Source organism: Oncorhynchus mykiss, chromosome 27, assembly GCF_013265735.2.
Source record: "Oncorhynchus mykiss isolate Arlee chromosome 27, USDA_OmykA_1.1, whole genome shotgun sequence".
Taxonomy (NCBI): Eukaryota; Metazoa; Chordata; class Actinopteri; order Salmoniformes; family Salmonidae; genus Oncorhynchus; species Oncorhynchus mykiss.
The window spans coordinates 30,047,677-30,119,765 of NC_048591.1; the positions used below are offsets into that span (position 1 = coordinate 30,047,677).

General features: G+C 43.9%; 1 protein-coding gene across 8 annotated transcripts; it reads left to right on the top strand.

Moving 5' to 3' along the window:
* The first annotated feature begins 5,038 nt into the window (after positions 1 to 5,038).
* LOC110507930 (paired box protein Pax-3) lies at positions 5,039 to 41,035 on the top strand. 8 transcript variants are annotated; one of them, XR_005040031.1, is made up of 10 exons: positions 5,041 to 5,538; positions 6,262 to 6,497; positions 6,748 to 6,877; positions 7,360 to 7,503; positions 25,983 to 26,182; positions 28,444 to 28,609; positions 28,825 to 29,042; positions 35,841 to 36,123; positions 37,636 to 38,349; positions 38,566 to 41,035. XR_005040031.1 is itself a non-coding variant. In XM_036965297.1 (9 exons), the coding sequence occupies exons 1-9, from the start codon at positions 5,454 to 5,456 to the stop codon at positions 37,668 to 37,670; spliced, it is 1,422 nt and encodes a 473-aa protein (XP_036821192.1). In that variant the 5' UTR covers positions 5,039 to 5,453; the 3' UTR covers positions 37,671 to 41,035. The 8 variants fall into 8 exon arrangements, 6 of the variants coding, with proteins under 6 accessions (XP_036821192.1, XP_036821191.1, XP_036821189.1 ...); XR_005040032.1 differs by having other exon boundaries at positions 38,569 to 41,035; XM_036965297.1 differs by having other exon boundaries at positions 5,039 to 5,538; positions 6,751 to 6,805; positions 37,636 to 41,035.
* Positions 41,036 to 72,089: the final 31,054 nt, after the last annotated feature.

The following is a 72,089-nucleotide window of genomic DNA, read 5'->3' on the forward strand; positions in this document are numbered from 1 at the left end:
TTTGGTCGAACATAATTACAACATCCCCAAATTCCAACATTTAGCAGCATGACAAACCAATTATGTGATAACTCATAATATGGTGTTACTTTATATTTAATTTAAACATTTATATCATGATAAACACTAAAACATTTAGAGACATAGTTAGGCATATTTTTATAGAACTTTGTTTTATAGCCATCTCGGAGGTTAGTCTTCTAGTTAGCCTACATGCATTACTTAATTCGATTATTGATCTATAGCATTCATTAAAAAAAAATATTGGACAAATAAGTGTTTATAGATTTGACTCTAACTCTGTAACTAATCTACACCTAATATACTTCTCATCAAGCGACATTTCTGACTGAATGACTGAATTTCATCCCCGGTAATGGATTAGACACGGCGATTCTGTGTTGCTTTCAAGAAGGCGGAGGTATGCATCATCGCTCTCTGTTTTCCTTCGTTCCATTCGTTTTTTTAGGGTACAATATCCAGTTTCAATAAGTACAATGACCCCTGAAATCGTCACGTTAGTAAATTTAAGATGAATGTTTTTCCAGAATGTCCAAGAGGGATGACACTATTAGGTGTAAAGTAAAAAATATTGTCCTTTCACTAAAAGGTGAGTGTCTGGGGGTATGGTAATATGACGTTTGATGTTCTTAAACTAAAATATTTAGATTTAGGAAAATTGTCATAATAAAATAACTTGCCAGAAATAATCTTTATGCAGCCCGTCAAAGCAGTCCATAAACGACATCATCATCAATGTTATAATTATATTCTTTACAAGTATGTTCTCACCAGAAACGTCATATTGTCATGTGGCAATATACATTTTCATCCCATCGAATTAATCTGTAAAAATGGTAGATTAAATAAATAGGCTTTTTAGGGAAATATAAAAGCAGTACATGAATGACTATAAATATTTTTTCCAACACTATTTCACAATTTCCCGTGTTCAAATAGGCTATTTAAATGTCAAGGGAATTGACAAAAATAACATTACTTTTATTGAATTGGCTTCCTCCTAATGGTTCAATGAATGACAATAATCTGATCCTTAACACGTGAAAGGACCCTCGTTTTCCCTACGCATTTTCTTTACCGCGCGCAACTATTGTCCACGCGCGTTCTAACAGAAAGACAACATTTAAGTTGTATTTTCAAAGGTACAAAATAGGCTAATGTTAATTGACTAAATCTAAAGCCAGTGGGATACATATTTTCTGCGTAAATAAGAGAAGTCTGATACGTTCGATCTCTCTGCTTTTCTCGGTGGTGACCTCACCGGGTTGGAGAGCTGGAGGTAAAGACAAAATACTTGGAACATCAGGTGCGTCTGATACTTCCAACTAGTTGCTGTTGTCTTAAGGTGCGTAATGTGGAGTGTGAATTCGTTCAAATACCATTACAATGGCATACATTTCAGAGTAACATTTTGTCATTAGAAAAAACTAAACAATCCTCAAAGGAGGGAGTAGCATGGAGAGGGAGTAGCATGTCTTCAACATCAATTTGGTCAAACCTATTCTGTAGTTGCGATTAGCAAGGCTACTGGCGCTAGCAGCAAGCATAGGCATGTCTGTGCTATTGGTATTATGTAATGTAGGCTATCACGGAGGCCCTAATAAAAGTCCATTTTTTTTAAATTTTTTTTAGCCTGTACATGTGCATATGCCCTCAGGTCCCGTGTCAAAAGTTCAGCTGTTGCCACGATGGGCGAGATAATACAGTTATAGTGCACCTCGGCACCTGGATGGGTAACGACCTCTGTGCTTCTGTGCATGACATATGCGCCCCACGCGCAAGCACCACTTTGTGGAGAGAATAACATGTCAAATGGGGTGAAAATGCGTGGTATTTGGGACGACACACAAAGAAAATCCAATGCTTACAAAACAATCAATTATAGGCCTACATTATTAACCAAATCGACGAAGAGAGTATTTACAGTATATACACTGAACAAAAATATAAACACAACATGTAGAGTGTTGGTCCCATGTTTCATGAGCTGAAATAAAAAAAGCCCAGAAATTTTCCATATGCACAAAAAGCTTATTTCTCTCAAATTGAGTGCACAAATTTGTTAATATCCCTGTTAGTGAGCATTCCTCCATTGCCAAGATAATCCATCCACCTGACAGGTGTGGCATATCAAGAAGCTTGGTCATTACACGTGTGCACCTTGTGCTGGGACAATAAAGGCCACTTTAAAATGTGCAGTTTGTCACAACACAAGGCCACAGAAGTTTTGAGGGAGTGTGCAGTTGCCATGCTGACTGCAGGAATGTCCACCAGAGCTGTTGCCAGAGAATTTAATGTTAATTTCTCTACCATAAGCTTCCTCCAACGTTGTTTTAGAGAATTTGGCAGTACTGTAATAAAGCCCTTTTGTGGGGAAAAACTCCTTCTGAGTGGCTGGGCCTGGCTCCCCAGGCCCACTCGTGGCTGCGCCCCTGCCAAGTCATGTAAAATCCATAGATTAGGGCCAAATGAATTTATTTAAATTGGCTGATTTCCTGTTATGAACTGTAACTCAGTAAAATCTTTTAAATTGTTCCATGTTGCATTTCTATTTTTGTTCGGTATATATACAAAAGTATGTGGACACCCCTTCAAATAAGTGGATTCAGCTATTTCAGCCACACCCATAGCTGACAGGGGTATAAAATGTAGCACACGGCCATGCAATCTCCACAGTAAGACATTGGCAGTAGAATGGTCTTGCTGAAGAGCTCAGTGACTTTCAACGTGGCACCGTCATAGGATGCCACCTTTCCGACAAGTCAGTTCATCAAATTTCTACCCTGCGAGAACCTCCCCAGGCAACTGTAAGTGCTGTAATCGTGAAGTGGAAACGTCTAGGAGCAACAACGGCTCAGCCCAAAAGTGGTAGACCACAAAAGCTCACAGAATGGAACCGGCGAGTGCTGAAGCGCTTAACGTGTAAAAATTGCCTGTCCTTAGCTGCAACACTCACTATCAAGTTCAAAACTGCCTCTGGAAGCAACATCAGCACAAAAACGTTTTGTTGTAAGCTTAATGAAATAGGTTTCCATGGCCGAGCAGCCGCACACAAGCCTAAATTCACTATGCGCAATGCCAAGCGTCGGCTGGAGTGGTGTTAAGCTCGCCGCCATAGGACTCTGGAGCAGTAGAAATGCGTTCAATTGCTCCAGAGCGATGATTCACGCTTCACCATCTGTCATCCGAGGAATCTGGGTTTGGTGGATGCCAGGACAATGCTACCTGCCTGAATGCATAGTGTCAACTGTATAGTTTGGTGGAGGAGGAATAATGGTCTGGGGCTGTTTTTCATGGTTCAGGCTAGGCCCCTTAGTTCCAGTGAAGGGAAATCTTAATGCTACAGCATACAATGACAATCTAGACAATTCTGTGTTTTCAACTTTGTGGCATCAGTTTGAGGAAGGCCCTTTCCTGTTTCAACATGAGATTGTTGTGGAATAACTTGACTGGCCTGCACAGGTGTCCACATACTTATGGTCATGTAGTGTATGCAGGGTTTAAAATGGTATGTGTATGTTACATATTGAATTTGAAAATATCAGCCAAAAATAAAGCAAGGCCATGGGATTAATATATGACAAAAAAATTACAGTTTACTACAAAATCATCCAAATACCTTTACCATTCAAAAGTGATTGGATCATTACTCTATATACTGTTGGGACTAAATCAATCAAATCTAAAGCAAACATGCAGCTAACCAAGTAAAAATGAGCTCCTTTAAATGGACAGTGGAGGGAAGTGGGGTTTTGTCTGAATTTAAAGGTGGGGAATGAACCTCTGCTTCTTTGATTGATAAGGAAGCTCTAAAGAGCATGGCTGCTTTCATTCTTCTACGATGCCCTGCACTGCAGCCAAACATTCAAAAGAAAACAGGCTATGTGCACACTGCCCACAAAATGAGGTGAAAACTCAGCTACACTTCCTAACCTCCTGCCAAATGAATGACCTTATTAGAGACACATATTTCCCTCAGATTACACAAACCCACAAATAATTTGAAAACATATCCAATTTTAATAAACTCCCAAATCTATTGGGTGAAATACCACAGTGGGCCATCACAGCAGCAAGAGTTGTGACCTGTTACCACAAGAAAAGGGCAACCAGTGAAGAACTCTCTGTATACACCATTGTAAATACACCCCATATTTATGTTTATTTATTTTCCCTTTTGTACTATTTGTACATCATTATAATGCTAGACATAAACATAATGACATTTTATTAAATATATATTCCTTTGAAGCTCTTGTGATTGTAATGTTTACTGTAAATGTTTTACTGTTTATTTCACTTTTGTTTGTTATATTTCACTTGCTTTGGCAATGTAAACATATGTTTTCTATGCCAATAAAGACATTTGAATTGAATTGAGGAAGAAAGAGAGAGAGAGAAAGAGAGGGACTGCAATGCCCCTTCCTTGTGAGATTGCCTATAGGGATACTACGTGTCTTTAAAACTCGCAAGGCAACTAAAAATAAATGCCCAACAACACAATAGTTACGTCTGTCAGCAGAGCAGACGTTCTTTACCGCTCTCCTGGCGTCGTACCCTGCTGGGGCGCGAGTCCCGGTCTGACGGCTCTCCTATTGGTAGTGCACAATCTAAAAGCGACAATAAATTCCTCGAGGTGCACTAACTTTTGCAGCATTTGTGTTATCTTCAGGCCATAGAGTGAGAACAAATGGATACATGGGCCCTACAATAAAATACCTTCAATTAAACACTGTTGTATGTTGAGTGACTAATCAAAACGGCAACATTAAAAACTACAGGCATCTGTACATGTAATCGAACTTATGACCTGAGTTGATGTCACATCTGTCAAGAAGATGATTAAAGACGCTTCCTCAGTCCTGTCCCAAGCAACGCCTCTGACAACAACTCTGAGGAAGAAAGTTTCCTGCACCGTAAGCCAATCATTACGCACGCCCAAGAGCCGGTCTCCCTCCTCTAAACCAATCACAGAGCCTGGATCACTGATGGGAAAGAAGGGCAGCACAACTAATAACTGTTCCTCTGGGTTTTGACCATCGTCCCTCACTCTGAAGGTCTGTCAACAACAGCGACAACAACATCACTTGCATGATTATTGATGACATCGCAGATTCCCTCACGTATCCAAGTGCCTCTCGACTGGTGAAAGATCAACGCATAGGCGCACTCTTCCGAAGTCTACCTCAAGTTTTCCTGGTTTGGTAACTTGGGCTCTTTTCTTCGGGAGGCGGGAGTGTTTATTTTTTTTATCTCCCTGGATGCTGGTTCCTGTCTAGTCCTGTGGCTACCCTATCAAGGCTAACCTTCCACGAATTGGAATACAGGGCATTTTTACTCAAAATTTCTCCCAGTGGTCAAGCTCCATCGTCGGAAGCTCCCTGTTCTCCTCTCTGGCGGGAGGTTAGTTGAAGGCGTAGGGTTGTGGAGGTATGACTGCGTTGGCAGGGGCAATACCAAGGATGATGCGCCCCATGCTGGCTCAGAACTACCCACACAGTGGCTTCCCACTGGAAGGTAAAATCAAAAGTCGAAACAACTTTTTGAGCACTGCTTGTGGCACGATTTGGGCTTCGATGCATAATAATTAAGGAGTGATTATTAATATAGGATATTCTGTAGCCTTAACCCCCTCCCCCCTAAACATAAATTTGGTCATATTAAATTGTAAAGACATTTTTTATAAAACTTTGGGATTGACACGCAAAATTGAGAAGTAACAAATTACAACGTAATGTTCTTTTCATGTTTCATTTTTCAAAGTTATTTTCATTTCGGTTATTGGATGCAAAGTGGATTGAACGGTTATCGTCATCTTTATCATATGTTTTTTTGTAGTCATTATTGACACCTTTTTATATTTATCTATTTGTTTGCAGTGGACTAGTAATTAAAGTATTAATTTAATAATCTCTTAATCTCTGAAAACAAGTAATTTGTTTATTTACAGAAGATTTACATGGTCATGTAAATAGGCTATACACCTCGCTATTTTAAATAATTAGATACAGTATCATTACTTAAAGCAACTTTTAAGGACTTTCATTGTTACCAAACCTTTCATTTTAAACTACTTTTATTTTTTATTAGGCTATTGTGTAAAAAAAACAAAAACATTATTTGTAGTAGCCTTGTGGTGTTATTAGTAGCCTATGATGGAAAACAATGTTAGTTGTTGTAGGCCTATAGTTTATAATCATGAAGCCTTCTGGTGACCATTTTGTGTTTTCTTTTACTCAGTTTCAACCCCGTTAGGCCAAGGTAGAATGAACCAGCTCGGGGGAGTTTTCATAAATGGCAGACCTTTGCCCAACCATATCCGCCATAAGATCGTCGAAATGGCCCACCATGGCATCAGGCCATGCGTAATCTCCCGTCAGCTTCGCGTCTCTCACGGTTGCGTTTCCAAAATCCTCTGCCGGTACCAGGAAACCGGCTCCATCCGACCCGGGGCCATCGGGGGAAGCAAACCCAAGGTGAGGGAGCACGAGCAGTTCTATCGCTGGTGAAATTGTTGAGTTTTGTATTGTCATGCATTTTATTATTCTCTTAAAAGTGTTTTCTTGAGGTATGACATGTTGGGTTAAAATTGAACAAGCTACAGGTTGGGAAAGCATGTAAGAGGCCTGTATTGTGTTGCTGAGTGTAAGTAGACAGTGTAAGTAGATATGAGCTGTTTATTATGCTTTAATTAATTAACGATGATATGATTTCTCGTTTCCTTAGCAGGGGACGACACCTGATGTTGAGAAGAGAATAGAGGAGTACAAGCGTGACAACCCGGGTATGTTTAGCTGGGAGATTCGGGATAAATTACTGATGGATGGGATATGTGACCGGAACACCGTTCCATCAGGTAAAAGGAAACATCTGCATTCTGTCATAATTGTTGCCCATTTAAATGGGCGCAATCTTCACCTGCAGCCATAGATTGTTCATCATCATCATGGTCATCATCATCACCGTCTTATTTATGATAATGGAACTAATGTATTTTCTTTCTCAATAACCACATTTTACCACAATAATAAACCGTTTACTCTCTGAAAAAAAAAACGTTAACACCTGCTGAAAATTATGGCTGGGGGAAATAATAACTGCTATAATGTAACTGCCAAATTAATTTTAAGTTAAGATAAAATCATAAAAAAATATTGCAAAGTCAATCGATTTTTTAAATGGTACATATGTTGATATCAAGTTAGATTTATTTGATGCTTTATCACGGTAGATTAGAAGAACAAATGAAAGCAAGTGAATGCAGATTGTTTAACTTTTATTTAGACATTTCTAGTTTATTATTTATTAATCAGTGCTCTGTAATTTCTTATACCACAGTGAGCTCTATCAGTCGCATCATGAGGAGTAAATTCGGAGGGAAGGGAGATGACGATGATGATGAAGATGAAATTGAGAAAAAGGAATTAGAAGAACACGAACGGCGGGCCAAACACAGCATCGAGGGCATCTTAGGAGACCGTTGTGAGTGCAATCATAAATACATTTTACATTTTCTCTCTTCTATAGGCAACTTGCGTGAGGCAGTTACTTGTTGCGTAAGGGGGAGGCCCTTCATACACAGAACTAAATGCTTCTGTGCACTTTCATGTCATTTGAAACGGTGAGAAAACTTCTCGTTTATTCAAAACTAAACAAAGATGGACAGAAAAAGGTTTTCATCTTGTTTTGTGTAAACTTCTTGGTTTTCTGACTCGGTGTTATAGGCTAGGCCTACATTTTCACAATGGGAGTCACCACTCCTTACGGGTTGCCATTCATTTTTAGACTGTGAGGTAGATAGGCCTAGTCTGTCTTTAACTCTAAAACTGTCGTTGTTTCCGATGAAGTGAAAGCACAAGGAGAGTGTCTTCCTTTGTCAACAGTCATAAAGTGCACTGGATTGTTTTGAATTCTTACAGACCATATCTCTCCTGCTAATGCTTGTCCCATGAGGCGTTACGATAATTCAAACAGCAGGTGATAACTTTTGTGGTAAAGGGAGGATTGCCCCTTTGTTTGTTTGTTTGTGTGTGTGTGTGTGTGTGTGTGTGTGTGTGTGTGTGTGTGTGTGTGTGTGTGTGTGTGTGTGTGTGTGTGTGTGTGTGTGTGAGTGTGTGTGTGTGTGTGTGAGTGTGAGTGTGTGAGTGAGTGAGTGAGTGAGTGAGTGAGTGAGTGAGTGAGTGAGTGAGTGAGTGAGTGAGTGAGAGGGGAAGATAATTGAAATTTTAATTAAGTGAACGAATGTGTAACCACGGGTACTTGCACGAAGTGGGAAACCCACACGACATTTGTCTGTGGATATTCTACTTCTGCTAAATATTTGTATTTCATTGTTCATGGTAGGACACTTCGCTTATATATAGGCTAGCCTTTACCTTGTAGGTTTATTGTAGGTATATGCTTACTGTTTTATAACGTCTTTATCAGACTAATAACATTGTTATTAGGCCTATACATGCATTTTAATCGAGATGCACATATCCCCGTTGTAATGTTTGAGGAAATACCCCTTATCAAAAGTATATCAAAAAGAACCAACAATTTTTTCAACCCCTAATTGCCAAGATGTATTTTAAACAAAGAAATCTCATAACATCCCATTTTACGTTTCCTACAAGTTATTATGAACGAATTCGCAGGCCTATTCCATCTCAACGCAGCTGCTCTTTCTCTACTGTAAATGCAGGCACAGTAAAATAAATTATAGAAAAAGACAGGGAGTTGGAGGAGACAAAACGTCCCAAATGAGTTGATCAAACATTTGTATAACAGTTCCATCCCTCACAAAGCCAGGCCTCGAGCACACAATCGGACATTTGAGGATGAACTTGGGAGACAAAGGCGCGAGAGTCCATTGAGATTTACGCTTCGGTTACGCGTGGACAAAGCCTGGCTTCGCAGCAGCTTGGTCGCCATAAAAGAAGGCAACCTGTTTATAATTCAGTCAGAAAGGGAGAAGGAGCTTTGCAACAAAAGGCAGAGAAAATACATTATGAGACCGCAATGAAGGATGAATTATTCAGGTCCGCCAATAGCCGCTGCTCGGGCTAGGTCTAGAGACTGTTCACCATGGAGAAATGGCCGTTTTCACCTACAAAATGTTTCTTTTGGAGTCTTTTTAGGTCGTCTAAAGAAGCCGACTGCCATTCAGAACCTCTCAAGCCCTCTTTCACACACACACACACACACGCACACACACACACACACACACACACACACACACACACACACACACACACACACACACACACACACACACACACACTATAGTGTATAGGCCTAACTGGTATTTAAACAAAATACTTTGAAATCAGCTTAATACGCGTATTTAATGGCGAGGTGAATTAAACTTCTTGATAATGTGTTAATTTTAATTTTGGACATACAGAACATTGCGGACATAATGGTTTACGAAAATACTAACTTTTTGTGTATTATGTGCACTCAGATTATACATTTTGTGCACACACATATTTTACACAATGTTTAAAAGTTATAGTTTTTTTGTTGATGCTTCGGGTTCATGCTTTCAACACTTTTATATTAGCCTTTTAGTTAATGTCACTTAATAATTATTTAGGCATGTTACAAATTCCAGTTCCACAAGATAAGAAATTATAGTTTCTGTGTAGCAGGCTCATATCAACGGCTTTGACCAAATATTATATCTCATAAAATGACAAATATTTTCCTAAATATATGCATAGGCTACTTTATGATTATTAATAATTTAATTCATAGGCCTAATATATAAATATACTTTTTTTATTTTCCAAGTACAAATTGTGGCACAATATATTTTCTTACCAATACAGGCCTGATGATATACATGTACAATTGGCTAGTTACATGTCCCTCTGTATGGTCTATTATTAAGCCTTTGATGCCCTATTCTTTCCCTTTTAAACATTAATAATGTCTTCTAAATGAGTTGATATTGTGCTATGTCACATTTAATGATCGAGGGAGTGTATTAAGGACTCCTTTGGTGAATGGGGACCAATGTTCTCCCCCGAGAGGCGCTTGGCCTCGAGCGGCGGTCACAATGGAACTCGCCACTCGTCATGCGCACTGCTGCAATACTCACCCATCATGCTCTCACCCCCCTGCGTTCTCAAAATCTCTTCAAGCGGATTAAATTGAGCCTTTTATTTCATTTTACTTTCATCCAGAGAGCGAACCCGCCCCTCTCCCTTGGTTTCCTTCTCTTTCTCTCCATGCCTGCGGCGCACATTCGTTTAATATCTATGGTTCATCTTCAGGAGTGCAACCGCTAACAAAAGGAAGTCAGTTTGTTGTAGAAAGGTCCCTAAAATTAAATTATCCGTTAAATCATTGACCCATCTGATATTTGTCTTTATATGGTTGCCAATGCATGTCACATTGTTTTATTAATTCCAAAATGAAGGGTATAAATTAATATTAATAAGCCTAAAATAGTATCCGTTTCCTTAGAAAGGTTGTGCTGTGTCCAAATGCTCATTCGGGCTCGCTTTACCTCAGTCGGTTTACTATCCTATTTCCATTCGTATCGGTCAAGTGTACATTTTACCCTAAGGGCTAACTAAAAATGTAAATGACCTTTGCCACGATAATGCTTTGACTTGAAACGGGCACAGTTGATTTTTGCACTAATATCAGATAACTCAAACTAATGCATGGTTTATGCTATTATGCGTAGGTAATGAGAGTTAAAATGAGCGCACGCTTCAAATTGGTTGGTGTTTGGTCCTGAGGACTAAGCTATTGTGGCGCTCTAGAGATTGCCTTGTATGGGTAGAGTGACGCCAGTAACGTCAAATCTCGACTTTTTTTTTAACGATGTGTAGTTTTTTCGAGACCTGTGGCGTCCACTATTTTCGTGCGTTTTTTTCTGTCTGGTATCATTTGGAATGCTGTTTTTACAGCCGCAATTACAATCTGAAAATTACTTTTTTTACAGCTAAACGGGTCAAACATTGATGAAGTTGATGTTTGTTGAGACCATTGTTGTGCGAGGGCCGTTTAGAATTCATTGTCGTTTCTCTTAAGCGTCCACATCAACTGCGGCTTGTTTGGATTTATTTGTCTGTGGAAAAAGACAACTGAAATTATTTCGGAAATTTCAAGCTCGCTCAATTGCAGCCTTGTGCACCACAGTGCCTAAAATGATGCGCAAGTATATCATCACGTGCCAACTGTGTTTGGAATAAGGGCTGGTGCAGTTGGTTAAGTGGACAGTAGGGCAGGCTATCTTTCTCAATTCATGTGTCAGAGAAAATACCTTCAACCTGGAATTACAATAGTTGAACACATTATGCCACTCTTCAGAAAATAGCTTTCCAAATGTCCAGTCAGTGCCCAAGTCTCACTAAATGCCTCCTGTGCATATTTGCTATTTTGGCACAGTTCCTACATAACCATTAGCAGGGGGTTCAATATAGTAGTTTCTCTGCCTTCCAGAATCTAAAAGGCTAACATTGAGTTAATTAACCCTAGAAATGGAGCTAATGATTGATAATGTACAAGACGCCCCCCACTCTCTCCTCCTCTCTCATATTTCCAGTGTATCTTCTTAACCTTACTTGGCTAATTAAAATGACCCTGAATAACACTGATGATACATACAGAGGAGCCTTGTTGGCCTAGCACATTTCCATTTAATCTCGGACACACACAAAAATCCTCATCTGAAAGACAAACAGTCAAAGGGGGATAACTTTATTTTGTGAAAGGGACTCCTGGAAAGGGCTAATTGAATAAGTCTGGGATCTTTGAAAACCTGCCATGGTGAGCGCAGTCATCGTGTCATAATTAGGTTTATTGAGGCACATTCCGCCAATCTGCTGCCATTCTCCCAGCCTCATTATGCCCAGAGCCAGGCCAATAGCTGCAGGACAAAAGGGAATCAAGAGCTGACAATACATGAAAGGGCCAAAAGATTTAGCTGCTTTTGTCACAGAAACTGAGCAGGACTTTTGTTTGTGTAAATAAAGTTGACGAACTGCCCGCTACTCAGGCTGGAGCATCTATACAATTTGATATGTGGGCACACACTGGATTAGTGCCAGGAGGAGAGAGGAGGAGAGGGAGAGAGGAGGAGAGGAGGAGAGGGAGAGAGGAGGAGTGGGAGAGAGGATGAGAGGAGGAGAGGGAGAGAGGAAGAGAGGAGGAGAGGGAGAGAGGAGGAGAGGGAGAGAGGATGAGAGGAGGAGTGGGAGAGAGGAAGAGAGGAGGAGAGGGAGAGAGGAGGAGAGGGAGCAGGGGGGGGGGGGTGCTGGAAAGAGAGTGAATGGGGAAGAGAGAAGGGAGAGGGGGGTAAAATAAAATTGTTTGAGAGAGTATTAGGGGCTAGGTTTGTGTATTTAGTGTGTGAGTGTTTGCAGATTTATGTTCTGCATGGCTTCTGATGTTGGATTTGTGATGTTCATCATTGTCTTACAGTGGCACTGGAAGAGGATTTGCTAAGAGGCATTGAAGTTGGAAACACAATATACACTATACTGTAGCATAGATCCATGGTCAAGTTCCCATATCACATTCTCATATACATCATAATGTTCCAGGTCTTATGTTTTAAGGTGTTAAAGGTGCTGCCTACTGAAAATCATCTTCATGGATTCAGTTACACTCCGAAGGCACATTCCAAATAATGGCTGATGCATGCGTTTGCTCCCGAGTGGTGCAGCGGTCTAAGGGACTGCATCTCAGTGCAAGAGGCATCACTACAGTCCCTGGTTCGAATCCAGGCTTTATCACATCCAGCTGTGGTTGTGAGTCCCATAGGGCGGCGCACAATTGGCCCAGTGTCATCTGGGTTTGGCCGGGGTAGGCCGTCATTGTAAATAAGAATTTATTCTTAACTGACTTGCATTGTTAAATAAAGGTTCAATGTTACTGAATCTTTCACACAAGTCATGCATTGATATTTTTGAGTGAAAGTTTGAGTTGTATGTGCAGTTAGGGAACAGAACAATTAGACTATAGGGAAACTCAGTAAGATGACTTGATGGATTCCACTCATGGCACATTCCATGTATACTCTTAAATAGACTTCACACTTTAGTTCTTCTCTGTGATTTTCACCTTGTAAACAAGGGGAGGGGGGACATAATATACAGTACCAGTCAAATATTTGGACACAACTACTCCTTCTGGGTGTTTTATTTATTTTTTAAAACTATTTTCTACATTGTAGAATAATAGTGAAGACATCAACACTATGAAATAACACATATGGAATCATTTAGTAGGGTTAAACAAAAAGGGTTAAACAAATGCATTTCAATTAACAGGTGTGCCTTGTTAAAAGTTCAATTGTGGAATTTCTTTCCTTCTTAATGCGTTTGAGCCAATCAATTGTGTTGTGACAAGGTAAGGGTGGTATACAGAAGATAACCCTATTTGGTAAAAGACCAAGTCCATATTATGTCAAGAACAGCTCAAATGAGCAAAGAGAAACGACAGTCCATCATTACTTTAATACATGGTCAGAAAAAATCCATCAAGCACTATGATGAAACTGGCTCTCATGAGGACTTCCACAGGAAAGAAAGACCCAGAGTTACCTCTGCTGCAGAGGATAAGTTCATTATAGAGTTAACTGCACCTCAGATTGCAGCCCAAATAAATGCTTCACAGAGTTCAAGTAACAGACACATCTCAACATCCACTGTTCAGAGGAGACTGCGTGAATCAGGCCTTCATGGTCAAATTGCTGCAGCAAAACCACTACTAAGGACACCAATAAGAAGAAGAGACTTGCTTGGGTCAAGAAACATGAGCAATGGACATTAGACCGGTGGAAATCTGTCCTTTTGTCTGATGACTCCAAATTTGAGATTTTTGGTTCCAACTGCAGTGTCTTTGTGAGACTCCAAATAAGTGAACGGATGATTGCCGCATGTATGGTTCACACTGTGAAGTATGGAGGAGGAGGTGTGATGGTGTGGGGATGGTTTGCTGGTGACACTGTCTGTGATTTATTTAGAATTCAAGGTACACTTAACCAGCATGGTTACCACAGTGATATGCCATCCCATCTGGTTTGTGCTTAGTGGGTCTATCATTTGTTTTTCAAGAGGACAATGATAAAACACATTTCCAGCCTGTGTAAGGGCTATTTGACCAAGAAGGAGAGTGACAATCACCGACCTCAACCCAATTGAGATGGTATGAGATGAGTTGGACAACAAGTGCTCAGCATATGTGGGAACTCCTTAAAGACTGCTGGAAAAGCATTCCTTACAAAGCTGGTTGAGAGAATGCCTAGAGTGTGCAAAGCTGTTGTCAAGGCAAAGGGTGGCTACTTTGAGGAATCTAAAATATATTTGATTTGTATAACACTTTTTTTGGTTACTACATGATTCCATATGTGTTATTTCATAGTTTTGATGTCTTCACTATTATTCTACAATGTAGAAAATAGTAAAAAATGAAGAAAAAACCTTGAATGAGTAGGTGTGTCCAAACTTTTGACTGGTACTGTATATATATATTTTTTTTATCCAGTCAGATAAACACTCCAAACAGTCTACCCGACCGCTCGGAGGCGTCCACATGGTCCTAAAGCACACCGCTCGGAGGCGTCCACATGGTCCTAAAGCACACCATTTCCTCATTTAGTATCACATTCCAATGATAAAACTGGGGGCAGAAAAATGCAATTTCAGAATGTGTGTGGGGTGGGGTGGGGTGGGGTGGGGGGGTATGTCCCCCCATTCCCAGTGAAAGTTGCGCCCCTGATTCATACATTCATGAAGGTGGCTCATTAAAGACAGTTATAGACAACCGGTTCTGACATCTTGTGTTCTATACGAGAAGCTGTAAATAATAGTAATTTCTGGCACGTTAACGGTTGTTGCTATGCTCTCTAGCAACGATCAAAGTAGGGTGAAGAAACTATTTGGAAATGTACATATGTGTGTGTGTCTGGAACATTACAATTATTTGAGTGTTGAGTGCTTGTTGATTGTTTGTTGTTATAAAGCTTAGAGCTTCAGAGAAACAGAGTTAGACTGGGTCTATATAGAGCTAGACTGGGTCTATATAGAGCTAGACTGGGTCTATATAGAGCTAGACTGGGTCTATATAGAGCTAGACTGGGTCTATATAGAGCTAGACTGGGTCTATATAGAGCTAGACTGGGTCTATATAGAGCTAGACTGGGTCTATATAGAGCTAGAGTGAGGTAATATAGAGTTCGACTGAGGTTGTATAGAGTTAGACTCAGACTATACAAAGCTAGACTGAGGTTATGTAGAGTCACACTCAGACTATACAAAGTTAGACTGAGGCTATATAGAGCAAAATGGCGACTGCCCTAAATAACATGACCATCTGAAGACTGATATTCCCTGTCAGTCTGAGGAATGTGTCACTCAGTGTGTCCCTGGGCACGAGGGCGCAGGGGGCAAGGGGGAGCACCAAATCACTCTCACTAACCCTCGCCTCGGGCTCTCTCTGTTCTTCTCCTCTCCTCCTCTCCTCTCCTCTCCTCCCCTGCTCCTCCGCCTCGCATATTTTTTTTATAATGCCGTGCATGATGACAATCCAAGCATAAAAACATAGTTATCTGCAGATGAATGGGGGCTCTATGCTTCATTAAAGCCCCTTTCTCCTTTCACACCCCTATTGTGACCCTCTGATATCAATTCAAAGGGCAATTAATGAATGCAGGCCAACTTTGAAGTGGGGGTGATTGGAGAAGGGGTTCGGGGCTCGGGGCTTCCTCCTTCAGCCCCTTCACCCGTGATGGACTTGCCACATTCAGCCGAGTGCTCCAAAAGACGGTTTGAAGTGAGTGAAAGAGTGAAAGGCCTGCGAAGGTCAAGGAGAATGGCTGCCATAGAATATGGCCTTTCTTTATCTAATGGAAGTATCCACCAAACACAACGGCTAGAGAAAAAGAGAGAGAGAAGGAAGGGGGTGAGAGGTTGTTTTTACAAGTGTGTGTGAGTGTGTGTGCATGTGCAGAGGAGCGATTGGGGGTGTCAAAGCTATGGAATGCAGTGCAAAGGCAACTGAATGCAGTGGCTGAATAAGGAAAGGCAGACAGGGAGTTGTTAATCACTTGACTGAGGTAAGGGTATATATAAGGCTCTGGACAGGGCAGGGGTAGGGATATAAGGCTCTGGACAGGGCAGGGGAAGGGATATAAGGCTCTGGACAGGGCAGGGGTAGGGATATAAGGCTCTGGACAGGGCAGGGGAAGGGATATAAGGCTCTGGACAGGGCAGGGGGAGGGATATAAGGCTCTGGACAAGGCAGGGGTAGGGATATAAGGTTCTGGACAGGGCAGGGGAAGGGATATAAGGTTCTGGACAGGGCAGGGGAAGGGATATAAGGCTCTGGACAGGGCAGGGGTAGGGATATAAGGCTCTGAACAGGGCAGGGGTAGGGATATAAGGATCTGGACCGGGCAGGGGAAGGGATATAAGGCTCTAGACAGGGCAGGGTTAGGGGTATATGGCTCTGGACAGGGCAGGGGTAGGGATATAAGGCTCTGGACAGGGCAGGGGTAGGGATATAAGGTTCTGGACAGGGCAGGGGTAGGGATATAAGGCTCTGGACAGGGCAGGGGTAGGGATATAAGGTTCTGGACAGGGCAGGGGAAGGGATATAAGGCTCTGGACAGGGCAGGGTTAGGGGTATACGGCTCTGGACAGGGCAGGGGTAGGGATATAAGGTTCTGGACAGGGCAGGGGAAGGGATATGAGGCTCTGGACAGGGCAGGGTTAGGGGTATACGGCTCTGGACAGGGCAGGGGAAGGGAAATAAGGCTCTGGACAGGACAGGGGAAGGGATATAAGGCTCTGGACAGGGCAGGGGAAGGGTTATATGGCTCTGGACAGGGCAGGGTTAGGGGTATATGGCTCTGGACAGGGCAGGGTTAGGGGTATATGGCTCTGGACAGGGCAGGGTTAGGGGTATATGGCTCTGGACAGGGCAGGGCAAGCTGGGAGGGAGGGAGTTAATCTTGCTCTCAATAGTAGAACCTAGAAATGGCAATATACGTTTTTTTTTTTATTGTAAGGAACTATAACTTGTTGTTACTATACGAGTACCATGTTATTAACATTTAATTACATGCCATAGTGTAAAATGCTACCTACAGTCAAAGATGACAAGAGCTTAGCTGTTTTTGACCTTTTAAAATGTAATGGACTTCGTAAAAGAGAGTCATATTGAGTTAACTCCCCAGTGGTCAGTCAGTGCCGAGCTCTCTTTTCCTGTCAGACCAGGCTAAGTGGGGTCAGATGTCAACGTAAGGTCATTCTCCATCATCCCTACAGGAAACAGGGTTACAATCATGCTTGGGTCAACATGACAGGTAATAGCTTCCTGTTGTCCCGCCACAGCACAGACTCTCATAACTCTCATTGCTGTCTAAAGGTTTTGTCTCTAGAGGTTTTCTGTCTAGAGGTTTTATGTCTAGAGGTTTTCTGTCTAGAGGTTTTCTCTGTAGAGGTTTTCTCTCTAGAGGTTTTCTGTCTAGAGATTTTCTCTGTAGAGGTTTTCTCTCTAGATGTTTTCTGTCTAGAGGTTTTCTCTCTAGAGGTTTTCTCTCTAGAGGTTTTCTGTCTAGAGATTTTCTCTCTAGAGGTTTTCTGTCTAGAGGTTTTCTGTCTAGAGGTTTTCTCTCTAGAGGTTTTCTGTCTAGAGGTTTTCTGTCTAGAGGTTTTCTCTCTAGAGGTTTTCTCTCTAGAGGTTTTCTCTGTAGAGGTTTTCTCTGTAGAGGTTTTCTCTCTAGAGGTTTTCTGTCTAGAGGTTTTCTCTCTAGAGGTTTTCTCTCTAGATGTTTTCTGTCTAGAGGTTTTCTCTCTAGAGGTTTTCTCTCTAGAGGTTTTCTGTCTAGAGGTTTTCTCTCTAGAGGTTTTCTCTCTAGAGGTTTTCTGTCTAGAGGTTTTCTGTCTAGAGGTTTTCTCTCTAGAGGTTTTCTGTCTAGAGGTTTTCTGTCTAGAGGTTTTCTCTCTAGAGGTTTTCTGTCTAGAGGTTTTCTGTCTAGAGGTTTTCTCTCTAGAGGTTTTCTCTCTAGAGGTTTTCTCTGTAGAGGTTTTCTCTGTAGAGGTTTTCTCTCTAGAGGTTTTCTGTCTAGAGGTTTTCTCTCTAGAGGTTTTCTCTCTAGATGTTTTCTGTCTAGAGGTTTTCTCTCTAGAGGTTTTCTCTCTAGAGGTTTTCTGTCTAGAGGTTTTCTCTCTAGAGGTTTTCTCTCTAGAGGTTTTCTGTCTAGAGGTTTTCTGTCTAGAGGTTTTCTCTCTAGATGTTTTCTGTCTAGAGGTTTTCTGTCTAGAGGTTTTCTCTCTAGAGGTTTTCTGTCTAGAGGTTTTCTGTCTAGAGGTTTTCTCTCTAGAGGTTTTCTGTCTAGAGGTTTTCTCTCTAGAGGTTTTCTCTCTAGAGGTTTTCTGTCTAGAGGTTTTCTGTCTAGAGGTTTCCTTTAGAGGTTTTTATCATTTGAGGAGAGCTCGGTCGCTTTGTCTTATTCAGTCTTTCTTTTCCTGAAGCTTGATGAGGTTATGATTTATTAGTTATTCTTTCTCTCACCACATCATCTCTTTCTCAAGCAAGCACACACACACACACACACACACACACACACACACACACACACACACACACACACACACACACACACACACACACACACACACACACACACACACACACACACACACACACACACACACACACACACACACCCTCGTTGACAGTGCAGACAAACACACAGCGCTCTTCACACACTCTCAATTACAATGCAGCTGTAGAGGTCGGGGCTCCTCCTTAGCAAGTCAAGTGAGCACCCCCCATCTCCTTTAACAACATGGTAGAGGCGCAGATGGGCCCATAAGCTGTCAGTTAACTATTATCCTTCAGTCCTTCAGGCATCTGCCCAGTCTTCTATGTACTGTTTAATGCAGTTGGGCAGTCACTTAGTCCCCCGGCCCCTGAAAAGGACCAGCGTCACTCCCCGCCCAAATAAATGCTTCATTTGTCTCCTCTGCCTTTTGTTTTGTTTCAGAGGGGGGCACATGTCACTGGCTCAGTTACCCTCTTCATTTACCAACCACACCAAGAGAACTTCCTTAGCAGTACCCGCCGTCCGTCCAGTAACCCCCATGAGAAGGCTGTAAACAGAAACCCATATGGTCAGCCACACCACACACCCACCATGCCCAAAATGTAGCTCCATACACTCCATCTCTCTGCGGACATTTCAAAGCGTTTTTGTCCCCACTCGCAGTCCCCACAAAACCATGCCGTACGATTTCCAGGAGCACAGTCTATTTCAGTTAAATCCTCTTTTCTTTACCCTCCTCTGGAATGAAGGGAGTCTCTCAGGTTGTTTTGGCTCTGGCTGCTATGTGCTGTGTGCCTCTCAGGTTGTTTTGGCTCTGGCTGCTATGTGCTGTGTGCCTCTCAGGTTGTTTTGGCTCTGGCTGCTATGTGCTGTGTGCCTCTCAGGTTGTTTTGGCTCTGGCTGCTATGTGCTGTGTGCCTCTCAGGTTGTTTTGGCTCTGGCTGCTTTGTGCTGTGTGCCTCTCAGGTTGTTTTGGCTCTGTCTGCAATGTGCTGTGTGCCTGAGGTTGTTTTGGCTCTGGCTGCTATGTGCTGTGTGCCTCTCAGGTTGTTTTGGCTCTGGCTGCTATGTGCTGTGTGCCTCTCAGGTTGTTTTGGCTCTGTCTGCAATGTGCTGTGTGCCTCTCAGGTTGTTTTGGCTCTGTCTGCAATGTGCTGTGTGCCTGAGGTTGTTTTGGCTCTGGCTGCTTTGTGCTGTGTGCCTCTCAGGTTGTTTTGGCTCTGTCTGCAATGTGCTGTGTGCCTGAGGTTGTTTTGGCTCTGGCTGCTTTGTGCTGTGTGCCTCTCAGGTTGTTTTGGCTCTGTCTGCAATGTGCTGTGTGCCTGAGGTTGTTTTGGCTCTGGCTGCTATGTGCTGTGTGCCTCTCAGGTTGTTTTGGCTCTGTCTGCAATGTGCTGTGCGCCTGAGGTTGTTTTGGCTCTGTCTGCAATGTGCTGTGTGCCTCAGGTTGTTTTGGCTCTGGCTGCTTTGTGCTGTGTGCCTCTCAGGTTGTTTTGGCTCAGGCTGCTGTGTGCCTCTCAGGTTGTTTTGGCTCTGTCTGCAATGTGCTGTGTGCCTGAGGTTGTTTTGGCTCTGTCTGCAATGTGCTGTGTGCCTCAGGTTGTTTTGGCTCTGGCTGCTTTGTGCTGTGTGCCTCTCAGGTTGTTTTGGCTCAGGCTGCTTTGTGCCTCTCAGGAACACAGTTTGGTTAAATTAAACAGTTTTCTTTTCTCTGCTACTCCCCTTCTCTCTGTGGCTTAAAGCAGCAATGCTCCGGCTCCCTGGCAGGCCCAGCCGAAGCCAGGCTTCTTCACTGGGTCTCTGACATTCACATAGCTTTACCCTTTTAAGGATTGCACTGTGTCTTTTGGGGTTTTACAAACTGGCAAGCTTACGGGTCCAATCCCACACATACTGTAAACCCACTCCACCCACAGCTGAGGTGAAGTGAAAATACATGGAAAAGTAAGTTTGAATGTTTAGCTAGAGTATGAATAAAACATTTTAAAATACAGTTTATGTATACATAAAGAGAGATATGTGGGATTGGGTGGATAATTGGATTGCAAAGGCTATTCAGCAGTGCCAAATAAAAGCAATGAGATCCATGGATAGGAGGCAACGGGCGGCGCCTGGGACTAACGGGGCACTCAGAGACCACAGGTTTACAGAACAGCTGTAAAGGATCTGATTTTCTCTTCCTTCCCTCACTTCACTGCTATGTGCCGAGTTTACTAGCTCTGAAAAATAAGCACATTCATCCTGTTATACAATTTTGTTTTGTTTTACATGGAACTATTCTTAACTCAGGAGTAATACTGACCAAAGTAGTATCAGGGGGAAATGGTCAACTCATTGCTGTGTGCTCAGGCTGTAAATATCTTGAATGGATCTTTTCATTGTACGCATTTGTTTGTGCGTCTAATGTGTGAAATAGAGAATATCTATGTCAAAATTAGAATGTGCTGAAAACGCAGCAAGTACATGAGTTTATGTGTGTGTGTATGAGTGAGTGTGTGTGTGTGTGTGTGTGTGTGTGTGTGTGTGTGTGTGTGTGTGTGTGTGTGTGTGTGTGTGTGTGTGTGTGTGTGTGTGTGTGTGTGTGTGAGTGAGTGAGTGTATGAGTGAGTGAGATATGAGTGAGTGTGTGAGTGTATGAGTGAGTGTGTGAGTATATGAGTGAGGGAGTGTGTGTGTATCTCCACTCCACCAGATTTGCCATAGGGCTGACAAGGCTCATTAACCTAGAAGCAGAAGGATGGTCTATGTAATGCTTTGTCAATCCCAATTTTCACAGTCTACAGAAGCCTAGGCGCCTGTGTGTGTGTGTGTTTGTGTGTGTGGGTTGCTCTGCGCCAGGGTACCGAGAGTAATGGGAGTTAGCGGGTGGCAGGGAAGGTGTGCTTTCTGCCCTATCACCAGGTAGACTTTTGTCACTTCAACCCCCTACTGTGTGTGCCTCGCCACTTGGTGACACAACTCTCTCTCTCTCTCTCTCTCTCTCTCTCTCTCTCTCTCTCTCGCTCGCTCGCTCTCTTTCTTTCTCTCTCTCTCCCTCTACTCTCTCTGTAAGACCCACACTATCTCTCTCTCACAAACACACTGACACACACAACAACAACAACATCAACAACACAAATGCATAGTCATAGAAAGCTGGTGGTGGTAGCCTACATTTGAATAAGAGAACAACAAAGGCCTCCTCCTTCCTCTACCCCTCAGGTGCTCCCATGGTCCCCCCCAGGCTGGAGTGGAAGGTTTTGGGGAGCCCCCCCCAGCTGTGCCCCCCCCTCGCCACTCTCTGGCCCTCTTTGTGCCCCCCGTTGCCCCGTGGGGCAGGTGACAGGCCCCTCTGTGCGGGCCGAGGCAGCCATGACGGATTCCACAGATGGAGCGTGCAAATCGCCAGCAAAGACCTCAGACTTAGAGCAACAAAGAGAGAGAAAGAGAGAAATATGGGGAAGAGAAAGAGAGAGACAGAGTAGGCAGAGAGAGAGAGAGATGGGGACGAGGAGAGGGAGACAAAGAGTATGTGAGAGAAAGAGATGGGTGAGAAAGGGAGAGAGGGAGCGAGGTCTAGGTGGTGTTTAGTTAAAGAGAGTCTCTCTGAAAGGAGTGTTCTAAGTTGGTCGGTGACCAACTTCATTCATATAGTTCAACTAGATTAATGTCCCTGAATAGTTTTGTCACATGAGAGTATATCAAGACGTGACTGCAGACCTCCAAGAGGCCATAATGACACTCTGGTTGAAAGACAATGTTCCCTAGGATCCCCAAAGCAGACGGATCATAACCGATAGGTAATTCCAAAGTAATTAGGGATTTTTCCAACGACTCGGCATTCCCAGAATCTAAATCCCTGTGAAATTCTTTGGAACGCTGTTGCATTCTGGTAACTGTGGGGAAACTAAGCATTCCCTATGGGCCTCCAGGAGCTGGAGCTACAAAGGCTCCTCTCTGTTTTTCACCAGCAATCCTGTTTTGAATAATGCCCCCCACTCCAACTCCTCCACACCTCAAATTCCTACCCCACCAGCCACTACCACCACCACCTAAAAATTCTCCACCCACCCCTTGGTCTCTCTATATAATACGTCTTTGCATTTGTTGTTTGGTTAGTGATGTGGCTGGAAGATGTTTAGAAGTCAGGAAGTAAAATAATTGTTCTACTGGAAGCTCACAGTGAATGACTCATTAGGCACTTGGAGGTAGTAAAGTTGCAGTTTTCCTTCTTGATTCATTGTAATGGTCTTAACCACGACCGGCAGCCATTTTACATCTTGGTTCTGTTTAGTGTGGATGGCAGCAGCTGAGAGGCCTGTGTGAGTGTGAGTCGCTGTAAACAGAAATAGAACATTCTGATAAAATGAAAAATAGAATAATCTTCCCAAATACCCAAAGGAAACGTCTCTCCCTACCCTTTCTCTTTCTCTCTCTCCCTTCCTCACATTGTTTAATGTTTCTTTACCAATTTGCTCTTAATGCATCCTAAGTTGGCTCCCACTGTCATTGGTGTTGAGAAGGGAAAGGGTTGAAGGGGGAGTGGATCAGTTTCACATGAGGAACCTCAAGCTATTTGGATTTTCTTGTATTTTCTTGTTGCTTCTGATGGGGACTAATACAGTGTTGCACAAAAACTCCCCCTCCGCTCCAGGGAATTCATTAAGCGTAACACAAAGTCGGTGCGCCAGCCTCAATGAACTTCTGTTCTGAAGTAGCTAAAGGCCTACTAGAACTGCCTGGTAGGAAACCAGCCCATATGCTTCAGAACAGAGTACACAGTAGTATTAAAACTGATCTTACTTTAACTTGAATAGTAGACATACAAAAGCTGTCAAGTCTCATATTATCACACTAACTCAATCAAGCTGAAACTTCCACTCAGTGGCCACCTCAATGTCTGACTGTGTGTGTGTGTGTGTGTGTGTGTGTGTGTGTGTGTGTGTGTGTGTGTGTGTGTGTGTGTGTGTGTGTGTGTGTGCATGTGCATGTGCATGTGCGTGACTGTACAAAGTAGAGCTGGGATGATAAACCGAAAATGATCGACACCGACTCATCATGATAAGTAGCCTATACTGGAGAAATGTGACATTTGAAATGAAACAAGTTTGAAAATATGGGTGATTGTTAATGGGACAATTGATGGTACAACCATCAAACTAGTAGTTTAAAGGCAGAGGGCAGTCAAAAACTAGATTTGTCTGTGCTTTAAATACACTACATGACCAAAAGATCAGAACTCTGTGCAGGCCAATCAAGTTATTCCACACCGATCTTGAAAAATAATTTCTGTATGGACCTCGCTTTGTGCACGGGGGCATTGTCATGCTGAAAGAAAGTGTGAAAAACAGCCCCAGACCATTATTCCTCCTCTCCCAAACTTTACAGTTGACACAATGCATTGGGGCAGGTATCCACCAAACCAAGAATCGTCCATCGGACTGCCAGATGGTGAAGCGTGATTCATCACTCCAGAGAACGCCTTTCCACTGCTCCAGAGTCCAATGGTGGTGAGCTTTACAGCACTCCAGCCGATGCTTGGCATTGCGCATGGTGATCTTAGGCTTGTGTGCGGCTGCTCAACGAACAGTTATTGTGCTGACGTTGCTTCCAGAGGCAGTTTGGAACTCGGTAGTGAGTTTTGCAACTGAGGACAGGCAATTTTTACGCACTTCAGCACTCAGCGGTCCCATTCTGTGAGCTTGTGTGGCCTACCACTTCACGGCTGAGCCGTTGTTGCTCTTTTCCACTTCACAATAACTGCACTTCCAGTCGACCGGAGCAGCCCTAGCAGGGCAGAAATCTGATGAACTGACTAGTTGCAAAGCGTCATATGACGGTGCCATGTTGAAAGTCACTGAGCTCTTCAGTAAGGTCATTCTACTGCCAATGTTTGTCTATGGAGATTGCATGGCGGTGTGCTCAATTTTATACACCTGTGTAAAATATAAATGTAAAATCAACCTGTTTTGAAAAGACCACCTGATATTTCAGCCTGTTTTGATGGGATGAAGTTTTGGCCTGCCCGGTGACATCACCAGGAGGTAAAGTAGTTAATAGACCAATAAAAAAGAGAGTTCCTAACCTCTCTGCCAATAACAGATAGTTTCCCCCTCCCCACTCAGACCCTCCCCCCCAGATAGTCCTAAGAAGCCATTTTTGTTTATTTTTGATCATTTTAATTGAAAACAATCACGGTAAGGTACTTAATTGTTACCAAGAAGTTATTTGATTTTGAGGGGAAAACGGCTGCACTGGAAATGTAAAGGATAATTTTAAAAAACTGTGGTGCACATTCATGTTATGAACGTATCATTATATTTATCAATATTGCATAAATTCAGTGAATTCATTGCAATAAGTGTTTTTGTCCATATCACACAGCTCTAGTACAAATGTGTGCTTATGTGTGTGCTCATGTGCACATAGACAGGGACACTGAGGTGCAGAGTAAAGCTGGGCGTTGGACACACAATGGCCTGTGGTCACCCTGGCCTGAGGAGAGTCTCTGATCTCTGGGTCTCCTTGGCCTTGGGTCTGTCTGGCTGGCTGGCTTGGCCCTGCCCTAGGTTACCACTGTGTTACTACTGGGCCGCAGCTTTAGAGAGCCTCTCCAATTCACTGCCTCTTCTGCTGAATTGGCTCTTAAAGGGCCGGCGTTTCTCTCTGAGCAAACAAGACCATCATGCACCTGCAGAGGGGGTATATGGGGGGGGGGGGGGGGGGGGGGGGGGGCTGCTGCCCTGTCCCTCGCTCAATCCCCAACTGCTACTGGGGCTCCAGAAAGACTGCAACTGTAGACAATGCTGGTTCCCCCCTACACTCTCTCTTTCCATCACTGACCTCCCCCTTTCCCCCCTTAAAAAACGAATGATCCCTGGATCCAAATTAGGCCTTTGTGTGGCGCTTAGTCCTCTCAATCCCACTGTCGCTGCGCCTCGGGAACCTTGTCCTGTGGGATTATTTATAAAATCACACAGAATTCTCCTCTGAATGGAAGTCTTTTGGTGCACAAGACAAGAGGGAACATTGGGAGGAATGGGGGGTATTGGGAGGGTGTTGGTGGCCCCTCCTCTGAAGAGATTTATGTAAACAGATAGCAGGGAAAAGGGAAAGTAAACAAGTTCACACTTCAAGTGGATGGATGGATTTATACTTCTGTTCTTCACTCTCACTATGTTACTACTCCTCTTTTTCTTGAGGACTTTCCCTTTTGGTCTCCATGAATTATATTTGATCACTGTAGTCAGGAGAATGAGAAACTTAAGATATGTTTTGTAAGACTTGAAGTATTTTTTCAACTTTTATTTAACCAGTCGAGTCAATTAAGAAGGAAAAACGTCAGTAACTGTTACCTGTGATAATGATATAGTACTAACTAACACCATGAAAGCCCTAACTGAGCACCTCTTGTCTGTTGGAGCAGCAAGCCACTCAGATGAGGGGTCGGACGTGGAGTCAGAACCGGACCTGCCTCTGAAGAGGAAGCAGCGCCGCAGTAGAACCACCTTCACGGCTGAACAGTTGGATGAGCTGGAGAGAGCCTTCGAACGAACACACTACCCTGACATCTACACGAGGGAAGAGCTTGCTCAGAGGGCCAAACTCACGGAGGCCAGAGTACAGGTAGACTACACACACATCACACACATTCTTTGTCTCACATCACACACAGGGATGCGCAAGTATACACACACACACATTCCTGGCCTTCCCCTTCATCCTGTGTTCCCAGGGGTCCAATCTGCAGGGCCAGCTCTGATATACGGCCCAGAAAATTCCCCACAACAGCTCCCATATGGAGGCTGTACCGGGCCCAGCATGGGGCTATTACATATGGAATCAGCATGAGTCCCGCCAGTCACACACACTGATTCTCAGCAGCAGCAGAAGGAGGCCTGTTCAGTTAAATGTTCATTTAGAAATTTGGATGGGTTCATTTATCCGCTATGTCCCTGTGAATGAATCAGCCAGGTCACTCGTGATACAAGTCAGTATTTGACATACATCCATGTCTGAGGAGGTCAGGAGATGACGTGGAAACCGGCCACTAGGAGCAACAGTGAGCGCTGTAAGTTTCGGTTATGCTAGGGCGTTGAGGACGGGGAGACGGATAAGTGTAAGCATCTGCCTCTGATTCCAAAGGTTGGAAGTTTGAATCCAGCGATAGAAAGTTGTTTTTGAGATGTGTGTTTTAAGCCTATCCCAAACCTTAACCCTAACCTTAACCATTCTGAGTTAATGCCTAAACTTAACCCTTACCTTAAAAATGAGGCGTTAATGCTTAAACTTAATCTATTTGTGCTTTTGGGTGACTCTATGGCTTTGGAACAGAAATTAAATAAGACCATCAGAGATAGTTTATAGTTAGCGGAATATATACTGGAGGAAACCATGTAAAATAGTGTTGTGTTGCTATGGCCAAGTCCATGTTTAATGATGTTCTGGTGGTGGGCCATGAGATGTGGAGATAGTGAAGGCCTTGTTGGCTGCAGCCAGGAGTCACATGGGCTGGTCTGGAGAGGAACACATGACCCCCCCCCCCCCCCCCCCCCCCCACACACACACACACACACACAAAGAGATGATGTCACAGTGTGGTCCACACAAATGGGAGATCACTATGTGACTTCTAACTATAGCTAAGGGCAGTACACACACACTAATGCAAATGCACAAGCACACACACACACATGATACATAGAAAGCAGATTATTTTTAAAAACGCAGTCAGACAAAAACAGAGATTGACTCATAGAGAGAGGTATACCCATATGCACAAATAACAGTCATTAACCATTCATATACAGTACCAGTCAAAAGTGTGAACACACCTACTCATTCATCCCAGATGGGATGGCGTATCACTGCAGAATGCTGTGGTAGCCATGCTGGTTAAGTGTGCCTTGAATTCTAAATAAATCACAGACAGTGTCACCAGGTAAGCACCCCCACACCATCACACCTCCTCCTCCATGCTTCACGGTGGGAACCACACATTTGGAGATCATCCGTTCCCCTACTCTGTGTCTCACAAAGACACAGGGGTTGGAACCAAAAATTTCAAATTTGGACTCATCAGACCATAGGACAGATTTCCACCGGTCTAATGTCCAATGCTCATGTTTCTTGGCCCAAGCAAGTCCATTCTTCTTATTGGTGTCCTTTAGTAGTGGTTTCGCTGCAGCAATTCAACCCTGAAGGCCTGATTCACGCAGTCTCCTCTGAACAGTTGATGTTGAGATGTGTCTGTTACTTGAACTCTGTGAAGCATTTATTTGGGCTGCAATCTGAGGTGCAGTTAACTGCCTATTTCTGAGGCTGGTAACTCTAACAAACTTATCCTCTGCAGCAGAGGTAACTCTGGGTCTTCCATTTCTGTGGCGGTCCTCATGAGAGCCAGTTTCATCATAGCGCTTGATGGTTTTTGCAACTGCACTTGAAGAAACTTTCAAAGTTCTTGAAATGTTCCTGGATTGACTGACCTTCATGTCCTAAAGTAATGATGGACTGTCGTTTCTCTTTGCTTATTTGAGCTGTTCTTGCCATAATATGGACTTGGTCCTTTACCTCTTCTATATACCACCCCTACCTTGTCACAACACAACTGATTGTCTCAAACGCATTAAGAAGGAAAGAAATTCCACAAATTAACTTTTAACAAGGCACACCTGTTAATTGAAATGCATTCCAGGTGACTACCTCAAGAAGCTGGTTGAGAGAATGGCAACAGTGTGCAAAGCTGTCATCTAGGAAAATGGTGGCTACTTTGAAGAATCACAAATATAAAATATATTTTGATTTGTTTAACCTTTGACTGGTTCTGTAAGTGGTAATGAATGTTTAAGACAATGTAAGATCTCATGTCTTATATCCTCTTTCCCCAGGTGTGGTTCAGTAACAGAAGAGCCCGGTGGAGGAAGCAGGCTGGAGCTAGTCAGCTCATGGCCTTCAATCACCTGATCCCTGGGGGCTTCCCGCCCTCTGCCATGTCCAGTCTCTCACCTTATCAGCTGTCTGACAGCCCGTATCCCCCTACATCCATATCACAAGGTTTGGACACTATAAACAAGGCCACAGGCTGAACATCCTGTTTGTTTCAGATATACAACTATTGCTCTCAGGGTTCAGACCCTAGAGTTTGATTAACAAAGTCATGTAATATTAAATATTGACTGCTTCAAGTTGGCTACAATGTAATAATCTGTCAATTGAGAGACAATATATCTAAATGGAACTTTCTTCCTTTCTATTTGTCCTTCCCTTAGCGGTGTCGGAGCAGCCCAGCACCCTGCATCGGCCCCAGCCACTGCCCCCCTCCTCAGGCCACCACCAGAGCTCAGGTGGGGGAGGGCAGGATGTGGGGTCGGCCTACTGCCTGGCCACTGGACGCCACGGCTTCTCAGGCTACTCGGACAACTTTGTCACGTCAGGAGGCCCTCCCAACTCCCAGAACCCATCCAACAGCAATGGCCTCTCTTCTCAGGTGAGTCCAGCAGAGTTACCTATCTACACACAGACACACACACAGACACACACAGAAACAGAGTTCACACTCTTATCTATGCCGGGAGGTGGGTGTGAGGTGGAGGAGGGTGTGAGGTCAAATCAAATTTAATTTGTTATATGCGCCGAATACAACAGGTGTAGTAGACCTTACCATGAAATGCTTACTTTCAAGCCCTTAACCAACAATTCAGTTTTAAGAAAAATAAGAGTGAAGAAAAATATTTACTAAATTAACAAAAGTAAAAAATAAAAGAGCAACAATACAATAATGTGGCTATGTACAGGGGGTACCGGTTCCTGAGTCAATGTGCAGGCGTACAAGTTAGTCGAGGTAATTGAGGTAATATGTACATGTACAGTGCCTTGCGAAAGTATTCGGCCCCCTTGAACTTTGCGACCTTTTGCCACATTTCAGGCTTCAAACATAAAGATATAAAACTGTATTTTTTTGTGAAGAATCAACAACAAGTGGGACACAATCATGAAGTGGAACGACATTTATTGGATATTTCAAACTTTTTTAACAAATCAAAAACTGAAAAATTGGGCGTGCAAAATTATTCAGCCCCTTTACTTTCAGTGCAGCAAACTCTCTCCAGAAGTTCAGTGAGGATCTATGAATGATCCAATGTTGACCTAAATGACTAATGATGATAAATACAATCCACCTGTGTGTAATCAAGTCTCCGTATAAATGCACCTGCACTGTGATAGTCTCAGAGGTCCGTTAAAAGCGCAGAGAGCATCATGAAGAACAAGGAACACACCAGGCAGGTCCGAGATACTGTTGTGAAGAAGTTTAAAGCCGGATTTGGATACAAAAAGATTTCCCAAGCTTTAAACATCCCAAGGAGCACTGTGCAAGCGATAATATTGAAATGGAAGGAGTATCAGACCACTGCAAATCTACCAAGACCTGGCCGTCCCTCTAAACTTTCAGCTCATACAAGGAGAAGACTGATCAGAGATGCAGCCAAGAGGCCCATGATCACTCTGGATGAACTGCAGAGATCTACAGCTGAGGTGGGAGACTCTGTCCATAGGACAACAATCAGTCGTATATTGCACAAATCTGGCCTTTATGGAAGAGTGGCAAGAAGAAAGCCATTTCTTAAAGATATCCATAAAAAGTGTTGTTTAAAGTTTGCCACAAGCCACCTGGGAGACACACCAAACATGTGGAAGAAGATGCTCTGGTCAGATGAAACCAAAATTGAACTTTTTGGCAACAATGCAAAACGTTATGTTTGGCGTAAAAGCAACACAGCTGAACACACCATCCCCACTGTCAAACATGGTGGTGGCAGCATCATGGTTTGGGCCTGCTTTTCTTCATCAGGGACAGGGAAGATGGTTAAAATTGATGGGAAGATGGATGGAGCCAAATACAGGACCATTCTGGAAGAAAACCTGATGGAGTCTGAGACTGGGACGGAGATTTGTCTTCCAACAAGACAATGATCCAAAACATAAAGCAAAATCTACAATGGAATGGTTCAAAAATAAACATATCCAGGTGTTAGAATGGCCAAGTCAAAGTCCAGACCTGAATCCAATCGAGAATCTGTGGAAAGAACTGAAAACTGCTGTTCACAAATGCTCTCCATCCAACCTCACTGAGCTCGAGCTGTTTTGCAAGGAGGAATGGGAAAAAATGTCAGTCTCTCGATGTGCAAAACTGATAGAGACATACCCCAAGCGACTTACAGCTGTAATCGCAGCAAAAGGTGGCGCTACAAAGTATTAACTTAAGGGGGCTGAATAATTTTGCACGCCCAATTTTTCAGTTTTTGATTTGTTAAAAAAGTTTGAAATATCCAATAAATGTCGTTCCACTTCATGATTGTGTCCCACTTGTTGTTGATTCTTCACAAAAAAATACAGTTTTATATTTTTATGTTTGAAGCCTGAAATGTGGCAAAAGGTCGCAAAGTTCAAGGGGGCCGAATACTTTCGCAAGGCACTGTAGATAGTGGTAAAGTGACTATGCATAGATAATAAACAATGAGTAGCAGCATAGTAAAAAAAAGGGGGTTGGGGTCAATGCAGGTAGTCTGGGTAGCCATTTGATTAGCTGTTCAGCAGTGTTGTGTCTTTGGGGTAGAAGCTGTTAAGAAGCCTTTTGGACCTAGACTTGGCGCTCTGGTCCCGCTTGCAATGCCGTAGTAGAGAGAACAGGGCTTTTAGGGCCTTCCTCTGACACTGCCTGATATAGAACTCCTTGATGTCAGGAAGCTTGCAGTCAGAGGCCGAGCAGTTGTCATACCAGGAGGTGATGCAACCAGTCAGGATGTTCTCAATGGTGCAGCTGTAGAACTTTTTGAGGATCTGAGGACCCATGCCAAATCTTTTCAGTCTCCTGAGGAGGAATAGGCATTGTTGTACCCTCTTCACGACTGTCTTGGTGTGTTTGAACCATGATAGTTTGTTGGTGACACCAAGGCTCCACTACAGCCCCGTCGATGAGAATGGGGGCGTGCTTGGCTCTACTTTTCCTGTAGTCCACAATAATCTCCTTGTTCTTGATCACATTGAGGGAGAGGTTGTTGTCCTGGCACCACACTGCCAGGTCTCTGACTTCCTCCCTATAGGCTCTCTCATTGTTGTCGGTGATCAGGCCTACCTCCGTTGTGTCGTCGGCAAACTTGATGATGGTGTTTGATCGTGCTTGGCCACGCAGTCATGAGTGAACAGGGAGTGCAGGAGGGGACTAGGCACGCACCCCTGAGGGGCCCCCATGTTGAGGATCAGCGTGGCAGATGTGTTATTGCCTACCCTTACCACCTGGGGGCGGCCCATAAGGAAGTACAGGATCCAGTTGCAGAGGGTCCTTAGCTTAATGATGAGCTTTGAGGGCAATATGGTGTTGAACGCTGAGCTGTAGCCAATGAACAGCATTCTCACGTAGGTGTTCCTTTTGTCCAGGTGGGAAAGGGCAGTGTTGAGTGCAATAGAGATTGTGTCCTTCTGTTGGGGTGGTATGCAATTTGGAATGGGTCTTGGGTTTCTGGGATGATGGTGTTGATGTGAGCCATGACCAGCCTTTCAAAGCACTTCATTGCTACAGACATGAGTGCAACGGGTCGGTAGTCATTTAGGCAGGTTGCCTTGGTGTTCTTGGCCACAGGGACTATGGTGGTCTACTTGAAATAATGTAGGTATTACAGACTCGGCCAGGGACAGGTTGAAAATGTCAGTGAAGACACTTGCCAGTTGGTCAGCGGAGTACACGTCCTGGTAATCCATCTGGCCCTGCGGCCTTGTGAATGTCGACCTGTCTAAAGGTCTTACTCACATCGGCTATGGCGAGCGTGATCACACAGTCGTCCGGAAACAGCTGCTTCAGTGTTGCTTGCCTCGAATCACACATAGAAGTTGTTTAGCTTGTCTGGTAGGCTTGTGTCACTGAGTAGTCTCTGAGTGTGCGGCTCTCCTTTATTTTCAGGCTTGTGTCACTGGGCAGCTGGTCTTCCCTTTATGGTCAGTAATAGTTTGCAAGCCCTGCCACAGCTGGTGTAGTACGATTCAATCTTAGTCCTGTATTGACGCTTTGCCTGTTTGATGGTTCATCTGAGGGCATAGCAGGATTTTTTATAAGCGTCCAGATTATAGTCCCGCTCCTTGAAAGTGGCATCCGGGGTGGCAGGTAGGCTAGTGGTTAGAGCGTTGGGCCAGTAACCGAAAGGTTGTTGGATCGAATCCTGGAGCTGACAAGGTAAAAATCTGTCATTCTGCCCCTGAACAAGGCAGTTAACCCACTGTTCCCCGGTAGGCTGTCATTGTAAATAAGAATTTGTTCTTAACTGACTTGCTTAGTTAAATAAATCAGGTTCATAAAAATAAAAAAATCTCTACCATTTAGCCCAGCTCAGATGTGAGGTGGTGGAGGGTGTGAGGTGGAGTGAAAGGACTTGAAAAGGACAGAGGAAGGACACGGAGGAGGACAAATGAGGAGAAGATGAGACAAATGAAAACTGAAAAGACAATTATGGCCAATTATACAGGGATGAGGCTTATCGTCCCTTTACCTAAACATTAAAGGCTGTCCTAACAGGCAGAAAATGAGATTTCAGCTGCTCAAAGTCAGACCGCTCAGACAATACAGCACAGGGTTTACACACGCGCACACACACACACACACACACTCACACACATAAGCACACACACACACATAGGCACACGCACGCACGCACACACGCACACGCACACTCACACGCACACACACTCACACACACACGCACACAGTGCTTCGGGGTCACTTTAGAGAGTGTGACTGACAATATGGACATGAAGGATGACTGACTGGAGAGGCTGACATGGAAACATTACATTTACACAGGTCACATGTTGGGAAAGAAAACATTTAGAAATGTTTAATATTATTGATGAACGTTTAAAATAGTTATCGGTCATTTGTAAGACCTTTATTTGGTTCAGTTTAATATACTGAACTGTGTTCAATTTATCTAAATGACAATGAATAGGCTAAGTAATAAGGAGGGGAGATATCGTCTATCAAAGAACATGTATGGTAGTCTAATATTTTCAGACAATATTCTGTGTTTTTCTGTAGCAGTAGGGCAAATATACTTTTGCTTCCAGTCTCACCGTCATCACCTCTAACTCGTCCCACAGTTTAGCCCATCAACACATCCATAATATCCTTGCACTTTTGAAGAGTAATCAATCAAGGTTCCAGTGTCCAAATTGATTGCTACCGAATATTTAATGAATTGAATTATGTGTGTAATTTATGTAGATTACTTCCTATGTTTTGTTACATATATCATTGGTGCAGGCTATCTAAATTTTCTTGGTACGAGTGTGGAATGTTGTTTAAATTATGAGTTGACTTAAATTGGATGGGTATTTCATTTATATAGATGGTTATGAAGACTGTATATCGAAGATCAACTAGGCCTACGCTATTTAGAAACTACAAATAAGATGGATTGATCATTATTATTTGCATGCAAGAGAACTTTTGCTGCATGTTGGCGCAACACACAATTCTACAAATCAAACACCTCTTATCCCCCCCCCCCCTCTCTCTCTCTGATAAATGGGGTGCCTGACCCCCAGATGTTTTCCATTTGTAAGGAACACACCCCGACTTCTGCAAGGGTGTTTGTCAAGATTCCACTGACAGGGCTTCTGTATGACAACCATCATGTATGTTTGAGAGTGTGTATTTTAAGGTGCATGGGAAACTACCCCTCCCTGAATCTCTGTTGAGACTTTGTTTATCTACACTTTCGTCTCTTACGCAGTCCATATGCAGCTACCTTGGGCAATCAGGGAAACACACACACACACATATACACACACACACACATACACACACATATACTGCACATAAACCGTTAAGCCTCCAGGGAGGCTTCTCATGATTGCATTCTTACAATGTTTGTCTCCACATTCCTCAGTATGAAAGTCAAGTCCTCATTTATTTGAATATACAGTATATTGTATGAGAGAGCAGGAATGTCCTGTATGTCTCAGACTTCCCCCATTCCGACATTCTTCCCTGGCTCTCCTCTGCTGTCCGGCTCTTCCTGGACACGCTGATTTGGGGCCGCTGGACACAGCAATGTTACAACACAGAAAAACGTTGATGAAGCCCAGCCAGGAGCCACGTCACGCTAAAGAGACAAGGAGAGACGAAAGAGAAAGACGGAGAGAGAGAGAGAGAGGTATAGCGTTTTTAGAAAGCTGTAGTTTCTTGTAGAGGTCGACCGCACCAATCGTCCATATACTTCTTCTGTTTAAACAGAGTGTTCCAAAACGCAGGTCATTTTTGGGGAAAATGTTATTTGGGTCGAGAAACACAACTCCCCTCTCAAAATCAACATGGGCTCCTCTGTCCCCTGCCTGGGAAATGACTTAAGCGGGACCATCTGTGTGTGTGGATGTAGAATAATATGTCACTTATAGGGCCAGAAGAGCCCAAAGTGCAGCGTACCTGCTTTTCATTAGGACATGGACAGAGGCTAGAGGTCTCTGTTTAGAGGGATTTGATGCATTTAGAGGTAGGGAGGTTTAAAGTGGTCACGTTGGGTTGGGATATATCTTTTCAGTGAGATGATCTTGAGTCACAGCAATTATCTGTTTATTAGACACTTTTGTTGAACTTGTTCTCATCCATCCAGTTAAAGTTAGTGAGGGTTTGTTATCGGCTCGTTCTGTCTGAACCTCCTTTACAACAACACCCTACGGCTCTTTTCCGTCCTTCGCTCGCCAAGAAATATTCCCCCAAATTCAATTATCGGGTGGCTAATCAACAACAGGTCAAAGCCTAGCCTGTTTCTCTGTCTGCAGCTTGTCTGCTGTAGTCCAAAGGGTTTTCTCTCTGCTTCTAAAGGTCTACTACCTTATCTGTGTCAGGACATCTTTGGTGATAAGTCTTTATCTCATCCTATGCTTTTTGGAGCGGCGGCAGGCGGGAATTTCCAAATAAGTGGAGTAGAGTTTCTGAGACAAATTGGTTGATTATTCCTCTGTGGTGCTATCGCTGCCTGTCTGGGAAGGCCTGGTGGAAGTGTTTTGATGTCAGTGGAGAGGAACTTCCTGTCTGATTTAGGCTGTGCTACTATATGTTATGGATGGGGGTTGGGCGTAGTGTTTGGAATGTTACATAACACAATGCTGTGCCAAAGCCTCTGATAGGACTACACCACCTGTTCTCGCAAGTTCCAAAATCACTTAACCACCTATCTGAATGGAATGTCAATAACGTCACTGTAACGGCAATAACACTCTTTCTCCCTCTCTCCAGGTGATGGGTCTGTTGAATCCAGGCGGGGTGCCCCACCAGCCCCAGAGTGACTACGCCCTCTCCCCCCTGACAGGAGGCCTGGAGCCCCCCGGGGGCATGGGGGCCAGCTGCTCCCAGCGTCTGGAGCACCTCAAGGGTCTGGAGGGCCTGTCCAGTGTCCCCAACATCCCCAGTCTCCCCTCGCTGCCCAACTCCCAGTCCTACTGCCCGTCCTCCTACAGCGCTCCTGCCTACAGCGTGGACCCTGTGGCCTCCTACCAGTATGGGCAGTACCACGGACAAAGTAAGGTCAATATCTCTCACTTTTATTACCACTTAAACACTTAGGAAGATCTCTCTCCAATCATATCAACTGTAGCCGCCTTGAGTTTTCACTGCTCTTAAGTCTACCACGCCAAAATATTTACAAAGGACAAATGTGTTGATAGGACTCTATCAGTGTTCATATGACGTTTTTCCATCCAACAAAAACAGCAGGGTTGCAGACAGGAATAGTTGTTTGATCTTATCTCTGAAGTAATGCTGACTATATTGATCTTATCTCTGAAGTAATGCTGACTATATTGATCTTATCTCTGAAGTAATGCTGACTATATTGATCTTATCTCTGAAGTAATGCTGACTATATTGATCTTATCTCTGAAGTAATGCTGACTATATTGGATCATATCTGTCCTCTGGTATACTGTAGCTCACGTCACCTCGCCTCGCCTCACCTCGCCTCGCCTGTCAGCAATTGTTACTTCCTGTCAAACAGCACTAATAGTATAAGATAGTGTCTCCTGGAACTTTTTCTTATGGGAGGCTTGTTTAACTGTGAGGAGGCCCTTCAGTTCACATTAACATTACACTAAGGTTAACTCTGACATCAAACAAACGTTCATGTAACTCTCAAAAATCGATGTCATCCACATGCGTTCAAACGTGATTAGAGCACCCTGTAGTTTTCAATTTCCCTCTGTGGGGGGTGACCTGCACGGGTCACCCAATCAGGCCAGTCCCTCGACCTCGCAGCAACCTCGCCCTTCAAAGCAAAGGTACCAGTCCATGTAGCTGACTGCTACGGCTTTATAAAGCACTGCAGGTATCGAGGGAATATTTCACCTAATATCCGAGAGAAAGAAATGCCTAATGAAATATCTTGAAGAGATTTCTAAGTGGACAGAAAAGACACACACACACACACACACACACACACACACACACACACACACACACACACACACACACACACACACACACACACACACACACACACACACACACACACACACACACACACACACACACACACACATCAGAGGGACTACATCTTGATGTCATTAATCACAGAGACTGGATACCCGTGTGCAGTTAGGTCTGTAGAATGGGAAAAGGGATTTTCTGGGGGGTGGAAGGATCCTAATATCCTCTGGCAGGGAGCAATTAGAAACAGGTGTGTGGTGTGGGCCTGCTGAGGTCAGCTGGGGAAACAGTATTGATCCCTGTCCCAGATTCACTGGTACTGGGCCTCTAGTGTCAAGCCTAACCCAGCCCTTAATGGGACTGATATCAAGTCTGCCCACTTCACCTTTCTATACACACACACACACACACACACACACACACACACACACACACACACACACACACACACACACACACACACACACACACACAGCTGCACTGTGAGACTGATCACCGTGATAGTGCTGCTCCCATGGTTCAAACCCTCTTTATCTCTGTCAGTGATCATCAGTCTTTATTTTTAATTGAGGTTAACTTGTAACTTAGTTAATTCTGTTTTTCCTTTTAGGTGCCCTTCATTATCTGAGACCTGAGATCACCTGAGGATCTGCCCATCTAAGGACCCCCCCCACCCCCTCTCCACCTCTGGCCCAGCCCAGTCTCCACCTCCAGCCCAGTCTCTACCTCCGGCCCAGCCCATTCTCCACCTCCACCTCTGTCCCAACCCAGTCTCCACCTCCACCTCCGGCCCAACCCAGTCTCCACCTCCGGCCCAGCCCAGCCCATTCTCCACCACCACCTCCGGCCCAGCCCAGTCTCCTCTTCCGGCCAAGCCCAGTCTCCAACTCCGGCCCAGCCCAGTCTCCACCTCCACCTCCAGCCTGGTCTCGGTTGAGGGACATGTGTACTGTACTGTATATGTTGAGACTGAGGGGGCTCTTCAAGTAATCAGGACCAAAAGCTTCCTCCACTATCCCTGGCTACCTATTTCTTCACCCAGGCACTTCCACTCAACAATGATCTGTTCCTTCAGGCTTGATGAAAGTAATGGAAGAGAGACTAAAGTTAAAGGACATTGATAGAGAGGAATTTAAGGCCCAAATAATGAAACACATGAACTTAGATTAATGTCCGTTGATGACTGACAGAGATGCCACTGGGTACATTCCCTTGGCTGTGATGTGGTCTACCCCACATTGGGCGCCAACTATGACCAGGAAAACCGTGGAAGACTAATCCACACAGACCCACAGCACAGCCCAGGAGTGGAGGCCCGGTTGGGGTAAGACATCCTTAAGTCAGGCCTGTGGAAGAGCACAACCAGACTGTATAGTAACAGACTCACTAGTGGCTTTAGAGCTGTGAACCTGTTTACATGTTTGTCGTAGGGCCAAAGGAATACAGATTCATTCTATTTATCTCTGAATGAAAGCTACTTGAGGGAAAAAATAACAGGCTTTTATTTGACGTTGCATTTATTTGATGTGTTTTGTTCCAGAAGATTCCTTCCCACACAAAGAGTGAAAAGAACACAACATTCCAGCCATAGACGGAGGAACAAACAAACAAACAAACAAGGAAATGTGTAGAAAATAAACATGTCAATCAAAGAAAGAGGAAGCTTTGAGACATCATCATAAACAGACCTGTAATGTATACTACAGCTGTTCCGTTCCCTTCATTATGTTAAATGCTCAGTGTTCTGAAACTTTGCATTGGACTCTCACTGTGTTCTGTTGATAACTCTGATCTCTTGTAGCTTCACAAGTATCAGGGGTTCTGATGGGTGACAGGGCTGATCCATTCTCATAGAGGCCTATTAGGGCACGTGACTCACGACCAAGAGACACATGAGAAACCAGGACCACCTCACCACAGACCAACCCAGCTGACCAGAAGTGCAATATCATGTACCTCAGAGTCAACAATGCCACCAAACAGATGAAACAAAAAGATCTTGTGTCTTAAGAACTTTCTGTAAAACATGTGAATCATGTTTGAGTCATTGGTTATTACATGTGCCTACGTAGGCTTCGAGGTCCAAAACAAAGAAACAACAACATTGTCAGTATGGCTATGACAGCAAAGCCACAAAGAAAGGTGGGATGCACATTGTGAACCATTGAAGTCATTCCAAGCCCATGTGGAGCAGATTGATTCAAGGGGGAAAAAAAGAAGTAAACAAAAGAAACTTATGAAGAATTACAAAGCCAAATTATTTCATACATTTTTTTGCTTGTGTCTTTTTGTTTCTCTTGTTGCAAAAACGGAAAGATCAATAGTGTGTTGTTTTACATCATTTCCTTATTTATTCTCTCTAAAGTATCTAAACAATTCTGCAACATTATTCTTAAACTTTCTGCAACGTTTTCGTCAAATTACTACATCACATACCTTATAGGAACACCGTGTCCGCCTGTTCACTAAATGGTAGCTGGATGTCTCAACAGATCAAAGGTTGCCACAAGCACTCATCGCTCAATTGTACATTTGTCTGTAACAGAAAGAAAAGTGTTTTTTCTTTCCAATGGTTTCTTTCATTTTTATAGATTTTTTGTATTATTTGACAGAATGATATGGTGCAATGTCTTGTGTACAAGCTCAGTATTATTACTATTTATAATAAAAAATGAAAATACAATGACTAAAAATAGTTTTAATTTGATTGAAAGTTACACTGTAATTTCAAGGTAATTTTGGTCTCAATGCAATCTTTGTGTATGAAATGTTTGTCATCAATGTGCAGTAAATAATTGACAGTGATTCATCGCAATATAAAATACAAAAGAATAGAGAGACAAGCATGTAGTTTTCAAATAAACGTATTTAAACCCCTAAGCCCTGTGCAAAAATAGAACCGTAAAGAGAGGTTCCTGACATGGAGTTGGACTTGAACACAACAGCCTTTCTTAGAAACAGTACTCAAGACATTCAAACATCTGCACCATCTATTAATGCCCACGGGCACTCTACTGTAACAAACACACGTCTGTTTCACAAATTCTAAATGAGAACAACCCTCAGAGCGTTTGGACAAACAGAACACCCTCCTCCCCCTCACTCTTCACCCTCGCTGCCCCTTACCCCTCTCAGGCCTTGGTCATACACACAGGGTCTGTGTGTGTGTGTGTGTGTGTGTGTGCGCGCCACCCTGAGGATATTAGCCCTAATTAAAACACTGGTCTGATTAATCGAGTCTCGTCTCAGCCCTTGGAGGGACTACACACTTTATAAATAGAGATGTCAACAGAAATGTTTACCCACTTTGGATCAATCATACAGCTGACATTTTTATTGTTGAATACGAAATAATTGGGCCAATATGAGGACACAAACGTAAACTTCCTCACACACACACACTCCCATAAACACACAATCCAATATACAATCCTGTACAGTATCACCAGAAAGACTGTTTGCTTTCCTAATCAGGCAGTACCATTAAAGATGAAGACAAATCGCTGTCGTTGGAAAAGTCCCAAGCAAAGCTGCGACCACAGAAATTAGTTTTACTAATGTACCCTCCTCGTGAACTGAATACACCCCAGAGTCTACTTAAAACCCAAACTAGTTGAATTAATTGTACAACATGTAATGAAAGGAAAGAGATAAAGACAAAGAGAGGTATATAACATTCTTATTTAGCCATTTGGTTGCACTATGAGTTGTGAGCAGTGCGTATGGCCATGTTAGTGGTTACCAGGGGCCCTCTGTATCCCTCTGTCTGTTCCATAGGGTTACACTTCGAACCTACACTAACCCCCATCAGCATGTGATCTGGTAACTCACTTCACAGACATTCACCCCCCCTGGGTCATGTGAGCTAACATGACCTAGAGATCACACTGGCAGCTGCCTCTGTCACTCCGAATCGATGTGTGTGTGTTCGTGCTTTTGCTTCTGAGTTTGTGTGTATGTACAACTACAGTATTAGTGTGTTTCCGGGAGTGTATTCCTGCATTATACTATATTATACTATAGCTATGTGTATAAATAAGTTGTGTATAACATCTCTGTTGTCATGTTCTTGTCTGAGGTAAAGCAGCGGATGTGTTTGGGTGTTGATTTTAATCCTCAGCAGCAACCCCCCTGTCCAGGCACTTAACCTCTGACCCTTCCACTGGTGCAGACCTGGGCTTTCCTCATTCCTCTCACACGCTAAGGACAACTTAACCCCACAACCCCCAGGATATTAATGCATCGAAAAACAGTGAGAGAGAGAGGGAAGGATACAGAGAAGAGAGGAACAGACAGCTGAAACTGAAGCCTTGTTTATACCTGGGGATAACATGCGCAACAAGCTCTCACAGTCTCACGTTAGAATTAGACGTTCATCCATGTTTCTTAAGCGTCAAAATTCAAAGTTGTTCCAAACATCAAATTTTGAAATCTTAAGGTTAGGCATTATTAACTCTGAATGGTTAAAGTAAAGGTTAAGGTTTGGGTTAGGCTTAAAAATATATCGATAAAAAACTATTTTCTATCGCTGGATGCGAACATGCAACCTTTGGCCACGTCCTCAGACATGGATGGACGATGAATACTGACTCGTACCACGGTGACCTGGCTGGACATGCTTCTTTTGTTCTGATCTTATCCACATTCTGATTCTGCCCATATTGGAGCTGTTGCATCTACACATGGTAGTAAAATGTGTCTCTTATCCATCCACTGTGTGACCAGATATCCTCAGGGTATGCAAATAATTTGACAGATATTGTAAGATACGTAGTGATGCCATAAGTCAATGGCGTAATTTAAATGGTTACACTGTCCAGATCCTTCTACATTCGTAAGATATCCAGACACAATGAGTGTCTGACCATCTCTGGAGGTGGTCCAGGAAGATCTGATTACAGTCAGATCACAATGTGTCTTTTAATCATCTACACCTGTCTAAAAATTAGAATGTGGACAGGATCAGTACAAAGAATCCACGTTCTAATTTTTAGACAGGTGTAGACGATTAAAAGACACATTGTGATCTGACTGTAATCAGATGTTAGAACCAGGTATAAGTGACGCTTGAGAGACCAAGATAGAGGAGAGAGAGAGAAGGGGAGAAAGAAGGAAAGAGAGACAGAGTGAGAAGGGGGGAGGACCAGCCAGTAAAAAAACAAGAGGCGGAGAGACACCCTATCCTCTGTTTTATGATAGACTATTACTACCATGACAGAGTTCTGAAAGAGAAAGAGATTCTGGATGAGGTATCCCAGCAGTACATCAGAGACTGCATGTGAGTTATTTGATCCAGGCTGTTACAGCTGGGCTCGCTGGCTGGCTGTCTGATGGGATGGACGGCAGGCTGCTTTGATGAGGCAGTACGTTGGCTTAGGGTAGGCAGGCAGGCAGAGATGTTTTGACAGTTGTGGAGCCAGGCAAAATATCAATCTGCTGGAGTGAGGTTTGCCTTGGTTCATTCCTTGTTTCATACATTGTACCAGAACCCTCCTCTCACGACCATAACAGTGTGTGTGCATGTATGTGCGTTTGTGTGTTTTTGCTTGACGTATGTTTGGAAAAAAGACAGTGGATTGGAGCAAACCTGGACAGAAAATTGTTATACTTTGTATTTATTTTGAAAAGAAGACTTTTTAAATACTTGAGGTTGTTGAATATAGTTTAAATAGAGTTTCAACTAAAAGGCAACTGTTTTCTTTGATATTCAAATACAGGTCTCAGAAAACCAAATCATATTTGAAGGTATTTGAATATATGTGAGTTATTTGAAAATCCCCAAATATGTATTTGATGGCTGCAAAATATTTGATGAAGAACAAAAAACTACAATAGTTTGTTGAATTAATCTAGATACAGTATATGATCATTAGCACATGGTTTGGAGGGCTCTTAGATATGAATCTTAATTATAGCCTATAGCCTAGAATGAAATACACGAGGGACATGGAATCACCACAACATTAGACTAAACCACTTTTGAAGCTTCAAAATGACTAATAAATATATTTTAATAAATAAGTGACATAAGGTAATGCAGTAACACTTGAAATCAAGTTATTCTACATGTTTAGTAACTTAGTGATTATTAAAATAACAATGTTGTTACATAGGACTTTGGAAACGTCTTTATAATTACCTAATAACAGAATTGTTACATAAGTGGAATAAGGAAGTCACTATTCCTCTTGTGTACAGTAGTTAATTGCTATGCAATTAAAATGCAATTGCCAAAGTAAAATGTAACATGCTAATAAAATGATGCTCCAAAAGTTATTACACTTTTATTACACCGGCTGTCACGTTGGTCATAACGAGGGGACCAAGGCGCAGCGTGAGATGAATACATTCTTCTGTTATTAAAACGAAGAACACTAAACAAAATAACAAAACGAACGTGAAGCTATAAACACGAGTGCTGACATGCAACTACACATAGACAATAACCCACAAAACCAAAATGGAAATCGCAACCTAAATTGGGGATCCTATCAGAGACAACGATAGACCTACATTTACCTAGACAATACCAAAACCCCATAGATGTACAAAAAAACCTAGACAGGACTAAAACACACATACCACCCTCGTCCCACCCTGACCGAACCAAAATAATAAAGAAAACAAAGATAACTAAGGCCAGGGCGTGACACTGGCACAAGAACACTGAGAATGCTAACAGTAACAAAATATGGCTATTAAATGTAGAAAGGAAACTACACTGGGAAAAAAACAAATGCAACACGAGTTACTGAGTTACAGTTCATATAAGGAAATGAGTCAATTTAAATAAATTAATGAGGCTCTATTGGAATAGTATAGGAGATTGTGTGTGCTCTAATCATTCAATTTCTATCTTCAACATGCAGTTCTAGATGCAGCCCTGCCATTAGTTGAAGGCAGCCAATCCAATAGTTTCTCAAAAGTAGTCACTTCCTGGGGTCTGTATTCAACTAATGGCAGGGCATAATGTTTTTTTGGGGGGTCTGTATTTAAATAGTCTTAGTCACCTTAAAATGTACTATTTGTTCCCCTGGAAAATGTGTTACTTTCCTCAAAGCAGAGTTAAAACTATAGTTATCCCAGGCTGGAATGTGGTGACACACATGAAGGGGAGGGAGGGACTTGTGAAGATGAGGTGGGGGTATGGTGTGGGTACGAAGCAAATAGATACCAAAACAAGAGTAACATGACTACAAGAAAACAAAGAATCCCCCTCACGTCATGCACGCTGGCCATGTTTTCTCTGAAAACTCACCCCAGGATGATCACATGTCCCCAATGCTCTCATTCTGTGGGCATCAATATTTTTTTCCGTAGAGTGGGTGGCAACTGGGGTCTAGAAAGCTTCAGCCTTTGTTTAATGCAATGAAATCCGTGTAATGATGAGACCACATGACCAAAACAAAGCTGGAGAACATGTGTTATCTAGGGAGAGCTGACCGAACACAACAAGTAATCATTTACACTTCCACCCACAAATACTGTAAAAAAAAAGTAGAAATAGACATTATTTTTCTTACTCCATGGCCTTAAATCTAATCAAGTTGTATTTGTCACATGTCACCTTACAGTGAAATGATTACTTACAAGCCCTTATTAACCAACAATGCTTTATTAAGTAAAAATGTAATTTAAAAAAATAAAAGTAACTTAATAATTAAACAGCAGCAGGGTGTTAACTGCGAGGCTATATACAGCGGGTACCGGTACAGAGTCAATGTGCGGGGGCACCGGTTAGTCAAGGTAATTGAGGTAATATGTACATGTAGGTAGAGTTAAAGTGACTATGCATAAATTATAAACAGAGAGTAGCAGCAGCGTAAAAGAGGGGTCTGGGTAGCCCTTTGATTAGCTGTTCAGGAGTATTATGGTTTGGGGGTAGAAGCTGTTAAGAAGCACTTTGGACCTTGACTTTAGCAGAGAGAACAGTCTTTGACTAGGGTGGCTGGAGTCTTTGACAATTTTTAGGTCCTTCCTCTGACACCGCCTGATATAGAGGTCTTGGATGGCAAGAAGGTTGACCCCAGTGATGTACTGGGCCGTACGCACTACCCTCTGTAGTGCCTTGCGGTCGGAGACCGAGCAGTTGCTATACCAGGCATTGATGCAACCAGTCAGGATGCTCTCGATGGTGCAGCTGTAGAACCTTTTGAGGATCTGAGGACCCATGCCAAATCTCTTCAGTCTCCGAATGAGGGAATAGGCTTTGTCGTGCCACTCTTCACTACCGTCTTAGTGTGTTTGGACCATGATAGTTTGTTGGTGATGTGGACACCAGGGAACTTGAAGCTCTCAACCTGTTCCACTACAACCCCGGCGATGAGAATGGTGGAGTGCACGGGCCTCCTTTTCCTGTAGTCCACAATCATCTTCTTTGTCTTGATTACATTGAGGGAGAGGTTGTTGTCCTGGCACCACACGACCAGGTCTCTGACCTCCTCCCTACAGGCTGTCTCGTTGTTGTCGGTGATCAGGCCTACCACTGTAGTGTCACTGGCAAACTTGATGAGAGTGTTGGCGTCGTGCCTGGCCATGCAGTCATGAGTGAACAGGGAGTACAGGAGTGGACTGAGCATGCACCCCTGAGGGGCCTCCGTGTTGAGGATCAGTGTGGCGGATGTGTTCTTCCCTACCCTTACCACCTGGGGGCAGCCCATAAGGAAGTCCAGGATCCAGTTGCAGAGTGAGGTGTTAAGTCCCAGGGTCCTTAGCTTAGGGATGAGCTTTGAGGGCACTATGATGTTGACCGCTGAGCTGTAGTCAATGAACAGCATTCTCACATAGGTGTTCCTTTTGTCCAGGTGGGAAAGGGCAGTGTTGAGTGCAATAGAGATTGCATCATCTGTGGATCTGTTGGGGCGGTATGCAAATTGCAGTGGGTCTAGGGTTTCTGGGATAATGGTGTTTATGTGGTACTAGGACCATGGGGGTACTTGGCCTATCCACAGGGGTACTAGGACCCTGGGGGTACATGGCCTATCCACAGGGGGTACTAGAGAAGACTCATGAGACCATAGGCTAACTGGTAGAATGCACATGAGTGGGTACTTCAGGGGTACTCTGGGCAGAGCTAATTTCAGTTGGTGGTACAGCAAGCAAAAAAGGTTGAGAATCACTGGTCTAGATGACTGAGAGGTGAAGTTGTGTGAGTGTTTTATGGTGTAGCCATAACACATTCAAGGCATGGGGCAACATCCGGCAGTATTCCTATAGCCTTGAGGTTATGCTGAAAACCTCAAACTATTTTCCATGATAGAAAAGTGGAGATGAGAGGAGCGAGAGGAAGTGAAGGATGTGAATGATTGAGACTCAAGAGACAAACAGAGATAAAGAGAAACATACTGAACAAGGAAGAGAGGTTGGATATGAAACATTTCTGGAAATAGATCAATGAGAGACAGACAGAGGGACTGGATACACAGTAGGTCTGGGACATGACATAGTGGTAAGAGTGAGAGAGACAGACAGAGGGACTGGATACACAGTAGGTCTGGGACGACATAGTGGTATGAGTGAGAGAGATAGACAGAGGGACTGGATACACAGTAGGTCTGGGACGACATAGTGGTATGAGTGAGAGAGACAGACAGAGGGACTGGATACACAGTAGGTCTAGGACATGACATAGTGGTATGAGTGAGAGAGACAGACAGAGGGACAGGATACACAGTAGGTCTAGGACATGACATAGTGGTATGAGTGAGAGAGACAGACAGAGGGACTGGAAACACAGTAGGTCTGGGACGACATAGTGGTATGAGTGAGAGAGACAGACAGAGGCACTGAATACACAGTAGGTGTGGGACATGACATAGTGGTATGAGTGAGAGAGACAGACAGAGGGACTGGATACACAGTAGGTCTGGGACATGACATAGTGGTATGAGTGAGAGAGACAGACAGAGGGACTGGATACACAGTAGGTCTGGGACATGACATAGTGGTATGAGTGAGAGAGACAGACAGAGGGACTGGATACACAGTAGGTCTGGGATGACATAGTGGTATGAGAGAGAGAGACAGACAGAGGGACTGGATACACAGTAGGTCTGGGACATGACATAGTGGTATGAGTGAGAGAGACAGACAGAGGGACTGGATACACAGTAGGTCTGGGACGACATAGTGGTATGAGAGAGAGAGACAGACAGAGGGACTGGATACACAGTAGGTCTGGGACGACATAGTGGTATGAGTGAGAGAGACAGACAGAGGGACTGGATACACAGTAGGTCTGGGACGACATAGTGATATGAGTGAGAGAGATAGACAGAGGGACTGGATACACAGTAGGTCTGGGACGACATAGTGATATGAGCGAGAGAGACAGACAGAGGGACTGGATACACAGTAGGTCTAGGACATGACATAGTGGTATGAGTGAGAGAGACAGACAGAGGGACTGGATACACAGTAGGTCTAGGACATGACACAGTGGTATGAGTGAGAGAGACAGACAGAGGGACTGGATACACAGTAGGTCTAGGACATGACATAGTGGTATGAGTGAGAGATACAGACAGAGGGACTGGATACACAGTAGGTCTGGGACGACATAGTGGTATGAGTGAGAGAGACAGACAGAGGGACTGGATACACAGTAGGTCTAGGACATGACATAGTGGTATGAGAGAGAGAGACAGACAGAGGGACTGGATACACAGTAGGTCTGGGACGACATAGTGGTATGAGTGAGAGAGACAGACAGAGGGACTGGATACACAGTAGGTCTGGGACATGACATAGTGGTATGAGTGAGAGAGACAGACAGAGGGACTGGATACACAGTAGGTCTGGGACGACATAGTGGTATGAGAGAGAGAGACAGACAGAGGGACTGGATACACAGTAGGTCTGGGACGACATAGTGGTATGAGTGAGAGAGACAGACAGAGGGACTGGATACACAGTAGGTCTGGGACGACATAGTGATATGAGTGAGAGAGATAGACAGAGGGACTGGATACACAGTAGGTCTGGGACGACATAGTGATATGAGCGAGAGAGACAGACAGAGGGACTGGATACACAGTAGGTCTAGGACATGACATAGTGGTATGAGTGAGAGAGACAGACAGAGGGACTGGATACACAGTAGGTCTAGGACATGACACAGTGGTATGAGTGAGAGAGACAGACAGAGGGACTGGATACACAGTAGGTCTAGGACATGACATAGTGGTATGAGTGAGAGATACAGACAGAGGGACTGGATACACAGTAGGTCTGGGACGACATAGTGGTATGAGTGAGAGAGACAGACAGAGGGACTGGATACACAGTAGGTCTAGGACATGACATAGTGGTATGAGAGAGAGAGACAGACATAGGGACTGGATACACAGTAGGTCTGGGACGACATAGTGGTATGAGTGAGAGAGACAGACAGAGGGACTGGATACACAGTAGGTCTGGGACATGACATAGTGGTATGAGTGAGAGAGACAGACAGAGGGACTGGATACACAGTAGGTCTGGGACATGACATAGTGGTATGAGAGAGAGAGACAGACAGAGGCACTGGATACACAGTAGGTCTGGGACGACATAGTGGTATGAGTGAGAGAGACAGACAGAGGGACTGGATACACAGTAGGTCTAGGACATGACATAGTGGTATGAGTGAGAGAGACAGACAGAGGGACTGGATACACAGCAGGTCTGGGACGACATAGTGATATGAGTGAGAGAGACAGACAGAGGGACTGGATACACAGTAGGTCTGGGACGACATAGTGATATGAGTGAGAGAGATAGACAGAGGGTTTTTTTGTAAGGTAGGGGGAGACAGCCAGATGAATAGGGACTTTGAGAGCTGTGGGGAGAGACAGAGGGAGAGTCTGGGAAGGTATGTGGGTGAAAGGAGAGAGGTTTTGGGAGGTATGTAATGCAAAATGGTTGAAGTGGAATACCAGCTGAGGCCGAGCAGGCCCATGAATCAGGCTGAAGCACCATGAAGTAACAGACATCACAGGAGCCAGATGTGCCTGCTGTGAGACCCCAGTAATGGAACACACACACACTTCAAAATGTATACAATTAGTCTACAATATGGATCATAATGATTTAGAATTATTTATTATTTAGGCTTATAGGAAGCAGTAATGCCGTCTGATATTACAATTTAATTTATACTAATGAGTTTTGAAGAGAGGAATAGATCATACGAGTATCTATGTAAAATTGTATAATTTGTCAGTAAATAGACCAATCAAAGACGAAATGTTCTCTAAATAAGCATCAAGCAATATGGTAATTGCCCGCATTTTATCTTCACATCAATTTGGCCTCGTTACTGTTTAATTGGGCCTTAAAGTGAGAGCTGTGTGGCGCAATAAATCGTTTGCCTAAGCACAGCATCCCTGTCGACTAGAGAGAGATACGTCATTTTAGACTGTGACTGATTTCAACCCGTGACTGAACCCATATGATCCTAGTTTACGACCCACAAAAAATTAAGCGAAAAAACGTACTTCACTTTTTGGATAATTATTGAATTGAACTTGATGGCTTGTCGACCAGAAAGTCGTTGACTGAAAACACCACACGTTTTTTTCTTTGCCCTGGACAGCGATCTGCAGTTTCAGTGTCTCAGCAAAAAGTAAGAAAGACTACTGGCAGGAAGCCTGCACATTAGCAACGGTACCTATATACGATCTGTGTTGTTTGCTGGGTAATTTCGTAGTTAAATGAAAATAGAAAAGAAAAGAAATAGAAAAGTCATATATTCCATAGTATTTTGTGGGCCTACCTTAGAAAAAAAGTTATTTGGTGTGGGCAACAAACTGGTATCCCAGTAAATGTCGGAACCCTATAGGTTTAATGTGGTATAAATTATTACATAAAGCTACCTTGAATAAATTATAACCACATTGAGTTTTATTCAATATTTGTTGTTAGTTTTTGATATTTAGTTATCCAGCTTTCACGAGGACATATCATTGGGGAAAATCATTTTGACCAGACTCGTATTGAAAAAATACCAATGGAATAATTTCCGTCAGTCTGTGCAGCTACTCACTTCAGTTATGTTCAGAATCATTTTCAAATAGCTTATTGAATTAATGATACAAAACGAAATTCCACTGCTTCATTTGATTTTTCTCGTCCATAAATAAAAACATGAGAATGTTTGATCACATCATGAGAAACAGGCTTATATGCATACAGCTATTTTAAATACATTTCGAAAATAGCTGCACCTTATTGAAAAAAACTTGACAAAATATGGCCTAATATTTCCATGTATGTCCATTATTTCCCCTACGCCACATTGGGCATCTAACACAGTCCAGAGAGGCTAACCCTCTTCCTTCACTGAAACAAAAACTCTGTGGTCTCTGACCCTAAACTCTTACCAAATGTAGCCAACATAGGTGTGTATGTTGGCTACATCCCTTCACGGTTAATTATATCAGGTTTCCTTTGAACGTCCCTACCCTAACCCCTCACCTTAACTCTTACCTTAACTATAACCCTTATTAACCCTTACCTTAACCGTTTTACTTTTACATTTCAATGGGGTGACGTACGGGTTTGGATGTCCCAAGGATCCGTTTAGACTTAAGCATCTCTTCAATCATTGAGGATATGTAGTTCCATTGTTACAGGGTCATCTCGGCTATCTTTTCAATATAATAGATCATCTTAGTCAAAGGCGATGAGACAATTCACGACTAAACACTGACCTCTACTGACATGCTTGAGTTACTACACAACTACCTTTAATTTCCAATTTACTACTTAAACTTATCGTACTCAATGGCGATTTTAGCATGTAAATCTTTGTGGGGCAAAACAATAAAAAGTGTCATGCATACCAGCAAAGCCACAACACATGAATTGCACTATAACGGTGACAAACAGTGCCCACAAAATGTTAGGGCCTGCCTAAAGCTGTCCCAACAGCAGAGTCCCAACACCTGTCCCAACACCTTACCACTGCTCCCCTGGCTATCACTGGAGCCTTGTCTGGCAGCGAAACAGTTCATTCAGCCTCATTTACTGCCTTTAAAAAAACATAGCTGATATGGCTGACTTGCTTAAACAAATGTGGTTTCTACTGACAATTGAGATGTACAAACTATTGCATAAGGGACAACAAGCAGATAAGAGGCAATCTGTAATTTTGATTAAGACATTCATGAGCGAGCTAGGACACACTTTTGAAATGTACAGCGACAGAATTCAGAACATGGGCCATTCTGACAGTGTTCTCCCTGTACACCAAGTCAGAACTATAGGATAAATAAAGGGGAATGTAATTAATTTTTTAAATTAATTTTATTTCACCTTTATTTATCCAGGTAGGCAAGTTGAGAACAAGTTCTCATTTGCAACTGCGACCTGGCCAAGATAAAGCAAAGCAGTTCGACACATACAACAACACAGAGTTACACATGGAATAAACAAAACATACAGTCAATAATATAGTAGAAAAAGTCTATATACAGTACGTGCAAATGAGGTAGGAGAAGGGAGGTCAGGCAATAAATAGGCCATTGTGGTGAAGTAATTACAATACAGCAGTTAAACACTGGAATGGTAGATGTGCAGAAGATGAATGTGCAAGTAGAGATACTGGGGTGCAAAGGAGCAAGATAAATAAATAAATACAGTATGGGGATGAGGTAGTTGGTGGGCTATTTAGAGGTGCAGTGATCTGTGAGCTGCTCTGACAGCTGGTGCTTAAAGCCAGTGAGGGAGATATGAGTCTCCAGCCTCAGTGTTTTTTGCAGTGGTGACCAATGAGCTGAGATAAGGTGGGGCTTTACCTAGCAGAGACTTGTAGATGACCTTGAGCCAGTGGGTTTGGCGACGAGTATGAAGCGAGGGCCAGCCAACGAGAGCGTACAGGTCGCAGTGGTGGGTAGTATATGGAGCTTTGGTGACAAAATGGATGGCACTGTGATAGACTGCATCCAATTTGTTGAGTAGAGTGTTGGAGGCTATTTTGTAAATGACATTCCCGAAGTCAAGGATCTGTAGGATGGTCAGTTTTATGAGGGTATGTTTGGCAGCTTGAGTGAAGGATGCTTTGTTGCGAAACAGGAAGCCGATTCTAGATGTAATTTTGTATTGGAGATGCTTAATGTGAGTCTGGAAGGAAAGTTTACAGTCTAACCAGACACCTAGGTATTTGTAGTCGTCCACATATTCTAAGTCAGAACCGTCCAGAGGAGTGACGGGCGGGCAGGTGCGGGCAGTGATCGGTTGAAGAGCATGCATTTAGTTTAACTTGCATTTAAGAGCAGTTGGAGGCCACGGAATGAGAGTTGTATGGCATTGAAGCTCGTCTGGAGGTTAGTTAACACAGTGTCCAAAGAAGGGCCAGAAGTATACAGAATGGTGTCGTCTGTGTAGAGGTGGATCAGAGAATCACCAGCAGCAAGAGCTACATCATTGATGTATACTGTCGTGGCAGAATCAGAATTATTTAGGTAACATTTATAAATAAATGTTTTATTTATTTTACTTTATGCTTATGTGAGATATGTCATTAGAATGTCTATTTTTGGATAATACTGTTGGCCGGTTGCAGTTATCTGTTCTCTGTCAGGGTTCAGTTACTTGGGCCGCAGAGAGGGGAGAGGTCAAGCTTGTCTTCATATGTAAACATATCTTTTAAACCATGTTCAGGGATGATTGAGGGGAAACCAATTATCTGTTGGCTCCACAATGTCTGTGTGCCAGTCACTGTGTCTCCGTGAGCTTGTCCAGAAGGAGTGTCTAAAATGACAATTGATATATATCCTAATGTCTTGGTACTATGTTGTACCAAGAACGAGGAGTAGAACCTCGTTTTAGGAGAGCAAACTGAACGATAATTTATAGCTAATGCTGTCTGGCTATGGGATACTCCTCTCTCAAGTAAAGTCTTCCTTTGTAATGTTCCTAAGATCTGTTATTCGTCATGTGAGTTTAGATGGGTGTGTCTTGGATATAAATGATACTAAGAACTGTTTTGTAAGCACTCTCAGAGAATTCATTTATAGACACTGAATTGATCTGAGAGTCACAGGGTTGTGATGGAGCTCATATAATTAAAGATGGACTTTATGATAACTCTGACTTGTGTGTGGTTTGCTCTCATGATTTGGTAAATACAGGAAATTTCCTCTACAATACAGAGAAGAGAGTCGGCCCGAGAATTAAACCTTGTGGCACCCCCATAGAGACTGCCAGAAGTCCGGACAACAGGCCGTCCGATTTGACACACTGAACTCTATCAGAGAAGTAGTTGGTGAACCAGGCGAGGCAATCATTTGAGAAACCAAGGCTGTTGAGTCTGCAGATAAGAATATGGTGATTGACAATAGTCGAAAGCCTTGGCCAAGTCGATGAATACGGCTGCACAGTAATGTCTCTTATCGATGGTGGTTATGATATTGTTTAGGACCTTGAGCAGACTATGAAAACTCTTACAATATTCAATGATTATATTTCTCAAAAACAGGTTATAGGCTACATGTGCACCACCAAATCAGAACAGTAGGTGAGATTAAGAGTTGAAAATAGACCAAATTATTAAGGTGAGGCACATGGGCTACTAACAGCTTACTACACAACACACACTTAGTATTACTTTCTTAACTACAGTATACATATCTCCCTGCCATATTACATACTTCATGCAGCAGCACACAAGTTGGCGTGGCGGTCCTTCGTGGGTACATTTTGTCATCAAACTTTGGCATCAAAGTCTGGCATTCTATGGATTTATGGTGCTTTCGAGACAACTGGGAACTCTGGAAAAAAAGGTTGAATCATTAAATGTAACCTTTATTTAACTAAGCAAGTCTGTTAAGAACAAATTCTTATTTACAAATACGGCCTACACCGGTCAAACTTGGATGACGCTGGGCCAATTGTGCGCCGCCCTATGGGACTCCCAATCACGGGCGGTTGTTATACAGCCTGGAATCGAACCAAGGTGTCTGTAGCGATGCCCCAAACACTGAGATGCAGTGCCTTAGACTGCTGCACCACTCAGGAGCTGAGATCTTCAGGTCGTAGCTCTGGAAAGTGTATTTTCCCAGTCGCAGCTCGTTTTTCCCCAGTTCCCAGTTGTTTTGAACTCACTAAAATCTGATTTTGCAGATCCGAGTTCCCAGTTGTTTTGAACTCACTAAAATCTGATTTTGCAGATCCGAGTTCCCAGTTGTTTTGAACTCACTAAAATCTGATTTTGCAGATCCGAGTTCCCAGTTGTTTTGAACTCACTAAAATCTGATTTTGCAGATCCGAGTTCCCAGTTGTTTTGAACTCACTAAAATCTGATTTTGCAGATCCGAGTTCCCAGTTGTTTTGAACTCACTAAAATCTGATTTTGCAGATTCGAGTTCCCAGTTGTTTTGAACTTACTAAAATCTGATTTTGCAGATCCGAGTTCCCAGTTGTTTTGAACTCACTAAAATCTGATTTTGCAGATCCGAGTTCCCAGTTGTTTTGAACTCACTAAAATCTGATTTTGCAGATCCGAGTTCCCAGTTGTTTTGAACTCACTAAAATCTGATTTTGCAGATCCGAGTTCCCAGTTGTTTTGAACTCACTAAAATCTGATTTTGCAGATCCGAGTTCCCAGTTGTTTTGAACTTACTAAAATCTGATTTTGCAGATCCGAGTTCCCAGTTGTTTTGAACTCACTAAAATCTGATTTTGCAGATCCGAGCTAACAGTTGTTTTGAACTCACTAAAATCTGATTTTGCAGATCCGAGTTCCCAGTTGTTTTGAACTTACTAAAATCTGATTTTGCAGATCCGAGTTCCCAGTTGTTTTGAACTCACTAAAATCTGATTTTGCAGATCCGAGTTCCCAGTTGTTTTGAACTCACTAAAATCTGATTTTGCAGATCCGAGCTAACAGTTGTTTTGAACTCACTAAAATCTGATTTTGCAGATCTGAGCTAACAGTTGCTTTGTGAGCGGCACAAATCATGCTTCATTGACAGCATAGCCAATGTTGAATGTTTATAATTTAGCCTTGGAAAAGAGACCCTTAATCTTAGACTTGGGACCCCACACCCACTCCACTGAATAGCAGGCTAATGATGGCTTTGCAATGCTTGCAGGTAGCCACTGATTCCTTCCAAACCACTCATTGTTGAATTCGCGATTTCCATCTTGTTGTGTAATGTTTATGTCCAATGGCAGATGAGCACCGATACGTTTTATCTATAATTTCTCTTCATATTGTAATGATTAAAAATGATTAGCCAGTCGATTGTCGACTTAACTCTGTGTTGTGTGTGCGTTGTTTGTGATTGATTGAGACTATAGACGTGGACTTCGGAGATCAGGTTGTTTTAATGAATCAGAATTCTCTCTCTGCATCTGCATCCAAAAGAATATACAAAACATTTGTTGAGCACAAATATGTTCTGATAATTGTGGCCGCTTTCTCTCATAGTGCATCAAAATGATTTTAGAATACAGAAATGAGTACAGCCTCTCCTTATAATGTGTCAACAAATAACACAAATCTTACCATGATAAAACCACATACCTGCATCCAAAAGAATATACAAAACATTTGTAGAGCACAAATATGTTCTCCTAATTGTCACCTCTTTCCACAACATAGACACACAATACAAAGGACTGGGATCAGTCGAGGAGCTAGCCATCTCACATACAATACCGTAGCTAGCTAAGCATGTTGAATTCAGAATGTTAATACCATCCTAAAAAGTACAATTACAATTGCATCTGGACAAGACCATCCACTTATGAGTAACCTCTCTAAGTATACCACATTATTCATGAACAAAACACTGTGTGTCATGACTTTGTGCTTAAAGGAATGTCACTTTTCTGAAGCCAACAGAAAAAGCGTGCCTAACTCTCAAAGAGCACGAGCACACAGGGTAAAACACAAGTACACACTCCCCTACTCATAACATGCTATATTAATACATGAACCTGGTGAAATTCACAAAGTATTTTAACAACTGGTACACTAGCTAAGATTTTTAAAGTATGACGTTAACATGATCAGTCCAATCAAAGCTACGGTAGATATAAGGTGATTTGACATAATTTTATCTATGACCAATGACCTTGAGCCTTCTTGGATGGGCACTTCTAATGTAACTCTATGGCAGCACCCAAGGGGCTTGAATTTTCGAGCTGGACCCTTAGACTTGGCAGTGACTTAGTGTCCCAATGAGTGACAGAACACTGAGCCAATCACGGCACAACGTATTTTCTGTTGGCTGCCCCACCACCACAGAAAGCACTGAGCTGGGCTCAAACACCTGCATTTTGGAGCTGCCTTACTCAAGAAAACAAAAAAGAGACCATGTTTGTATGTTGCTTTCTCAATTATATATATATATTTTTTACATTGTTTGCAAACTGATATGTGACACGTATCAATGCCAAAATAACATGCAAAACAGGCAAGCCCAAAATTGTATTTTGATTTTGCAAAATATGTAGGGCTCAAAACGTGTACTACATACTATTTAGAATGTACTGTTTGGTAAAAACGAATGTAGAAAGCAACAAATAACAGCATCTTACTGAGACTGCTTCATCTAACGCGTAATTGCGTTAGATGATTCCTGCCATTCGTTCATTTTGGAACGAGTCCCCTCAGTTGATTATCAGCTGTTGTCAGACATGTTGGTTTCGGAATATGATTATTTTCCTCAGTAGTGTGCAGCGAATTCTACTAGATGAAAAGCTGAAATGAGAATGACATCGTGGCATTTAAACCATATTACACGTAGGAAATTTCACATAAGCCTACTATAAAGCATTCTTTTTTGGCATACTATTAACAACAAGTAGCCGACGCGTATTCAGACACTGCCAATTTCTTTGCACATCTAATGTATAACCACTAGGTGGGAGTAAGAGACAGCATATCATCCAGAGGCCCTCTACTTCACGCTCAACCTCCCAATGTGAGAATAACCTCAGATTCTCCTCAAAGGCAGATAGATGGCAGTTATGAGTTTAGTTTATGCTGTTTTATCTCCCATAAGGTATGAATACTGCAGTGAATGGTATATAGTGTTATGGTCTGTGTTGTATGATATGGAGTTGTCAAATACATTTTAAAAAGCCAGTCCCTCCCAGCTGCCATTCTCTCTTTCGCTCCTCTCCTCCCCCACCTCACCCCCAATCATCTCAGCCTGAACCTGTGTGTTGTTCTCTCTTTCTCCTCTTCTCTTCCATCGTTCCCTGCCTAGACTACTAATACCTGGTTGTTCCTCATTAAAATGTCCCGTTTGACTTGGGCCATCTGTGCCAACCGGTGCTCTTCCTGCCAGCCGTCTGATGTTGATGAGCTCTCAGACAGACGGCTGGCCACTGGTTGGTTGATCTTCACCCACCGCCCGACAGACATAAAAGGGTTTTTTGCTTTGTATTTTTGGGGGGAAAGATGTGTTCTGTTAGTCTGTAAAGCTTACATGGTGTTCCAAGTCCCATCCCTGTCCCATCGTTTCGTGCTGCCGGGTAAGTTGGAGACGTGTCTGTGATTCAGACGTCTTGCTTACCTTGTGAGATGTGATACGTACACACCTGTGTTGAGAAGTAAACAAAGACATGATCACAAACCAGGGGTGTACACTCATTCCATGGAGGGCCGAGTGTCTGCGGGTTTTAGTTTTTTCCTTTCTATTAAGACCTAGACAACCAGGTGAGGGGAGTTCCTTACTAATTAGTACCCTTAATTCATCATTACAAGGGTGGAGCAAAACACTTGGCCCTCCGTGGAATGTGATATAAACCATGGAGGTATGGGTCATGTAAGAGCTAAGCATACTGTAATACAGGGAGTGGGGGGCAGCACTTTAAACACTGTAATGGTTGGAACTCCATCATGAATAGCCTCTTAAGGCCTAAAGCTTTAAGCCACACTGCTGGTGCCCCACAGAAACATAGAACTGAATAAATGATTTACTTTCTCCCTCTTCACTCTCACTCTTCTCCTCCCTCAATCTCTCCTTTTTACTCCCCTGAACTTTCCTACCCATTCTATCTCTCCATTTTTATCCTATAGCCCTCCTCTTTGTTCACCTCTTTTGCCTCCATCTCTCTTCCACTCAATTTGTCTCCCTTACCCCCATTTTATCCCCCTTTACTCTCCTACCCTTTCTTTTCTCCCTCCCTTTATCTCCCGTTAAATCTTCCTCTGTCTGTGTGTTGTGGCCAGTGGTGACCCAGTTTAGTTGAGGTGTACAGGCATCTTTCTGCGTGTTTAAAATTGCGTCTGGGCTAAGGCTGGGGCTCCTCTCCTCTCTCATCTGCTCTCATGTCCCACAGTGCTATGTTTAAGGTAAATATTGTTATCGCCTTGCTGATCACAAGGACTGCTGGGACAGCACCTCCCCCTGCAGGATGAAATATTAATATGCCTTCCTCCTATTTCTGTCTCTCTCTCTCTCCTTTATGCAACCTCCCAATATTTTACTAAAACTATCTATGTATCCTTCACTCCCCTCCTTTCTCTCCATAGTTCTCTGTCTCTTCTTCACCCCTCTGTCCCTCCTTCTCTCCCTCTCACCTGTCTCCTTCATAGTCCTCTCTCTCCTCCCCTTTCTCTCTCCTTTACTCACCCTACTCTCTCTCCTTCATAGTCCTCTGTCTCACCTTTACCCATTTCTCCCTCCTTTTCTCACTCTCCTCTCCTTCATAGTCCTCTGTTTCACTGTCACCCCTCTCTCTACTGCCCCTCTGTTCTCCTGGTCAAATGTATTTATATAGCCCTTCTTACATCAGCTGATATATCAAAGTGCTGTACGGAAACCCAGCCTAAAACCCCAAACAGCAAGCAATGCAGGTGTAGAAGCACGGTGGCTAGGAAAAACTCCGTAGAAAGGCCAAAACCTAGGAAGAAACCTAGAGAGGAACCAGGCTATGTGGGGTGGCCAGTCCTCTTCTGGCTGTGCCGGGTGGATATTATAACAGAACATGGCCAAGATGTTCAAATGTTCATAAATGACAAGCATGGTCAAATAATAATAATCACAGTAGTTGTCGAGGGTGCAACAGGTCAGCACCTCAGTAGTAAATGTCAGTTGGTTTTTCATAGCCGATTATTGAGATTATCTCTACCGCTCCTGCTGTCTCTAGAGAGTTGAAAACAGCAGGTCTGGGACAGGTAGCACGTTTGGTGAACAGGTCAGGGTTCCATAGCCGCAGGCAGAACAGTTGAACCTGGAACAGAAGTACGGCCAGGTGGACTGGGGACAGCAAGGAGTCATCATGCCAGGTAGTCCCGAGGCATGGTCCTAGGGCTCAGGTCCTCCGAGAGAGAGGAAGAGAGAATTAGAGAGAGCATACTTAAATTCAAACAGGACACCGAATAAGACAGGAGAAATACTCCAGATATAACAGACTGACCCTAGCCCCCCGACACATAAACTACTGCAGCATAAATGCTGGAGGCTGAGACAGGAGTGGTCAGGTGACACTGTGGCCCCATCCGATGATACCCCCGGACAGGGCCAAACAGGCAGGATATAACCCCACCCACTTTGCCAAAGCACAGCCCCCACACCACTAGAGGGATATCTTCAACCACCAACTTACCATCCTGAGACAAGGTCGAGTATAGCCCACAAAGATCTCTGCCACAGCACAACCCAAGGTAGGGAGCCAACCCAGACAGGAAAACCACGTCAGCGACTCAACCCACTCAAGTGACGCACCCCTCCTAGGGACGGCATGGACGAGCACCAGTAAGCCAGTGACTCAGCCCCTGTAATAGGGTTAGAGGCAGAGAATCGCAGTGGAGGGAGGGGAACCGGCCAGGCAGAGACAGCAAGGGCGGTTCGTTGATACAGTGCCTTTCCGTTCACCTTCACACTCCTGGGCCAGACTACACTCAATCACATGACCCACTGAAGAGATGAGTCTTCAGTAAAGACTTAAAGGTTAAGACCGAGTTTGCGTCTCTCACATGGGTAGGCAGATCATTCCATAAAAATGGAGCTCTATAGGAGAAAGCCCTGCCTCCAGCTGTTTGCTTAGAAATTCTAGGGACAGTTAGGAGGACTGTGTCTTGTGACCGTAGCGTACGGGTACATGATGGAACGTACCGGCAAGCACTTGTGGAGGCTCAACCAATTCAGGTCCTTGAGCCTGTTGTCCAGGCCCCGCGCCTGCACTCCCTCCCAGACCACTGCCGAGATGCCCACTACAGGCGCCGGACTCCCTGCCTGTCTGACCTCCTTGTACAGGTGCCTGTGATCTAAACCTACTCGGGCAACTTCAACCTCAGGGTGCGCACGCAGCCACTTGGCCGCATGACCAAAGTGCCACGGCAGCTGTTCCGCCCGAGGGCCTGTGTTAGACCACACCATTACGCTTCTCGCCTGATACGAGAAGAACACCCGCAGGAGGTAACCGGACGGGTGTATCACTGGATGAGCAAGCTCCGTTAACAAGAAATAAACAAAAATTGCGTCCAGCTTGAGGGGGAGATGTGGTACCTCCCGATGGGACAGAGCATGCGTGCCCTGGCGACCCACTCGTACCTGCCACCCCACATGAACTGAAACACAAGCCTCACTAGAGGCCTCCTCAGACAAGCCGGCAATGGGTAGATGTACGCCAAATACAAAAGAGACGGCAACACATCCACCTTTAGGACCAGGACCTTGCCCATAAAAGACAAATACCTAGCCTTCCACATTGCTAGCTTCCTCTGTACCACTGCGATACCCATGTTCCAGTTTAGCGTCGCTGAGCTGGAGGTCTCAAAATGGACCCCGAGAATCCTCAGGGCCCCCTCACAGAGAGATAACCCCCCGGGCTCATCCGTTCTACCGCGCCATCTTCCGAAAAACTTAACGGAAGACTTTGCATGGTTCAGAACCGCTCCCGACGCTTGGGTGAAATCCCCAATGATGGCAAGGGACCTTGTCAGGCACGAGTCCTTGCACAGCAGCAAGGAAGTGTTGTCGGCGTACTGCGTCATCTTAACACGCAGCCCACCACTTCCAGGGATCAACAAGCCTTCCACCCCTGTGTCTGCCCTAATGGCAGCCCCCAGAGGCTCCATGTACAGAACGAAGAGGAGAGCCGAGAGTGGACACCCCTGCCTGACCCCAGACGAGAGGTCAAAAACGTCACCCAAGTGACTATTTACACTAACTCGGCACCCCGCTCCGACATATAATGTACGAATCCATCCTATGAACTTCTCCCCAAATCCTAATCGACCTAACACTCTGAATAGAAAATATATATTCACGCGATCAAAGGCTTTCGCCTGATCTAGCGCTGCTACCATTAAAGGTAGGCCTCTATCTTCAACCCAAGCGATGGAGTCCCTGATTAACTGTAGGTTCCATCTAATAGCGCGGCCCTCTACCCCGCACGTCTGATCCTCATGGACGACGTAGGGGAGGGCTGTGCGCAACCGGTCTGCTAAAACCTTTGCAAGTAGCTTGTAATCTACACACGGCATGGTCAACGGCCGCCAGTTGCCAAGGTCTGTTACTTCACTCTTCTTATATAAAAGTGACAGCACACCAACAGCCATTGATCCCCCCGGGACCCCCGTCTCAAGGATGGCCTTCAAGACTTCGAGGACCACTGGTCCAAGTATACCCCAAAACTTGAGATAAAACTCAGCCGGCAGCCCATCCATCCCAGGCACCTTCCCTTTTCCCATCCTCCAAAGGGAGGATGGGAAACCTCTTCTAGTGAGATCTGGGCCTCCATCACTTCTCTAATGTCCTCCGGCAACCACCTGGACAAGTGTTCTAAAAACACATTTCCCTGCTCTACATCTATTTCCCTTTCCTTAAATAAACCTTGGAAATGATCAGTTGTCACCCTGACCATTTCATCTGGTTTTGTAACTATACTACCATTTCCTTCCCTAACTCCATGCATTACCTTCCTATTCTGTCTGGCCCTAACTGACTTAAAGAACATAGCAGAACAAGTCTCATTGTGTTCTAGAAAGCCACTATGCGCACGCTCCAGGAAAGCTCGAGCCTTCCGCTCCTGCAACTCCCTGAGCTGCGCCTTTAGGGTTGCGGATCTCTCCCAGTCAAACGACCCGCCGAGGTTGCCTGCCTCGTACTCGAGTTCAATTAACCTTTGGATACGATCCACCTCCCTCCTCTCCTCCCTTTTTTTCCCTCTTGCAATACCCTATTATAAAAGCCCTAATCCTCACCTTAACTAATTCCCACCACTCTAACACCCCCTCGCACATGGACCTGAGGCCTTCAAGCCTCCAAAAGAAACAAAAAAAAACGTCAACAAAATCCTGCTCCTCCAGCACATCCCAATCTAACTTCCAGTACCCCCTACCAAAGAGGCAGACTGGCGACCCCACCTACAGGAGCACCCCGTCGTGATCCGAAAAGAAAACAGGCAACAGCCGCCCAGACAACTTACCCAAAGACCTGGGTACAAAAATATAGTCGAGCCTCCGCGCAACCCCCCTGGAGTTGCGCCATGTAGGACCGGCCATTTTCGGAGTAGTGTGCAGGCCACCATCAACCAGACCATGGCAAGCCATTAGCCCAGTGATGGCGCCTGCACTGCTATCCCCCCTATTCCTAAATCTGCATTAAAATCCCCCCTATCACTAATTTCCTATTTGTGACACACAGAGGCGCCAGACAGTCCACCATCTCCCTCCTGTCTGCCATCACCTGTGGCCCATACACCACCACTAATCTAAATTTACAATCCCTTATCGTGACATCCACCCCCATAACCCTCCCCTGCATCACCACAAAAGAACCCTCCACTTTTACATCCCTGTGCCCACACAAAATCCCTACCCCCGATGAGTGCTCCCCCCAATACCCCAAACCGACTCCCCCTTGTCCCACTCCTTCTTAAACCTACTAACATCCCCTCCATCCCTCAGGTGAACCTCCTGTAAAAAATAAAAATCAAACCCCACACCCTCCAAATAACTAAATACCACCCTCCTCTTAACAAAATCCCTTAAACCCCTTACATTTAAACTAACAAAAGTAAAATTAGACCCCATGAAAGAATAAAATAAAAACATGTAATACACTCAAATACTAAACCCAGACAGAAAAAAAACAAAAACAGGAGACTCACCCGATGCTCCCCTGCTCCATATCTACCGGTGATAATACCATCCGTACTCCCGATGTCCCCCCCTCTTCCTCCATCTCACCAACCCAGGATGCAGGAATAGTGTTTGGCTCCGGGGTGCCCTGCACCCTGGGTCTACCCCCACACTCCTCCCCCTCCCCAGCGCTGCAGCTGGTTTGGAAAAAAATAGGGGAGGCTGAGTCCCCAAACAAAAAACTCCCCACCTCCTCCTGTACCCAGTCCTGGGCCTTGTTAGGTGTGACCCCACCCAACAGAAGTTGAGGGCCTGGGGAAACCAGCCGCAACCCAGAGGTTTCTCCCACCCCCATCGCTCTCTTGGCCATCCCCTCCCTCTCACTGTCGGCCAAACGCACCCTCCTCTTCATTCTCTTCTTTGGTGATGGCGGCAGTGGAGAGATACCACCCTCCCCCCCACCAGCTCCTCCACCATACCCCTCATCTCTTCCACCAGAGCCTCGGTCTGACGCCATTAAAAGGTCATTTACCACCTTCACAAGTGCAGTCTCGGTATTTTGATGGTGTCTAAAACCAGACTGAAGCATTTAATTTTAAATGTTATTAGGGGTGCAACTGTGTCTAGGGTATTGCACAAGGTTAAATTGAGTTCCTCAATTAGGTGGTTAACGGATTTTTGTCCTCTGACGTCCTTGGGTAGGTCTATGTTGGTCTACTCTGTTCTCCTGCTACAGTTTATGTTGGACTACTCTGTTCTCCTAGTACTGTTAATGTTGGACTACTCTGTTATCCTGCTACAGTTAATGTTGGTCTACTCTGTTCTCCTGCTACTGTTAATGTTGGACTACTCTGTTCTCCTGCTACTGTTAATGTTGGACTCCTCTGTTCTCCTGCTACTGTTAATGCTGGTCTACTCTGTTCTCCTGTTACAGTTAATGTTGGTCTACTCTGTTCTCCTGCTACGGTTAATGTTGGTCTACTCTGTTCTCCTGCTACTGTTAATGTTGGACTACTCTGTTCTCCTGCTACAGTTAATGTTGGGCTCCTCTGTTCTCCTGCTACTGTTAATGCTGGTCTACTCTGTTCTCCTGTTACAGTTAATGTTGGTCTACTCTGTTCTCCTCCTACAGTTAATGTTGGTCTACTCTGTTCTCCTCCTACAGTTAATGGTCTACTCTGTTCTCCTGTTACAGTTAGTGTTGGTCTACTCTGTTCTCCTGCTACTGTTAATGTTGGTCTACTCTGTTCTTGTTACGCACGCCTCTGAAGAGGGAACGCAACACCCTGCTACAACTAAACTCTCTGTGAAGTGAAAAAGGTATGGACTGTAGGTGCGAGTAAGGATGACAACAGGCAGAATGTGGTACCGTTTACAAGGACTTTATTTCTTTACACGGTAATATGGGGAAAAGGGGCTGGACGGAACCAAAGCAAAGAAAGTAAATCTCAAAGCCCCCCCCCTCTCCTATATTACCTGCCTACCCACCACTTACCTAATTTAGCACCACCTGGTGCCCTAACCAAAATACAGGGGGTGGTCCGCCCAGGTCTTACCTAGTGTGCCTAGACAGTGAATATACTACGGGTATATGTATGCCCGCGGGCCTCTTGCCTAAACACTCCCAAGGTGCCTTCCCCTTCCCCCCTGGGAACCAATGAAACAGGATATTAAACAATTTCAAACTAACAAAGGACATCAAATAAGCTCCATCTGAGCAACAAACTCATAGAACATACCACTTCCCAGCAATGAACTCCCAGCACAATCAATCTCCAGCAAAAAAAAATTTCTCTATCACAAACAATCGCTCTGCAATGACCTCAGAGCAAATCTCTAGCAAAATCTCTCAGCAATCCCTACCTCCAAATCTCTCGAGCAAAATCTCTCTCAGCAATCCCTACCTCCAAATCTCTCTATGCAATCCCTACCTCCAAAAATCTCTCTCTCCTGAACAGAACACTGGCTTTTATATAGCTTCTGAATGAATGTGTAACTGGAGACAGCTGTGTCTTGACGAGGGGGTGGGGTCAGCTCTCCAATTAGCCCTGGAGTCGACCAATCAGCTGCTTGAGGATTTCAGGAAGCCATTTCCTGAAATAAAACACATGCAAATACACAAACTACAACACAAACTGGGGAACGTAACAGTTTTCCTGTTACAGATAATGTTGGTCTACTCTGTTCTCCTGTTACAGTTAATGTTGGTCTACTCTGTTCTCCTGTTACAGTTAATGTTGGTCTACTCTGTTCTCCTGTTACAGTTAATGTTGGTCTACTCTGTTCTCCTGTTACAGTTAATGTTGGTCTACTCTGTTCTCCTGTTACAGTTAATGTTGGTCTACTCTGTTCTCCTGTTACAGTTAATGTTGGACTACTCTGTTCTCCTGTTACAGTTAATGTTGGTCTACTCTGTTCTCCTGTTACAGTTAATGTTGGTCTACTCTGTTCTCCTGTTACAGTTAATGTTGGACTACTCTGTTCTCCTGTTACAGTTAATGTTGGTCTACTCTGTTCTCCTGCTACAGTTAATGTTGGTCTACTCTGTTCTCCTGTTACAGTTAATGTTGGTCTACTCTGTTCTCCTGTTACAGTTAATGTTGGTCTACTCTGTTCTCCTGTTACAGTTAATGTTGGACTACTCTGTTCTCCTGTTACAGTTAATGTTGGACTACTCTGTTCTCCTGTTACAGTTAATGTTGGTCTACTCTGTTCTCCTGCTACAGTTAATGTTGGTCTACTCTGTTCTCCTCCTACAGTTAATGTTGGTCTACTCTGTTCTCCTGTTACAGTTAATGTTGGTCTACTCTGTTCTCCTGTTAAAGTTAATGTTGGTCTACTCTGTTCTCCTGATACAGTTAATGTTGGTCTACTCTGTTCTCCTGTTACAGTTAATGTTGGTCTACTCAGTTCTCCTGTTACAGTTAATGTTGGTCTACTCTGTTCTCCTGTTACAGTTAATGTTGGTCTACTCAGTTCTCCTGTTACAGTTAATGTTGGTCTACTCTGTTCTCCTGTTACAGTTAATGTTGGTCTACTCTGTTCTCCTCCTACAGTTAATGTTGGTCTACTCTGTTCTCCTCCTCCAGTTAATGTTGGTCTACTCTGTTCTCCTCCTACAGTTAATGTTGGTCTACTCTGTTCTCCTGTTACAGTTAATGTTGGTCTACTCTGTTCTCCTGTTACAGTTAATGTTGGTCTACTCTGTTCTCCTGTTACAGTTAATGTTGGTCTACTCTGTTCTCCTGTTACAGTTAATGTTGGTCTACTCTGTTCTCCTGTTACAGTTAATGTTGGTCTACTCTGTTCTCCTCCTACAGTTAATGTTGGTCTACTCTGTTCTCCTCCTACAGTTAATGTTGGTCTACTCTGTTCTCCTCCTACAGTTAATGTTGGTCTACTCTGTTCTCCTCCTCCAGTTAATGTTGGTCTACTCTGTTCTCCTCCTACAGTTAATGTTGGTCTACTCTGTTCTCCTGTTACAGTTAATGTTGGTCTACTCTGTTCTCCTGTTACAGTTAATGTTGGTCTACTCTGTTCTCCTGTTACAGTTAATGTTGGTCTACTCTGTTCTCCTGTTACAGTTAATGTTGGTCTACTCTGTTCTCCTCCTACAGTTAATGTTGGTCTACTCTGTTCTCCTCCTACAGTTAATGTTGGTCTACTCTGTTCTCCTGTTACAGTTAATGTTGGTCTACTCTGTTCTCCTGTTACAGTTAATGTTGGTCTACTCTGCTCTGTGTGTATATGTGTATGTACTTCACAATATGACTTTGTTGATGATGTGTGTGTGTGTGTTTTCCTAGTGATCCCTTGCGGTCTTTTTCAGTTATTTCCAGCCATCCTGGAATGAGTTTCCAGTTGTATTAGTCGTATGTACAGGATACACATGGTATACACTGGCCAACAAAATGCTTACTTGAGGGTTCCTTCTCTACAATGCAACAACAATAAGAAATACATTATAAGAATATGAACATAAAGTAAATGGCTCAGTAGAATAAAATAAACATTTTAGCATCAGTATAATACAGGAATTCACTATTTATTGTCCAATATCTACACATGTATCAGAGAAACGGGGGATTGGGCTCAGAATTGTTTAATTGTGCAGTATTTGCAATAGTAAATAAGAGTCTGGTAGCAGTCAGTGTGTGTGTGTGTGTGTGTGCGTGTGTGTGTGTGTTTGTGTGCGCGTGTGCGCATGTGTAATAAAGTGCAGAGAATCAGAGCAGGTGGTCAGTCCAGTTCAAGTGTTCAGCAGGCTAATGGCTTGTAGATACCAACAGCCTCAGAGACAGTTTCTATCAGACCTTATGCCCCTCTACCATCTTCCCGATTGTAAGTGAGTGAACAGCTCGTGGCTGGGGTGTGTGGGGTCCTAGACGATGCTGTGGGGTCTTCCTCAGGCACTGTTTTCAGTAGATGTCCTGGATGGGTGGGAGCACGTTCCCAGTGATGTACTGGGACGTCTTCACCACACGCTGCAGGGCCTTGCAGTCGTGGACGGAGTAATTCCCGTACCAGGCCGTGATGCAACCGGTCAGGACTCTCTCGATTGTGTAGCATTATTATTCGGAGAGGCCCCCGGGTGGCATGCCAAATTTCTTCAGTGGCCTTGACAAGAGTGGTGGTGGTGTTGTTGCTTAATATCAAGTCCTCGGTGATGTGGAACCCAAGGATCTCAAAACTGCTGACTCTCTCTAGTGCAGTCCTGTTGATGTGGACCGGGGCGTGTTCCCTCCTATGCTTCCTGAAGTCAACAATCAACACCAAGAGAGAGAGAGACTGGGAGAGAGAGAGAGACAAGCCAACAATCAAGAGAGAGAGAGACTGTGAGAGAGGAGAAGAGAGAGAGACTGGGAGAGAGAAGAGAGACTGGGAGAGAGAGAAGAGAGACTGGGAGAGAGAGAGACAGAGACTGGGAGAGAGAGAGACAGAGACTGGGAGAGAGGGGAGAGACTGGGAGATAGGACAGAGGGAGAACAGAGAGAGAGACTGGGAAAGAGGAGAGAGAGGGGAGAGAATGGGAGAGGACAGGGAGTAGAGGAGAGAGACTGGGAGAGAGGGGAGAGAGCGAGACTGGGAGAGAGGACAGAGGGAGGAGAGGAGAGAGAGAGACTGGGAGAGGGAGACTGGGAGAGAGAGAGGGAGACTAGGACAGAGAACAGAGGTAGGAGAGGAGAGGGAGACTGGGAAAGAGAGAGGGAGACTGGGTGAGAGGACAGAGGGAGGAGAGGAGAGAGAGACTGGGAGAGAGAGAGGGAGACTAGGAGAGAGGACAGAGGGAGGAGAGGGAGACTGGGAGAGAGAGAGGGAGACTGGGAGAGTGGACAGAGGGAGGAGAGGAGAGGGAGACTGGGAGAGTGGACAGAGGGAGGAGAGGAGAGAGAGACTGGGAGAGAGAGAGGGAGACTGGGAGAGAGGAGAGAGACTTGGATAGAGGAGAGTGACTGGGATAGAGGACAGAGCGAGGAGAGAGACTGGGAGAGAGCAGAGGAGAGAGACTGGGAGAGAGGGAGGAGAGGATAGAGACTGGGCTAGAGGAGAGGGGGAGGAGAGCAGAGAAACTGGAAGAGATGAGAGAGGGAGGAGAGAGACTGGGATAGAGGAGAGGGAGAGGAGAGAGGCTGGGATAGAGGAGAGGGAGAGGAGAGAGACGAAGAGAGTGGGAGGAGAGAGAGACTGGGATAGAGGGAGAGGAGAGAGACTAGGAGAGGGGAGATGAGGAGAGAGGTTCAGTTTATTAATTCGACCATTTAAAAAACAAGCACACATAAAATTTGAAAAAGCTGTACATGCTCATGAATAAAATCATTGAGGATAACACAATAAAGGACTTATTTCCCTTATGGTCCTTGAGACAAGACTGCTAGGCAAGATCGAACATGGTTGAACACAGTATGACAGCGAGGTAATAAAGCATAAAAACAAAGAAGAAGAACAACATCTATCTCATCATTGCAGTTACATCATATGGTACATTCATATAAGTGCAGAAGACAAACAGATTTTTATTTATTTTTTAAAGCTGCCCAGAGAGGATGTCGTTGTTATGGGCAACTCATTCCTCTCTGAGGCTCCAGTATACAAGACAGTACCTTTCCCATCATATACTCCTGTATAAGCACACGTTAGCAACACCTGATCTGGTGCTGTGATTATGTGCATCCCTAACACGGGGAAAGTAATCAGTTAGATATCTGGGTGCAGAACCATAAATACTCCTGTAAACCAAATCCAGTCTAATCTGGGACACCCTAGCCTCAACAGGCAGCCGGTTGAGATTCTGAAAGCAGCTCCTGCCTATGTGAGTACGTGGACTCACCTTCAATACTACCCTGATCAGCTTATTCTGGGCTATCTGGAGCTTCACCTTCATAAACTGTGATAAGCCCCCAAACCAGGAAGTACAAGCATAGTCAAAATGGCATTGAATGAGGGCAGTGGCTTCTTGGACTTTTTAGCCAAAAACGTAGTCCTGGCTTTAACTTTCCCTAGCACTTTAGTGGCCATGCTCACATCTCCCAAGCTTCCATCGTGAATGCATCCCAGGGAGTTAATAGAGATTTTAGTAGTCAGCTAGGCAGCTCTGTGCTAAGTATGCTCTCCAACATAGATTTACTTTAGTGAGACATCAGTAGTGTGGAGTCATCTGCATAAAGGAAAAGTCAACAAGAACAGGCATCTTTCATAGTGTTTATATACAGTAAAAACAGTAGAGGCCCAAGCACGCTCCCTGAGGAACGCCACAACTCATTGGTTTTGCCTGAGACAGTGAACCATTAACCTCTAACACTTGCTCTCTACCTGACAAATACAACTTTACCCAGCCTAGAGGCTGGGAGAGAGGAGAGAGGGAGGAGAAAGAGACACTGGGAGAGAGGACAGAGGGATGAGAGAGAGAACCAGCCGACCCTTCCTTCTCTCCTCTATCAATATTTGATGGGGGATGACTAAAGCCAGGACGGTGAACTCTGAACGAGTGTGACAGCTGCAACTGCTCAGAGAAGAGAGGGTTATGGCGGAGACCAGCAACAGGAAGAGCAGGGGATTTGGGGAATAACAGAACATACAGTACACAGACCTGCAGACTAAACATGGTTTTCATCCTGGCTGAACACATAGAGAGAGAGTAATGATAATCTGTGATAGTATGTTGGGGTTGGCGGAAGACAGGGAAACAGCAGCCTATGGTTCTATGTTACTACAGCCTTAAACAAACAAACATACGCTCACACAGACAAGCTGACACACAAGCTTTCATACACACATGCAGACACACACACACACGCACGCCTCAAATGGGCACATTGAAATATTGATGGAGGCTCTTTCCTTGGCTTGATGAAAAATCACCCTGTGATAAATGTTTCATCGGTCATGATGCATCACCTCCCATTTCTAAAGGATATAGCAACAGCTGAGGATACACAAACACAGAATGTCTGAGAGAAGAGAAAGATGCTGAAAGAGAGGAAAGATGCATTTATGTCTCTGACAGAGCTTTATCTTTATTATTTGTCTCTCCCTTGCTCTCTCTGTCCTTCTCTCTCCTCTGCTAGTTATAAACATATTACATGTGATTGTTGTTTAGGTACAGTGGTTCTTCCTTTAAAAGTTGCGTCGTACTGCAGCTCACCTTCCGTGGTGCCGCAGAATTCTATGGCACGTTATTTAAGTGTCAGTCATTGTTGCCATTAATGCTAGTTAGTGCTAGTTTGACCACCAGAGGGCGTCTTTGAGAAGCGTTTGACTGTTTTTAATGTGGACTGTACTAGAGAATTTAAAACCTTTTTTGTAAGAACATAGTATATGGGATTGATTTGAAGAAATGTTGCTTAATTACTTTGATTAAATATTATGGTGTTTCTATTCCAATAAAAAAAATACCCTCATTTATTCCCATAGTAATTCGTTATGAATCCATCCAGATGTGGTTAGAAAACAATGCATTTGGTGTATTGTCCTGCTGATAGCCCATCAAGGTTGGATAGAATGATAGAATTGTTCAACGAGCGTTTTGTACTCATAAATTCATATTTCATGAATCTTGGCTTAACAAGTCTGTATAATTCACCATATCACAATACATTCACTCCATTACAATAAGCTGACATATCTATAACATGAAACAATAACGCAGTGCACCATTATTTGCTCATTTCCTCATTATTCAGTTGAGGAATGAATCTTTAATAGATGTCGGAGATGCACCTCACCAAATGCTGCATAAATATGTTTTACATATGACTGTGACTATCAACGTGTAACTGTTTTAATTATTGCAGACTGTCGTCCACATTTGACATAGCTCATGAAATCCCATGGTAAAACAGAGCGGAGTTGTTCTAGATTCTCCTGGGACAAACGCATGTACAGTATTTGTACAGTATGCAGGGCTGATCATGCATGAAGCGCATCGGAATGAGAGACTTGGGGCTACTGACGAAATGTCAGACAGCGCAGAGAGTAAGGGGGAGCGCGAGAAACAGAGAGTAAGGGAGAGCGGGAGAAACAGAGAGTAAGGGAGAGCGGGAGAAACAGAGAGTAAGGGAGAGCGGGAGAAACAGAGAGTAAGGGAGAGCGGGAGAAACAGAGAGTAAGGGAGAGCGGGAGAAACAGAGAGTAAGGGGGAGCGCGAGAAACAGAGAGTAAGGGAAAGCGGGAGAAACAGAGAGTAAGGGAGAGCGGGAGAAACAGAGAGTAAGGGAGAGCGGGAGAAACAGAAAGTAAGGGAGAGCGGGAGAAACAGAGAGTAAGGGAGAGCGGGAGAAACAGAGAGTAAGGGAGAGCGGGAGAAACAGAGAGTAAGGGAGAGCGGGAGAAACAGAGAGTAAGGGAGAGCGGGAGAAACAGAGAGTATGGGAGAGCGGGAGAAACAGAGAGTATGGGAGAGCGGGAGAAACAGAGAGTAAGGGAGAGCGGGAGAAACAGAGAGTAAGGGAGAGCGGGAGAAACAGAGAGTATGGGAGAGCGGGAGAAACAGAGAGTGAAGAAACCTCAAGAGATGAATAAATCTCAACATGTCGGAT

Coding starts and splice junctions, on each gene's coding strand:
- LOC110507930 (XM_036965293.1), top strand. CDS start 5,454: ATGACTGCGTTGGCAGGGGCAATACCAAGGATGATGCGCCCCATGCTG. Junction 28,610..28,824: donor CCCTACATCCATATCACAAG/GTTTGGACACTA, acceptor TCCTTCCCTTAG/CGGTGTCGGAGCAGCCCAGC. Junction 29,043..35,840: donor GCAATGGCCTCTCTTCTCAG/GTGAGTCCAGCA, acceptor CCCTCTCTCCAG/GTGATGGGTCTGTTGAATCC.